We start from the raw sequence: 72,089 nt of genomic DNA on the forward strand, positions 1-72,089 counted from the left end.
TAATAGATTTGAGGTTTATAATATGTATAAAAGTAAAATGTATGATAACAATAGGATCATAGAGTATATTATTTTAATGTTTGTATGCATGAAGTTGTGTAATATTATTCGGAGTTAAATTCTGATACATTAAAGGTGTATATATTTACTCTAATGTAATCAATAACACATAGAGTTTTAGTTAATAAGCCAACAATGGAGATAAATAAAAACAACCAAAGAAAGGCAATGCAAGACAAATTAAAAAAAGAAAAGAAAAATGTATAGATGTAAGAAACAAATAGAAAACATATAGCAACATATTAGGCATATACCTAGCCATATCTGTGATTGAGCTTAATGTAAATGATACAAATATAAAAATCAAAAGACAGAGCTTGTCAGATTGAGTAAATAAGTACTCTACAACTATATGCTGCCTACAAAAAATGAATTTCAAGTAGATATATACATATATGTTAATAATAAAAGGCAAAAAGTAAGGTAGCATATTAAAACAATTAAAATATTTTGGTGGCAATATTAGTTCTTATTCATGTGCTTCTAATGTTATAAAGTCTTTGATTAATAAAAAGTTTGGGAAAGATGTTAGGATGCAGAGGGTATTGAATATTGAATATGAAAAAATAGTACATAGACAAAGGGAGTTGACATAAAAAATTGATTATAAAAGGGTTATGTATTTTTAAAGACATTAATGCATGACTACATGATACTTAATTTTACCTAAAACTTAGCAGTGCAAAACAGTTTATTTGAAATTTAAATAACTGCCTTTGAAGAAAACCAAGTGTTCATGTCTGTCTTCTTTAGATTCTTCTTCAAAGAAAAGAAAGGTTGAAAGAGTACATGTTTTACAGCCTTGGCTTATTAATTTTTAGTTATCTTTGAAACACCTGATGTACAAGGAAGTTTCACCTGATTGGTTACGGCAGACACGTACTTCCATGTCACTACACGTGATGCTTCAGAGACTTGACTAATTTTGAGTACTTGGTTAGAGAGGAGAAAATATTGGTAGGCTGATATTAGGATAAAGAATCTCCAGCAAAGCTTTCATTTAGAATGGAAGGACAGATAAAGTGCTTCTCAGATAAGATCAAATTCAAGAAGTTCATCATCACCAAGCCCTTATTATATGAAATGTTAAAGGGACTTACCTAAGAAAAAGAAGATAAAAAAGATGAACAGTGAAAGGACAGCAAACTCATAGTTATTAACAACCACACCTAAAACCAAACAAAAGCAAACTAAGAGGACAGCTAGATCAGGAGTGGAACCATAGAAATGGAGATCACATGGAGGGTTAGCAACAGGGGAGTGGGAGAAGGAGAAGGGGGGAGAAGGTACAGAAAATAAGTAGCATAGATGGTAGGTAGAAAATAGGTAGAGGGGAGGGCAAGAATAGTATGGGAAATATAGAATCTAAAGAACTTGAGACACGTGGTCATAAACTAAAGGGGGGGAATGGTGGGGGAGGGGGTATGCAGGGCGGAGGGGAATGAAGGGGGGAATAGAACAACTGTAATGGCATAATTAATAAAATATATTAAAATAATAATAAAATAAAATATAAAATAAAATAAATTATATGCAAAAAAAGAATCTATGTGGAATTAACCATGTAATCTACAAGTGCAGGCAAATATTGCCTATGCACAGCCTTTATGTCCATCACAGAGTTCCTGAGGTGATTCGCCCAAAAAGCGTATTGCTATAGCAGCTAAGTTGTTTCAGCCATCAAGGCCATTATAATCAATGTTTTATTTATTCTCACCAAGCTGAAAAAGTTTTCTTGTAAGCCAATATTTTAACAATATAGTAAATAGTACTTTACATAGAAGTAATAGGTATTTTATAATGTTAGTTGTAACAGTAGTCTTTCTTTTTCTTAAAAATAAAGCACAAAAATAACATTTTATCTATCCAAGTACAGAGTTTGCCTGTATAATCATCAATATTACCTCTTAATACTTATTCTATTTATGTCATAAAATATCAAGTTTTCTTTTGGATGCCATTGATCATATGTCATAAGGGAAGACCAGGAACAAGGAAGTTGCTTTAGCTCGTAAGACTGAAAGCGCATACTGTTGAAAAAACTGTTTGTTCTGGGGAGATGGAGGCAGTAGAAGGAAATAGAAGCATTAAATTAAAGGTGTATAAGGAGACACAGACAAAAGTATGGGTTGGTGTGTTATTTCCTTTTGTACTTCAAGGTCTTTTTATTTCACTCACATCCGCTCTTTGTTTTATCCTTCATTTTCTAGGCTTTGTAGACAAGGATTCAGAGCTGAATATTTTCAGTCAGTATATTAAACTCAGAAATTTAGTGGCTACAACTCTAAGATTTAAACCCATTTATATGGAATCAACTTTCCCTAAACCTCAGACAGAAAGACTTACCTCCCTTTACTGGGCCATTTGTGTTGGTTGACAATATGTGACTGCATAGAAAATTCACTTTCTTTTTGTTGTAATTCAACAAAAAAGATTTTCATATTTATTGAGAATAAAATACCAATGTAGTCTATAAAAATCTTAAATCAATAAAGCCTAAAGATGGGCTTCATGAAATATCACTATGCCCTAAAATATGTGTCATATGTTCTTAACGAGAATGCTTTGATGTGAGATATCTAGTCTGGACAGCGTGATGATCCAAAGCTTTACCAAGCTGGAACGTGTTTACCACCGGCCAAGATTAGTTTAAATTTTTGTCAATGCTGTCCAGCCAAACGCTACCGGGAACACACCTATACTTAGGGGGTTGGGTTTAGTACTCAATGAAGTGAGTGGGAATGTACTCCAAGGACTACCACAGGGCATTTCACTAAGACAGGAATAAAAAGAACTTATTGTAGGATTTGGGCTTTACGAGGGTGATTGGGGGTCAGTAAAAAGAAGCAGGGACTCACTCTGAACTGGAACTTTCAGGAAGCAGGGGAATTTTATGCTGAAATTTTTCAATGAATTTTATTTATAGAATGGGCAGAGTAGCACAAAGCTGTACTCAATAAATAAACAGCAGTCACTCATATTAGCCTGGAGTGGGGATGTTTGGAATTTTGTGTCTGGAAGATGTTCATTTTTTGTCTGTGTTCAGGTGTGATTATGAAGTGGGTTTTTTTTTGGTCTTGATCTATCAGGGTCATAGTAACCTCGTCTGATGTTGATGTGTGAAATTTTTGATGTTCAACAGAGAAACACCAAGACCTAGCTGTGATGTTAGGTCAGAGCCTAAATATCAGGGGCTGTTTTTCTTTCTCATAATAAACATCAAGTTTGTTTCTTGGTGGCTTGGGACTTCCATTTATTTTTCCTACATAACAATGACAAAGACATACTTTATTTCATATCTTATCTCTTCTTTATCATAAAGTTCAGATACATGATAAAGCCTCAATAAATAATCGCTGATTAAAATCAACTAAATAAATTAATAAGTTTGAAATAGGTATATAATCGAGACATCAGATTAAAAATGAGTTGAAAGGAAAAAGGACCAAGTACTCAACCAAATACTTTAGTCCTACTATAGCACCGAATTGAACAAATTTTATTGAAAAGAGAATAATAACAATAGTAAATAATAATATTTATTAAGCATCTATTATATTCTAGACACTATTACATTATCTATTCAGTCCCTCTAAAACTCTTTTAATAAAGAGTTATTTTAATCATAAAACTGAGATTTGGAGAGGTTCAGTCAATATCCCAAGACTATACACATAGTATGGAGTAAACTGGGGATTCTAACCTAGGGAGTATCTCTTTCAGATCCTTACTTCTTCATCCTTGAACTATCACATTTGTCTTCTGTTACCTGCTATCTAAGCTAAATGTACTTCTTTTATATATATATATATTTTATTAATTATGCCATTACGGTTGTTCTATTACCCCCCTTCATTCCCCTCCACCCTGCATACCCCCTCCCCCACCATTCCTCCCCTTTAGTTTATGACCACGTGTCTCAAGTTCTTTAGAGTCTACGTCTCCCCTACTATTCTTGCCCTCCCCCTATCTATTTTCTGATAGTCACCCAAGCTATATTTTGTAGATTTTTGTTAAATGTAGTATTATTACTTGATTGCTCTACAAGTTTCAAATGGTACTAAACTGGGTCATCAAAAATCCCTCATCTCCTCTGGATAACATGAAATCTGAGTCACCCTCCTGGCTCTCCTCCTGCCTTTTTATTTTATTTTTATGACTTATGTACCTTCTTAACATTGCAGTTTCCTTGGGCTCTCTCTATTCTCCATCGTAAGTAATGTGGAAGGTCATCAAGAAGACTTGACAACTGGTTTGGCTCGTGAGCTGGATCCAGAATTGGGGGACCCTCACCTCCCCTGTTTTGGGAATGTTTCTTCTGCCTTCTTTCCCTGGGCTGCAAGCTGCCCAAGCACACAGCCTTGGGAGAGTATTGTGTTGATGAGGCTGCCTGGGCTGAGAATGTGAGGGCCTCCGGTGTGTTATCTGAATCTAGTTAAGGACCCCCTGTGTGTGTGACTGAACACAGTTAAGCCCTCTATTTAAATTTTTGAGATTCTGACAGGAAGGTGTGAAAAACTACTCATCTCTTGTAGCCACCCAAGACAAACATTGTGAGTTTTTTTGCTTATTAAATCGGCCACCTACCAATTAATCTGGAGTGGTCTGTCTTTTTCTTTATCCTCTTCCTACCCTTATACCTACCAGTTTCAGATTCCACCCGGCCGCCTCCCAGGGTGGTTGGGAACTCACACTATGCCTGCTCCTTTTAATTTTCTTTTCCTGTGTAATTTCACTCTCAGAATTTTAATTATTACCTATCTTTCCATTTCATGATGATCAGGTCTGATGTTTCACCTGAGTTCTACTTCTCTGTTTTATCATTAAAATTTTTTATTTCTATCTTCAATTGCTCTTAAGTTGACATAGTTGTCTAAAACACACACACACCATTCTATCTTATTGCTAACATTCAGTTGGTCATTAAGATCTCATTATTACCTCTCAGCTTTCCCCTTTCATTAGTGGATGCTGACAAGAGCCTTCTTACAGATTATCATCTCTTCAGTAAAATTAACCCTCTTTGTTGTAAAACACAGGTTTAATAATTCAGGTTTGTTCCCACTGAAGTCTAACTCTTGGCCAGCTTTGTAATATTCTTAATCACTTGATCCTAACCTGACATTTCAAATTCATTTTCACCACTTTTTACTGCAGTTACATTGTTTACCAAATTATATGATTGAATAAACTGAGTCATCTATTTCCTCTTTATTATACCGGCCATATGGATTCTTCTGTCTTAATTTGGCCTTTTGGAAAATTCCTACTCCTGTTAAAAACCAAGATTTACTGAATACTTCCAATTCTCTGACATTATGCTCAACTTTTACATGTCTTTGCTTATTTAATCTTCCAAACAGCCCTATGAAGAATGCACTTTTGCATTCCTATTTTGCAGTGGGGTTGGATCCCTTTTCCATGGATACATAACATTCAGGTGAGGAAGCTGGCATTTGAACCCATGCTTTTGACTACAAGCTGTATTGTTCACTTCAGGTGAGGGGGTTTTCCTGGGAATCCTTTCATATCCCCTGTCTGTGCTTCAGTAATAATTATTACCTCCCCTTGATCAGAACATGCATATAGGCTTCTACTATAGAATTTAAATACCCGAGTTATGCTCAAAATTTACATATAACTACAATGCTTATTACTTCAATTTGAGCCTCTTTATGACAGACATTGTTTCTCACCATGTTCAAATATTAGCACATGGTAGAGACCAAGTCTGGCTGAATGAATATGAAATAATGAGATGATATAATTAAAGGAAATATGTTTGTTGCTTAACATATGGCAGTTACTATGTATTTATTCTCTAGTTTGAAAAATAAAATGTTGAAATATAAAAAAATTTCTATAAGAGCTCTTAAATGAATTATGAATCCTCAGATTCCTTTTTTCAACATTTCATCTTCCCCCTCAGATTCATCTAAGAAAATTTGTGTAAAATGAGGAATAGTGCCTTAAAAATTTCTAGAGTTAGTTTTCAAATGTTGAGTTATACCATTTTTGAATTTTTTAGTACATGAATTTTTGACAAATAATGTGAAATTTATTTAAAAGATTGTGTAAGAAATCCAAAGTTGCAGTGTCAAAAGTTGCTTTAAAGCATCTATGAGTCAATAGACAACAATGTTCCTGTAGTTCTCATCTACTGACTAGCGTGCATTAATTACTATGTGGGGACGGGTTATCTGTGCCGTAGAAACATCACTGATTCCAGTAACTTTTTTTAAAACCTTAGACATTTTTAGACACTAATTACTTGGAAGGTAGAAACCAATTTTTCTTTAAGTTGACAGGAAAGTAACTTTTATAATAGGTTCAGAATCAATACAGAAGTTATAGTATATATAGTTTTTTTTGTTGTTGTTTACTCACTTCTGAAAGTTCATTTTTGTTTGTATGGTGTTGAGTAGTAACAAAACTCCAAGCATGAAGGGACCAGGGTTTCCACAAAATAATACTATTTGACTGTAAAGATTCTAAAATAGATATTTTAAAATCTGGCATCTAACAAATTACCTAGGAAGATTTTAAAATACATACTTTGAGGCTTCTCCCTATAACTCGTAAATCAGAATCATTAAAGAATAGCATCTTTCTTTCTGCTGCATAGAATTCCATTGTGTATATGTACTATAATTTTTTGATCCATTCATTTACTGATGGGCACCTAGGTTGCTTCCAGCTCTTGGTTATTGTAAATTGTGCTGCTATGAACATTATGGTACATATACACAATGGAATTCTATGCAGCAGAGAGAAAGAAGGAGCACCTACCCTTTGCAACAGCATGGATGGGACTGGAAAGCATTATGCTGAGTGAAATAGGCCAGGTGTTGAAAGACAAATACCATATGATCTCACCTTTAACAGGAGGCTAAACAACAAAACAAACAAGCAAGCAAAATAAAAACAAAGACACTGAAATAGAAAACAAGGGGACAGTGACCAGAGTGGGGAGGGGAGGGAATTTCAGGGGGAAAAGGGGAAGGATTTACAGGAACTAGTATAAAGGACACATGGACAACAACTAAGGGGGGTGGAAATGGGAGGGAGGTGGGGAGGACTGGGGGGGTGGGCTGGGATGGAAGTAAAAAACAGAAAACTGTACTTGAACAATAATTAAATATATTTTTAAAAGAAAAAAAGAATAGCATCTGAGAATTGTATGTTATTTTCTTCAGTGTTTACAGCTCTTATACACAAATGTATTTTGAGTACTGCTGTCCTACTGTAACTCATTTATGACAAAGAGCAAATAAGAAATCAAAAGTACCATTACAATTATTATCAACTACCCTGTGCTTACTAGCATAAAAATATTTCAATGTATTTGAAAGAAATAAATGTTAAGTCTACTCAATGCTTTTAAACTCTTAGCCCCAAAAAAGAACATATTGACCTTATTCCTTCCATCTTTCCCTAATTGTTTGATTTTGTGCTAAACCTGTTTCATATCTGCCGCCTGAGTGAGTTTAAGACACAAGTGTGTTTATTTTTCTGGGTAGTCTAACTTTGCACAACTGTGAAGATATTCATCAGAATTCTTCTTAGAATAGTTTAGGGTGTTTTTGGAAGTGGCATTTTGATAAACTTCTTGCTGACTTAGTGAGGAGTGAGGAGGGGTGGACTGATGGTATAAAACACCTAATAGTAAAGGATTACTTGACAGCTATCCTTCTGACAAAATTCCAAAAGAGGCATCATTAATTATTGCTTCTGAATAATATTTTGAAGTATAAAAGTCTCTTTAAACAAATTCTATAAATTAGAACACAGGATCATTAAGATACAATTTATGAAATATTCCTTTCACTGTCCAGAGTATAAATATATTAAATATTTAAAGTATTCATTTTTTACAGGAGTCTTGTGAATCATGTGTGCTTATTTTCTTTAATCCAATTTACAGAGTGTTCATAAAATAATATGTCTAATTTTATTGGCATTAAAATTGTTCAAGAAGGCAAATCTTTCAAGAATTTATAAGCATGACTAATCATTAAAATAACAGGTCAGTACTACTTTATCATTATTCTGTCATAATTCCTTCAGCATCCTTCAGAAGGAAAGGAGAACCCAACCCCTGTTGCAAAAAATGAGCCTCACCCTGGTACAGGCAGATAATGAGGCTAATTTCTTCACAAGACCCTCACCATAATTTGGAAATGTCTACAGTACCTGGGAGATCTAGGTTCAATTCATTCACTCACTCATGAATACTTGGAACTTCTCTCTCTGTGCCAGACACCACTTTAGACACTAGGATTACAACAGTGAACCAGGCAAACAAGGTCTTTGGTTTTATGGAGCTAATCCCATGAGCTCATACTGATGGGAAAATGGTCCCTTTGTGTAACAGGGAGTTGGAAATGAGCTTTCGGCAAAAATTTTTGAACAACTAGGGACTGATTTTTTTTTGGAAAAACCACCTAGGCCCACTAAGGACCAATTAGCTAAATACTTCCTCATGTTAAAATGAAATTAACCAGTTTCCGGAATTGAAAATCTTACATACCTATGTTTTATTCCTAGAAAAGTGTACACAATGCTATTATCCCATGTATGTAAGGCTAATTGTATCTTTTTTTATCTAGTATTATTGACTTCATTAAAGGGTAGAAAGCTTTTTTTTTCTTAGTTTGGCAGGCGCTAGAAATTGACACCAGATTTTGGAGACATTGATAAAAATAGAGGGTGGAAAAATGAAAGGTCTACATTTCTCCATAGTGTTACTTGGAAAATTATGCTGAGTCAGGTATGTGCTAGATCCTCCTCTAGCGGGTCTTAAACATGAAATAGAACACATATGAACTCCTTTTAACGAGCTATTTCAATATCTGACTTAGTAAAACTTTTTCTTGTGTGTTTTTCTTACACAAATCCTCACAGAACTTGTGTGTAAAAAACAAGAAGCATTTTTTTCTCCATGTCATTTCCGTATAATTTCTTCTTGCCAATATCAAATAGCTAAGACGTTCTGAGTGAAAATTCTTGGTTCATGTAGTAGAGAAGAAAAGATTGTATTAAATGGAGTCCTGGTTATTTAATACTTCATTTTGCAGATAACCAAATTGTCTTCTTCCTTTTATTCCAGTCCCACTGTATCTCACTCTATTCTCGTTCTTCTTTTTGAAATCACTAATCTGTGTATGTGAAGGGAAGGCAGAGCAGGGACAAAGAGTAAATTGCCTCCTCATCTTAGAGGGATGGAGAAACTACTCCAGCATTGAGCAGCCGCAGATCTCCACGTAAAAATCAAGGTGCAACTTGAAACACTCATGATGTGCATGCCAATTTTAATTTTAAAAAGATACAGAGGCAACCAAACTGTAGTAAATGAGGTCAGAGATCGGGGCCAGATCATTGAAAGTAATGATTTGAAGGAAATGGCAAGACATAGCAGGATTTTGTGTAGAGGACAGACATAAACAGACGCGTGTTTCCTTAATGGCTCTGTTTAGCTTTTTGGTTCAGAAAAATCTAGGAAGGTGGCCTGGCCAAGTTGCTCAGATGGCTGGAGTGCCGTCCTATCCACCAAAAGGTTGCTGGTTCAATCCCAGGTCAGGGGTGGTGGAAGGATAGAATATACGTCAGTTATGCCATCAAGAGTTGGCGCATCCTCCGTTTTTCCATCAAGCTTCACTTACAGAACACAAATTCAAGAAAAATAGTTAAGAATTGTAATATAAGCCCTTCAGAGCATTAAACCCTAAGAAGGACTCTGTGTATCTATACTGGCTAGACACTCAAAGCCATCAGGCTGAATGAGACCACTGGGGGAGTTAGTACAGAGAGAAGTGTTAGATCCAGCCTGGAGCACCGGAGCACAAGCAGGTAGAAAACGAAGCAAACATCAGAGGAGGCTGGAAGGGGAGGACTCAGGCAGGTAGGAAGTAATGATGAAGTACAGTATCTCAGATGCCAAGACAAGAAAGCTATTGGTTATGAGGAGAGCCAACTGTAAAAAAATGCTGCTGTAAGTTTGAGGAAAAACTAAAATGGACCTTTGGATGTTGTACCCAGATGCCACTGACGTCCTTCAGAGTCGTGTTAGAGGAGCGGCGATGATTGAGGGCCTCGGTGGTGTGATTTAAGGGCAAATGGAGAAGTATTGGGAACTGAGCATGGCTAATGTTTCAAAAGTTCTTTCAAAGAAAATAAAGAACAAAATTCATGGGCTTTAGGTAAAAATACTTTCTTTAAGGGTGTGATGAATGTTATTAATAAATTACTATTAATTATAATAATCATGAATATTGGCCAACCTGGAGCAACGCATACATCTGCAAGTGGAAAGTGAGGCGCTAAGTGATTTACAGTTTGTGGGTAATTGAGTCTTCTTTTGGACTTTGGCGATAAAGGCAAGGCAGGCAGCCAATGTGAAGGTTTCTATTTAAACCGTAGCGCCTACTTCAGTATGAATGTACCATGCTTTAAATGAGCCTGAATTCCTTTATAGAATATAATATAACAAATTGTGATTTTATTCAGTGATGTAAGCATATGAATGTGTTTTCTAACCTTTTGGGAATCTTCTATTTTCAATGAAATCCTCTAGACATACAAAAGTGGCCAACTGGAAGGTATTGTGCTAAGTGAAGTAAGTCAGACAGAGAAGGCAAATACTGCGTGATTTCACTTATATTTGAAAACTAGCCAACAAGCAATAACAACAAAACACTACATAAATATATTTAGTTAAATATACAGGTAAGAAAATCTGAAGTGGAATCACTTAAGTGATTAGATAAATAAAAGGAATAATAAAATACTCTTCAAATTAATAAGCAGTATTAATTTACTAAGCAATCAAGTAAACACAAAAATAATTAATAGCATAATCAATCATTTATTTAAAAAGTGGCCAGATAATTCCATCCTAATTTCTCTCTCTATCATTAAGTACAATTTTCATATTATTATTCTAAATTGCAATAAATGATTCAGTAAAATTATGACTGATATATAATAATTATTTCTTCTTTTAATATTGTCAACATACTTGTATAAATAGAAAACCTTCTGATGGATAAAAACATATTAGAATACCTCAATCTACTGTTTCAAAGTAATTTCTTAATTCCTTTGTGTGTTTCTTTTAAAATCTTCGTATTACCATGTTAGTAGGCTTTATAATTTTGTTTGCTGCCCACATAAATTTACTAATGTGAAAGCCTATGTTAAAATAAACCTAAAACACAGAACATTTATACAATGATAATTATACCAAGAATGTAATAAAAGTTTTCATTTCTAATGTTGCTTCATCAATATTGACGTTAAAACAGATATATCATTTTTAATAAACTACACAAGATGTGAGATTACCAGCATAAAGTAGCATAAACTGCATGTTAGATTAAATATAAATTAAAGATAAATGGTTATGTTGTAGGAGGAAGAACAGTTTTAAGAATAAGTGCTTTTTTTCAGGAAGTAGTTTTCTTAACAAAGTAATTCCAAAATTAATTGTAATCATTTTTTTCTGAGGCATAAACAATTCTGTCTTTCACATTTCTGCTATGCCTTTTAAGATGTCAGTGACTTAAAATGTACATGAATTTTATGTAAAGTCAATTACACTAAACATATTTTTTCTAGTGTCAGTTCACATATGGTAAAATCTAGTTCTGATTATAAAAGGCTAAACTATTAAAACTTCAATCATTTTAAAGTTTGATTATATAATAGAGGTTGTAATGTATAGATAACGATGCATTATAATATTGAATATTGGATATATATAATATAATATATATTATAATATAATACATATAACATTTGAAATGTATATAATACATTGGTATTGACTGATAATACCAAACCTCAATAAATTGAATTTAAAAGTCATTTTAATTGAAAACAAGGAAAAACCAAGACCATTGGCCATTTGCTTTTTTCTCAAACTCTTTCCTTCCTTCTTTTCTTCCTTTGATCCTTTTTGTTTCTGTTTCTAAATTTCTCCACTATTTTCTGAGAATGTCAAGTTCATCTGAGAGGTCTGTTTTCTGAATGTTCTTTTTACATGTTTGTATATGACATTACATGTTCATTTTGGTATTCTTTCCAATAGAATTTTTACTTTAATTAAAATTTAAGATAGTCTTCAAGAGTAAAAACTTTATTGCTGTTTTGTCTTAATTTATAAAAATTACAGAATATAAAATCTGAACGATTACTATGGATGGTTTTGTTGCAGTGGAGATAACTCTAAGGAAGATTAGAGTTTGAGTGACTCATTGTTGGTAAAAATTTCTCACTTTCAGAGAAATGATAAATATTCTGTGCTATAGACATAATTCATAATGAAATAAAATGATTACTTTTTAAAAGCTTGACTAAAATGTGTAAGGCAATTTCTACACTGGTATATTATTTGGTGAGTTTGTGTGTGTGTTACTGTGTTCTGTGCACCCCTTTCATCAGCACACATCTCTAGATGTGTCCAATTTGTTCCCATGAAGAGAGGTGTTCAAGAATATAACTGTGAAAGTAAACTCCCATTTATGTACATGGAACTATTAAGTTATTTATCCTCACAAATATTCCCATGTTTTCAACTTCAGGGAAAAGGAGAATGTGGATAATCAATCATTGAATAAGTTTTAATTTAGTTTAACATCTCCATCTTAAGTTAGAATTTATGATTTCTTTAATACAGCAAGCTTGACACTTCTATCTGTATCTAAAATATCCCAGGTTTGTAAGACTTATAATTTAGACTCATTTCCTTCATTTCCTTTTGAATTGAAAGCACTCAACTCTGTATATAAAACTTCCTTCCTAAGAAATAAAATCAAAGTCATGCCTGTCTAAAAGCAGAAAATTTAGTTACATTGTGCATGTGACCCATTTAAAGCAGTTCTATTTTATGCCTTGCAGTTTCAAATGGACCGATTTATTTAAGTAACTGAGTATAGGGATCTTTAGGAGGAAAACCTAACAACTGAAACAATGTGACAATGATATCTTGTCAACCTTTTCCTTTGTGATCCATATTCTTGTCGAAGGTTTACTTTTATTTTTTTCTCCTCTGTGGAGATTATTTTCTGTAGAGACAGTAGGAAAAATTGAAGGTTGTTTTTATGTGCTTGCTGTTAAGAAAATGTTCTCTTTTGCTTTCAGTGTCCTGCTCCACGAAATTTAAATAACATGCATATAAACTTTATAGTTGTTGCTTAAAACATAAAATAATGTAAAACAAAATTCATGAAATGGGTGAAAATAACTTTCTCTTATTTTTTGAAGAAAATGTCAATGTTTATGAAAATAGTAATTGCCTATAACAAACTGGTTCAAGTTTTCATTCATTCATTCATTCATTCATTCATTCATTCATTCATTCATTCATTTTGAACAGAATTGCTCCTGGACTGGTCAGGAGCAAAATTCTGATCAAAAGCATCCTCACTGTGTTTCCAGACAGGGACTGCCCCAGAGTGGGTCTGCCTCAGGCCAGCCTGTAGTGTGTGGGTTCTTCACTTTGTGCAGCAAAGATTTCACAACATGAGTCCAGGTGACTTTGAGAGTACACTTATTAAAGCTGGGAACGGGGTCTTAGGGTAGAAGAAGTAACGGGAAAGTAACAGGAGGCAGCCTAGGCCGTGCTCTGCTTTGGCTCCCTAGAAATGTCACAGGGAAGGAGTGAGCCAAGGTGGGGCTGCTGTCAGCTCACTGGGAAGTCAGAGGAAAGGGGCCCTGTGGGCAAGACCAGTGGGTAAGCCTGGGTCAAGCTGCCACTGCCCACTGCTCCCCTGACTACAAGTCTGATGGGGACCCTTGGAGTTTAGGAGGAAATAATAGGTTCATGGCCAGGAAGGGGCTTGGGCGTGTAGAGTGAGCCCTCACTGAACCTTTGTCCTGAGGACTTACTTCCCTTCTGTGCACTAGAGCAGAGCAGACCTCCACAAAAAATGCCTCCTTTTTGTCAATGTTAGATGGGCGATACAAGCTTTGTCTGGCCAGCGTCTGATATTACTCTCCAAAGAGATAAGAACGGCCGGGTGCTTATCTAAATAAGCATCAAAAGTATCCTCTGCTTAAAGCCAAAAAATGAACATAAAAACACCAATGCCGTAAAAAGTGCTCATTTTCTCAAACAGCAATAGGAGACTCAAAGCTTTAGATAAACAACTGGCATATTTACTCTGACATGAAAAATGAATCTTAACCAGAATAATGGCAAGCACATACCGGTTATAATACTTGTCTTTTATTATGGATCATAGTCTTGGCCTGTATTTTTCTGTTCCTCTTGCTAAAGTACCAGTGGTAAGAGAAGCCAATATCCTGGGGCTTTCCGTTGTGTTCAGGTCTTAGTCATGGCCTCATGCAGGCACAAATGTATCAAAGTAGTTGGCAGTAGAGTGACCCAGAACTGTTATGCCTGTTGGCAGAACTCAGACTGGCATAAGGTTGCTCCATATGGGCTTGCAACTAAACGCTGATTTGCTGGATTTGTCAAGCAGCCACACATTTGAGAGCCTACCCATGATCCCCACTGGCACTGGAAATTTATAATGATGTTAAATAAAACAGTAAAATCATTTTTTCTTCATACTTGAACTTCAGAAAAAATTCCAGGCCCTCATTGAAATGTCTTATTTTGAAACTAGTTCAAATTCATTTATACCTTCCATGTTTGATTTCCAAGTCAGGAGGAAGCATTTGCCATAAGTTCATTTTAAGTTTCTTGGTTTTACATGAGGAAACTGAAATTCAGAAAACTAAAATGTGATGTCCACGAAAGAGAGAACTTTAAATACAATCCATGTTCCCCAAACCATGGGTTATAAACTCTTTTGATCACACAAAGGTCACTTTTATACTGCTGGGTATTGAACCTGTAGTTCTTTCATTTATTCAACAAATTTTGGGGGATTAACAACATAGCAGGTATGAAACTAGAAACTGAAGATCCGAATGTAAATAGCATAGGCGCTTTCATGGTGGGTGTATTCTAGAATGGGAAGGCATACAATAAGTAGATAAGGTGAGGATAAATATTTCTGAATCAAACAACCAATCAATCAAACAGCCAGTGTGAAGAGAGACTGTAATGACTTTTTAATTTAATGGTCAAAGAAGACATTTTTGAGATGATATTTAAGTTTATATTAGAATAATAAAAACAAGTCAGTCTAATCCACACCCTTGGAAGAACATTCTACCCAGAAAAACAGAGTGTTAAGGCTCTACAATAAACATAAGTTCCACATGTAAAAGAAACAGAGAAAACAAGGGTGTCAAGAGAAGAGTTGGACCGTAATTAAACTGGGTTTTTAATACAGAAAGAAAAAACACGGATGGAGATTAAATTTCTTTTGGAGACAAAGTTGAAAAACTTGTTGAGACATAAGATTTAAGGGATGAGGGAAAGAGGTTCCAAAAATAACTCTGGGATAACTTGGCTTGAGTAGCTTAGTACGTAGAAAAGGCATTTATTGAGAAAGAGAAAACATAAGCAGGAATTTTTGTGGGGTGAGGGAAGATAATTCAGAGTTCTGCTTGGGCTATAAAAATTGATACAGTCATTCAAAACCTGTGGAAAATGTAAAAAAGTATGAAATCCAGAATTCTCTATTCTCCTTAATATACCTTATTGATTTGATACTTATGTCTTTTTTTCCATTAAAAAAATTTACTGTTGTCCAAGTACAGTTGTCTCTATTTTCCTGTCACTATTTCCCCTGCCCCACTCACTCCCACATTCTACCCTCAATCCTACCTCCTTTAAATTTGTCCATGGGTCCTTTATACATGTTTCTTGATGACCCTTCCCCTTCTTTCCCCCATTATTCCTGTCCCCCCTCCCCTCTGTCAATGGATTGGAAGAATTAACAATCAAAATGTCTGTACTTCTCAAAGGAATTTATAGATTCAAAGCAATCCCTATTAAAATATCAATGATATATTTCACAGATATAGAACAAACACTTCAAAAATTTATATGGAACCATAAGTGACCCTGGATAGCCTTAGCAATTTTGAGGAAGAAGAACAAAGTAGGAGAGATCACAATACCTGGCATCAAACTATATTAGAAGGCCACTGTAATCAAAGCAGTTTGTTACTGGCATAAGAATAGACAAATAGATCAATGAAACAGAATAGAGAGCCTAGAAATAAACCTATGTTTCCATGGTTAATTGGTATTTGACAAAGGGGGCAGAAGCATAAAATTGAGTAAAAATAGCCTCTTCAACAAGTGGTGTTAGGAGATCTGGGCAACTATATGCAATAAAATGAAACTTGACCACACCAACTTACACCATACACAAAAATAAGCTCGAGATGGATAAAAGACTTAAATATGAGTCACAACACCATAAAAGTCCTAGAGGAGAACATAGGCAGGAAAATTTCAGATATTCCACACAGTAATATTTTCACCGAAATATCCCCTAGAGTGAGGGACATAAAGGAAGAATAAACAAATGGGACTAATCAAATTGAAAAGCTTCTGCATGGCTAAAGAAAATGTCAGCAAAATGAAAAGGGAGCCAACCATATGGAAAAATATATTTGCCAATGATACCTGGACAAGGGCCTGATCTCAAAAATATATAAAGAACTCACATGAATCCACTCCAGGAAGACAAACAATCCAATTAAAAAAGGTGAAAGACTTGAACAAATGCTTCTCCAAGGAGCGACACAGATGGTCCAGAGACATATGATACTTATATGTTTTATTTTGTGTGCAGAATGGCATAAATATATATTTACTATCTTAATCTCTAAACTATAATATTAGTTCCATAAAGAAAATTTTGTGTGTGCTTCATTCAGTGCCTTATTATTCTTATATTGCTTTTTCTGTTGGACTTACATAGTCCTTGTAGAGATCTTTAATTTTTTTTAGTGCTTAAGTCTCCTCTTTCTTCTGCATCATTTCTAGGTTTCTATCTTTAATATCACTAATTCCTTTCTCCATCTGGTCTGCTCTATTTCTTATACTTGCTAGATTATTCCTAATCTGTTTTATTAATTTCTTCATCTCCAGAATTTGTTTGTTTCAATCTCTTTAGTAAAGAACTCATTTTGTTCATAATTTGTTTTCTGAGTGCATTAAATTACCTGTCTTTATTTTCTTGTATCTTGTTGAGAATTTTCAGAACAACGATCTTAAATACTCTGTCATTTATATCAAATATTTCCATTTGTTTGAGTTTGCTTTCTGAAGATTTTCTATTTTATTCCTGAGCTGCCTCACTACCATGGTTATTCCTGTTTTTTTTATGGGTTCCTTCTCTGTCTAGGCATCTCTATATTAGTGGCCTAGAGAGAGTGTTCTATTATTTTTTTAGTATGTGGTGCTGAATCACTAGGTTTCTTTTTTATTTTAGATTTGTGAAATCCCAAAACTGACTTTCAACACTGGCCTTGGTGGCTGTGCTTTGGGTGGTGTTGTCTGGGGGTAAATCTAGACACCTTTTTTGATTTGCCCTCTCAGTAATGATAATCTTGGACCTCTGCAAGTCCCCTGTCCCCACCCCCTACCCCACGTCTCAACTTGGGATCAGTCACAGAGGCCACCCTTTACTCAGGGGAAATAATGATTCTGTAATAGTCTATGGTTTGCAGATAATGTGCTCCATAATCCCACATCAAGGATGACAGAAGATGAATTTCAGGAGAGTACGGAATGGCTGGGCTTTGTGGCTTTTTTCATTATTTGGAATACCAACCACCCGACAGCCATGGCAGAAGCCCTGTGCTGTGTCCTTGCTTGGATCTCTTGGCTCAGCCTCAGTTTGCACTGCTCACTCTTGCAGGAGTGCCTGCTGAGTCTCTCCGCCCCTTCTGACTGAAGAAAGTGCTACTTATAGCTGGCTTCCTCCCCTCTCTGAGCTGAGCCTGCAGTGAGCTCCTGGCTGCAGGGCTGCATCTGTAGCCTACCCAATCCCTCTTCACTTCTTGCCTCTCCTATTCATTCCCTCTTGTCCACCTTTAGATCCTCTAATGTACAGATCTTGAGGCATCACTTTACGTTGAGCAGGGAACCTTTGTTGAGTTACAGCTATTCAACTTGTTGAACTTTCAGTGGGGAAGACCAAGGGAATCTCTCACACCACCGTTCCTCTAATGTCACACTCTGTTACACTAATTTTTCTCGGGGTTTCTTGTTTTTATTATTAAAAAAATGATAGTCCTACCACTTTCATATTTAAATTTGTAATTTTTAAAAATTCACTTAAAAATACTAAGATTTCACACCTGGATCCCTCAAAATAATCCGTGGCAGCTCTAGTTGGTTAAATATTCCTCATTTAGAACATGATGATATTTTCATTGACCTAGTTAGCCTGTCTTTCACTAATGATAACTGATGCAGGGGATCTTTGTTATTAAAATGTAAAGGCATTTCTTAAATTTTTTAAAAAGAGAAAATAATTTAGAATTTAGCTTTTAGAGTTGCTCATTGCAGGAAGTTTGTGCTAGTATACACTTGTTCCTCGTTGCTCATAGCCAGAAAAGAAAAAGAAGGTCAGGGAAGCTTTAAAAACAGAAGAGAGATAATGTCATTACCTCAGGTTTTTTAGGTTTGTTTTCAGGGTTTTTTGTTTGTTTGTTTTTGTTTTAAATTCAACTGATCTTTGGGGGAAAAAAACTTTCCATATGACCCAGCAATTCCACTTCTCGAAATTTATCTAAAGAAAACCAAAATACTAATTTGAAAGAATATATGCACCCCTATGTTCATTGCAGCATTATTTAGAATAGTCAAAATTGAAATCAGCCCAAATGTCCATCAGTAGGAGTGGATAAAATAGCTGTGGTACATTTACACAATAGAATGCTACTCAATCGCGAAAAATAAAGAAATCTTACCCTTTGCAATGGATGAATGCACCTGGAGAGAATTATGCTAAATGAAAACAGCCAGTCAAAGAAAGAAAAGTATTGTATTCACTCATATGTGGACACTAATGAACAAAATTCACTAAGAGGCAAAATAGTGACAGACTCATCAATAGACAGCCAGCTGACAGCTGTTGGGGGGTGGTTATGTGCAGGTGGGTGAAGGGATTGAGTCAAACAAAGAGAAAAAACTCATGGTCATATACAACAATGTGTTGATTGCAGGGGGAAGGGTTTGTGGAGGGAGGTAGAAGAGGGTAAAGGGGGGATAAATAGTGATGGACTGAGACTTGACTAGAAGTGGTGATCACATAATACAGTGTAGAGGTGATGTGTTGTAGAATTGTGCACCTGAAACCTATACAGGTTTTATTTTGTTAACCAGTATCACCCCAAAAAATTCAATAAAAAGGGAAATAAAACTTTAATAAACTTTTAAACTTAAGAGTAATATAAATGTAAAATGGAAAGATTTGATTAAGATTACTAGTCCTTTTAGATAGAAGTTTCCTGAAGGCAGAGAGCTTATGTACTTGCCATTTTACCATATTTTTTGGACCATAAGACACACCCAGGTTTTAGAGGAGGAAAATAGAAAAAATTTGAAGCAAAAAATGTAGTAAAATATTTAATAACATAAATAACATAATATTTCACCAATGTAAAAATAAACAACTCAACAGCAGCATTAACAACCATTATTCCTCCCAAATTGGGGGTGAGGGGTGGGGGTGTGTCTTATAGTCCAAAAAATGGGATTCCTGAGACTTGTAGTATGTTGGAACTTCTACTGATTCTTAAAAAATGTTACCTGGGCTGATCAATGATTCCCATTAATGAATGCCCATAATCTGATTTGAAGTTTTTAAAAATAATGTGTTATTGAAACACAGACATTCTGGGTGTACCAGTCTGCAATCCCACCAACAGTGAATTAGGGTCCCCTTTTCCCCACAACCTCTCTAACATTTGTTGTTTGTTGCTTTGTTTATGATAGCCATCCTGACCGGTGTAAAGTGGTATCTCATTATGGAAAACAGTATGGAATTTTCTCAAAAAAATAAAAATTGACCTGCCTTTTGACCCAGCAATTCCACTGCTAGGATTATATCCTAAGAATTCTAAAACATCAATTTCAAAGAACCTATGCACCACAATGTTCATAGCAGCACAATTTACAATAGCCAAGAGTTGGAAGCAACCTAGGTGCCCATCAGTAAATGAATGGATCAAAAAACTGTGGTACATATACACAATGGAATTCTATGCAGCAGAGAGAAAGAGGAGCTACTACCCTTTGCAACAACATGGATGGAACTGGAAAGCATTATGCTGAGTGAAATAGGCCAGGTGCTGAAAGACAAATACCATATGATCTCACCTTTAACAGGAAGCTAAACAACAAAACAAACAAGCAAGCAGAAAAACAAAAACGAAAAACAAATGCACTGAAATAGAGAACAAGGGGTAGTGACCAGAGGGGAGAAGGAAGGGAAGTTAAGGGGAAAATGGGGGAGGGATTTGGAGGAACAAATAGGAAGGACACAGGGACGAGAACTAAGGGGGGTGGAAATGGGAGGGAGGTGGGGAGCAAGGGGTGGGGGAGGCTGGGATGGGAAAAATAGACAAAAAAGTGTACTTGAAAAATAACTAAATAAAATAAAAAAAATTAAAAAAAAATAAAAGGCTATCATCTAATTTTGTATACTGCCAAATACAATTTTTTGTTTTTGTTTTTAGGTTGTAGTTTTGAGAACTGTTTTCTTTTTTTAGGTGTGTTTCTTTAGGTAATAACACTAATTTCTTACCACTAAAATGAGGATATTCACAGGGATTTCAGGGTGCATTTTTTCAAAAGCCAGATCAATATTCAATCTAAAATCAGCTACTAATGCTGAGTAAATGTATTACTTTTTCCTCTTGTATTTATACATATTAGTGAAATGGACATTTTAAATTAGATATCCAACTCATTCAATAAACAGGTTACGTACAAAACTGAAGTAATGAAAATTTTAATAAAAATATCTTGGTTACTATGAAGGATTTATTTTCACACACAAAGGAAAATCTTACAAAAATTGTAATGTATGAAAATTGATATCATGTAAGTGAACAGAAATTGTTTTCCCAAATTGACACTTCCTGTGTAAATTTTTCTGTTTTGCTCTACAATTATTTTTTCTCATTATATTTCTTACTATGATTATTAAGAGAGAGTAGCATGTTTTATCATGACCTAAAATGTTATTTATTCAATTTAGATTTACAGATTTTATTTCACTAAAAAAAACTAGGTTGCTTAAATATATAATCCATGTGCTATTTTAGCTTGGCGGCATTAGAAAACTATGTGTTTGAAGTGGCTGCAAGTATGTGACTAAAATTAGTATAAATATCATTGTATGTGTCTTTAAACAGTAGTTCTTTTACCTCTATTTAAAATTCCAAATATTCTTTTATTCTATATACACTACTTTGGGCTGATAGGGTATTCCTTTAGAGCTGGTATATATAGTTGAGATTAATAAAGTTCCTTTGCTCTTAGTGTCAAAATACAGAATTTAAATGTTGAACTAGAATGCATATTTCTAAAGGCTGTGAAAAATAGAATCACTTAAAAGTATATGCATGTCTTTAAAGCTCCATAAATCATTCTCTTTTAATATATAATTCAGTCTAATTTTATTCACTTACAAAAGGGAATAACCCCAGACCATTAATAGGGTAATTACTTTTTTTTAATGAACTGAGTCCAGAATGTCTATAAAGCAATTCTTTTTCTAGTGAAACTTTAAGATATGATTAATTAATATTAACCGAATAGATACATTAGATAGCATGCACCACTTCAGTAGGGAGACCTTCCTCTTGGAAAGACAAATATATAAAGCCAGATTAGTATGTAGCAGAAATAGGTACTATCAAGCTATATATCAGCAATTTCTTGATAAAAGAGAAATAAAAGACAGCAAATATTCAAACCAGAAATGAGAACATTGAGAAGAAATTGTAAGTGAAATAAATGTTTATTTTGAAGAGTTTAATATTGGCAACTCAGTAATCATTTCTTAGGAAAAGTAATCCATTCATCATCAGCACTCTTTATTACTCAGTTGTTGACCTTATCCTTTCACACTTACAGACCAATCAAAAGTACTGTGTGGAATTCTAGCCAAGTGCCTAGTCTCACCACTTAAGAAAAAAATCACAGTGAATCATGATGAGATGTGAGCTTAATCAGGGTAGGGAGAGAAAAATGATCTCAGGATTGCACAGGAGTAGTAAGCGATGGCTAACAATTTATAAAGCATATGCTTAATCTAAAGAAGTGTGTCAAACCAATCACTATTTCTTTAGGTGAGTTTCTTTAGGTGAGAGGGACCTAAGATTTGGTAACAGGGAGGGAGAGAGGAAGGGAGATAAAGAAAGGGAGAAAGATAGGGCAAGGGTTAAGGTGAGGATGAAGAAGATGGAGGGGGGAAAAAGGAAAGATGGAGAGAGAGAGAGAAGGAGAAAGAAAGAGAATAAGAAAGAAAAAGAAAAAGAGACAATGAGACCTCTATAATATTACAGTGTTTAGAAACAAAAATTCTGCTAGAGGGAGGGTTCTATTTTAAACACAGTATAACATTTACCACAAAGACATTTTATTTTATTTTTTATATATTTATTATTATTTTTTAATTTTTTAAAATTTTATTTAGTTATTTTTCAAGTACAGTTTTATGTCTATATCTCCCATCCCAGCCCCCCCCCGCCTGTGCTCCCCGCCTCCCTCCCATTTCCACCCCCCTTAGTTCTCGTCCCTGTGTCCTTCCTATTTGTCAAAATTTAACTCTTGATTTAAAGACTTTCAAGTCAGAAGTTAGAAATGACCATCTTTACCTAGAATTCTGTGCTTATCTTAGCTTTATCCATCTGAACCTGAATACGGACTTAAAACTTCCAAAAGAAACTTTGGTGTTCTTCAGTCATGAAATAAAATGAAAACTGGTGTAACTATATTAAAATAGACATTAAAGTAGAAGATGAATAATCTACTCATTCATTCCACAATATACATTGTCTGCCAGTTCTAATGCTAATTATAAACGAATGACAAGATCCTGTTCCAGTCTTCTGCCATCAAAGGGATCACTGCCCAGGAGGGGAAACACACACCAGGGCTGAGAGGCTGCCCTGGAGCAACAGCAAGAAAGAGACGTGTAAGGAGCTTTACTAAAGCAAAAAGCCTGGATGTGTAACTGATGTTTGAAAAGGCAGTATCAGGAAGTGCAAATTTTATTTTGACTTAATAAATACACACTGTACTCTCCTTTAGGTATAAAATAAATTATTAAATACACAAAACAATAAACAATAGATTAGTGGTTAAAAACACAGCTGCATGGCAAAAGGATTCATTTTAAATCTCGACTTTACCCATTAACTAGTTTTGAGCATGGACAGGTTAATTAACTTATTTATGCTTCAATATCCATAAAAAAATCAATAAGGTGCTAATAGTAGAACCTTACAGATTTGTCAGGATAGTGCCTGGAAGAGAGTTCTGTTTCAGTGAGTCCTGTTCTTAAATTAGCAATTCAGATATTTGGGTCAAGGAAAATAACACAAAGTGGGGGGAGCAAACTTTGAATTTAAATTAATTTTAATAAATTCAAAATTCCTTTAAATGGTCATTGTATTATTGATACTGCTAATCTCCTCATAACTAGTCTTATCCATTTGGAATGGTCTCTGGATAGATGTGTATGAATACGTGCATGCAAAATGAGATGAGGAAGGACATGCATCTTTATTTCACTTTCTTAGAATCTAGAGGAATTTGGTTGAAGTATACACTCTATTGGTTAACTGTAAATTGTTTTCTTTTAGTTAACTGGTATTATTTTAGGATTTCTGTTTACTTGCTTACCAGTCAGTAACAGAAATGAATTTTAGTTAATCATACAGAGTGACTAATAATATACTAATATCCATATGACTCATTAAAATTTCTATAATTTACATTTTGTATTTCTCAACAGTTTAGGGTAAAAGATTCACACTTCTCTGACACAAATCTGAAATTGTTCTAAGCTGACATGCCCCTTTGTCCAGTTGTCTGATTAGATAGCATATGCCTGTATAGCTGGTGAACTTGGCTAATTAATACTGGGTCAAGGCTGACTTCCCATGCGGGGGCTCTTGGCTCTGCTCTGATTCACATCTGCAGACGGCAATCTGCCGCACTGGGAGTCAAACTGGTGGTATATTACTGGTCAAAGAGAGCCTGGGCAAGCTACCGTGAGTGTATTGGTACAAATCTGTCACCATTACTGAGGGGGCGGACATCTCCACCCATCGCTGCTGCTGCCGGCACATGAGTACTGTCATCTTCATTTATAAAGCAGCACACTTGGGCCTACATCCAAACTTAAGGTTGTTTGGTTTCACTTGAAATCACTGACTCAAGAGCATAATAAACTTTATGTTCTCGCTGTTCTAAAAAGGGGGTGGAGACTTTAGGTTAGGTAGTCCTCTATTCCATTCTCAATCTGGACAGAGTGGCAGATATTAGATCTACAATAAGAAAAGCATTTCCCTTAGTACTTTGCTCATTTAGTGAATGCCAAATCTTATAAAGGCCATTGCAACAAATACAGATGACTTCCAATGGCCCAGGCTTCTGAAATATTCTTCTTGAGAGAGAGCTGGGTATAGCTGCCCAGTGTTGAGACATTTGGGGTTCCCAGATTTTTTTTTTTACCTATACACACATACATACACACATACTTAAACACACACCACAGACAAATGTAATGTTATGAGGAACAGATATGGTAGAAATTGTCTTCATTTACTTACATGAAGACTAAGAAAAACCTCTTTGTATTTGTAAATTTTTTTATTTCTAAAATTAGTTTTATATTGTGCAACTTGCAGAAATAATCTATAGCAGCTTAAATTTTACCAATACAATATTCTTTTAAAAACCTCATTATAAAATTTTATTAAAATGCATTTTTCACACTCACAGTAAGCAGTGGCATGTTTTCATACACCGGCTCTCAATGGCAGTGCACCACCTGAAGGACAGGAACTTCCCTGAACATTCACTGTTAAACAAATGGAGGCTTGCGAATATATCTCTAACAGAAGTCAGCTGAAAAATAGTAATTGCATCATTATTTAGAACTAACATTTTATTTTACCATTCTTTAGAAATGGATACTACTCTCTTTTTTTAAAGATAAGTTCTTCAGGGGCTCTATTAGAAATATTTTCAGTATAACCAAAAAACAAAATAAAGGCCCCAACACCCTCAATTGTAGTGATTATCAGTGAGTGGATGGTCTGATATCTTGATCTTCAAGGATTAAATATGGTGCCAGAATGTTCACCTAAAGGAAAACCTTGCTTTATACTGTGTCCAGGACTATGAGTGTTCAACTAAATGAGATCAGCACCCAAAACACAGTGTATCTTGTATTGAATAACTGGCTTCAACAATCATGACCAATAAATTGCCAAACCTGTCTCAGGTAGTTACAAAGTCAGCTGTTCAGCTTTTTAACTAGATGGGTTGGATCACATTTGGCAATTGAACTCTCTGAGCCTCAGTTTCTATTAACAGGTTGTATGTGTGTGTATTCTGTTTTGACAAGGTTATATGAAATGATTAGAAGTGTGAACCTTGGAGGTAGATACTTGAGTTCAAAACAGACTTTTTGTCTTCTTTTTGTCTATCACTCGGGTGAGTGATAATCTTTCTGTGGGCCCAGTTGTTCACTTGTAAAATGGAGGTAAGAATACTACTTTAAGATTATACACACACACACACACATATATATCCATACACATATAATGATTAGAACTATTTGGCATGTAATAAACTCTATAAAAGTATAAACTGTGAACTGTTATTATTTCATAAGTAATAATTTGGATGCTTCTAAATTAGAAATCAATCTGTTTCAACATAAATACCAAACTCTTGAGAACTAAAGTCTTGTATTGCTTACTTTTGTCTTCACTGAATATGGCACAATGCCCCATATATAGCCTCTTTTAGAATAGTTAGGGTGAAAAGTTTAGATAGCATCATACCTATGTTATTCTTTACCAGTCTTTACATACAGGCCTAAAAGAAAATAGTACATTATTTTATCTATAAATAATGAGGTATAAGAAAATAAACACATATGGGAAGGTAGCTTTTAAACAGATTAACAAAGAATCAGATATTTTCTTAGTTGATAAGATAAATACTCAAGATAAGTTAAGAAGGACTCAGAGTGACTTGAACATGGCTCTTCCTCTACCAATTTACCAAACTGCTGTCATTCCCTTCATAACAAAACAGCTACTTAGACCCTTTTACAACTGGGAACCAGTGAGAATGTGGGTTCTCTTCTCTAGGTTACACTGTTTCCTTGTAACTAGCATTGGCAACCCAAGAGAAAGGAACAGAAGAGTTCTTTGAGTGCCTTCTGACACTGAGGGAGAAAGTTGTCATTGACTTACATTTCAGGTCCCTCTGGCAACTCTACTCCCAAGAAGAGGATGGGGAAGTTGGAAGGAAAATGAATGGGTGGGATACTTTATTTCAACCCTTGAATGTCGGAGAGAATGATGAAAAGGTGCAAATCCTGGAGCTCCATTCCTGTGCTTTCTCAGAACCAGAAGCCGATCTCCTAGACTGCAGCAGTGGGGCCTGCTTCACCATCTATCTATTCCCCGTAGGATGCCAAGGTGACACAGAGACCCAGTGAGAAAACACTGTTCTAACACAGGACTTCTCCCTCCGAGGGAGGCCTAGTGGACTTCATAACTCTATTACTATTGCTTTCAAAACTCATAGACACACAGCCTACCACATGGCATGAAAGGACCCTGATAACATGACTCTTCCCATCCCCAATTTTGACCCCCCCACTGCAACACGACCCCTTTCATTCCAGCTTATATACAAACTATTTGTATTTCCCCAAATGCCACATACCTATAATTTTATACAAATTTCATCTGCATTGTATACCCTTCCAGCCTCACTCTTTACCTTTTGTATTCTTCTAATATGAAGATAAAACCTAATCTTCTCCCAGCTTTTCTGATCCTGAAGATGTCTCAGCATTCCTAGTATATCCACAGCATGAACTAGCTAATAATTGATTTGTTTAGCATTTAGCCTAGGGTATTTTTGACTCCTCAGTTTTTATATCTATCATTCCAGGCTTGTTTTTTCTATAAAACACAGCACTGGTTCTCAATAATAAATAGTGTGAGACCAAATGTCTGTTAGAACTCCTAGCTCTGATTCTTATTTCAGCCAGTCCCCTTAAGCACTTGGAGCCTCAGTTCCATGTATGTGAAGTTGAGATGAGAATAGTATGAACTTAAATATGTGAAGGATGTAGAATAGTATCTGGCACTTTGTATACACTGAATTAAAATTCACCACTATTGTTACTGCGACTAAATAGCAAGTCCCATTAGGATGAATTCCAAGTGTATATGCGGAAATGTGGAACTAACGTCCTTGGAAGGAAGATGTTGGAGCTAAGGAAACTTTCTCTGATAAGAAGTGTAGTCAGTACATGATGCATTGTGACTATTAACTGAAAATATAAATCAAAACTTAAAAGTTTAGTTTAATTTTTGATAAGGTGATTCATAATAGACTGTTAAATATAATTTTTCAATTGTCAAAACGTTATGTTCATTTTCACTACCACTGGCAGAAAAACACATAGTATATTAAGCTTGATTGTCCACTGCTATGACTTAACATAACATTTCTTCTGTCTTATTGTGTCATGGCTTTGGTGTAGGTGCTTTGACACTTTAGATTTAGATTGTTTCAAGAACATCCAGAGGGTAGGATGTCACCTAATGAGTCATCAATACCGCTGTAGCAACATGATTTTCCATTATACGTCCTTCCTGAATGGTAACCTGACTTCACCTTAATGAGTTCTGGTAACTAACAGAGTCATAACTCATCTGGCTGTACATTGAGTAATAGGGGGAGATGTACACAGACCATTTCTTCCACTTCATCAGCAATGGAATGTGGATTCATTTGGAATTAGTCATTAAGATGAGTAGGTACATGCTATACTCAAGCACTCCTGGGGCTCCACACAACTTCTTTCTTCAGTTACTTCTGTGTGATAGGTGGTTCTTTCACAACAGAAAACACAAGGCAGTTTCTCATGTTATTCAGTATAAAGTGACTTTTATAAAATAAACTATGAGGAAACAAAGATAAGTGCTTTCTGAAATATTTTTGAAGAAATTACAGATTATTCTGGGTAGAGTGTCCTAGGGAGCAGGCCGTAAGATGTCCTTATAGGGTGTTTATTTGTGTGTTTGTGTGTGTATGTGTGTGTTATCTGCAGTGAAACCTGGAAGGGAACACAGACACAGAAGGGGTACAAAAAGAATCCAACTGTAATGCAGTTGTACAAAGGCCTTAGCTGATTCAAAGACACTGTAACTGCACTGGGTGTTCTTAAGTTGGTGTGGCCTTTCAAAGATATCCTGAAGCAAAGATAGGAGACCACACTCTTATATCGAACAACCGTGGGTGACATATGTGTGTATAGACAGATAGGCAGTAGATAGATAGAGAGAGAGATATAATGTCTATGTATAGATATAGATATAGAGATAGTTGAGTTCAACTATGATGCCTTCCTTAATGTTCCTAATCAAACCAAAAGACATGTGTATGTGCATGAAAGAGAGAGAGAGAGAGAGAGAACCAAAGGACAGACATTTGAAATGCAGTTTATATTTAATTAAGAGAGAATGTAAGAGAATTAGAAATGTCTAAGCTTTATTTAAGTAATAAGTTGAATATTTGCTTTAGCTTTGGAGAGTTTCTATCAACACTCTTTAAAACAATATTGAATTCTCAAAAGAAAAATTATAAGTGGTTGCAAATTATTTCTAGCCCTCTGATGAACATTGAGATACTCATTTAAACAGAAAAAAATCTTCACATAAAGTACTGTAGTGATTCACTCAGCTAAAAGTTAAGTATAAGAATGATTGTGGTAATCTGCAAATGTAATTTTTATAAAACATCGATATTATTACTATAATTCATTTTCTTAATTTGACAGAACACCTATTTCATTTATTTTATGGTCTTAGAGGGTATTGGAAAATCTAAAATTGCATTTGTCCATTATATTGTTTTAATTAGTGAAGAATCTGGCCTATTTATTAATTTTAATACAGATCACCACTAAGAAATATCAAGCAATAAAATAAAATAAAGGGTGGCTATTGATTATGACAACCACACTTTCCAAAACCTAGTTATATATCATACTCTCATAATTATATCTGATTATTCAGTTAGAATGAAACCAGAGGTGTCCAACTTATTGGTGTCTTTGGACCCCACTGGAAGAAGAAGAGTTGTCTTGGGCTACACATTAAGTACAAAAACACTAAGAAAAACTGATGTGCAAAAAAAGGTTCTAAGTAAATTTACAATTTTGTGGTGGGCCACATTCATAGCCATCCTGGGCTGCATGCGACCCACCAGCTATGGGTTGGACGCCAAAGAGGAAGAAAAAGAAAAAGAAACCCAGCAGTTTTATTATAATTCAGAATCACTGTTGTATTTCTAGGGTTGATAGAAAAGGATCAGAGAGACGCACTTTTACCTAGTGGAGTAAAACAAACCACTAAAAACCAGAAACACTTGTAATAAGAATATGGAATGAAAAAATAAGTCTACTTCAGCCTAAAACAGAAAAACAATTTTTAATCCTGAGTTCTTTATATTGTCTTAGATATTTTTCTGATGAAAACAATTTTTTTTTGCCCTGGCTGGTGTAGCTCAGTGGATTGAGCACGGGCCTGGGAACCAAGCAACCACGGTTCAATTCCCAGTCAGGGCACATGCCTGGGTTGCAGGCCAGTTCTCTCCCTCTCTCCTTCCTTTACCCTCTAAAGATAAATAAATAAAATCTTTAAAAAAAAAGAAAACAATTTTTTTCATAACTAAAATGACTTTACTCCTTCCCTATTTTCCAAAAAATGACTTATCCAGTTGTAGAATTATAATTAGTATATGTTGCTATTGTCAACAAATCCAAAAATGAGGGAAAATATAAACATAATAATGTATAATGTGATAATCTGATTCCAAGATGTAACAATTACTATTTTGTTTTATAAATATCTAGATCATTTTCCTGTGTGCATACACACACTTATCTGTGTACTATGTCTGTGTGTATATGTATATGTATAATTTGTACATCAAGTTGATCATAATAACAGTGCTCTTCTGAAACACACTTTTCAAGTTAATGCATCAGTTTTTCCAGTGAATAAATTGGCAAAGATCTTTCCTTTGGTCTCATATATGCATGACCTAATATATGCATCCATTCCTGATTGTTTATAATTTTTTATTCATTTGTAATCTTTTTTCTATTTTTGCTTTTAATGTTATTGTTACCAATGCTATGATAATCTTACTTGATTTCATATATATTTCTCATAGTGGATTTCCAAAGGTGGAAATCCAGTTTATTTATGTGGTTTTAACACTTATTTTGATACACTTTTTAAATTGGCCCTGAGGAAGATCTTACCATTTTCACTCTCACTGCTAGTGCAAAAGAATGTTAATTTCCTCTATGATTTCTGTTTCAGAGTCTTCATATTAAAAAAACTTCTTTCTTGCACTTCTAGGCAAAAAACAAAAAAGTGGTATGGAGAGCGGAAGACCCCCCTTTGCTTAATTTTCATTGCTTTGATTATTTCTTATGCTGAACATCTTTCATATGCTTATGCTTATTGCATTTTACTATTAGTGAGTATACTGTGCACACTTTTCAACTGTAGTGTTGTCTTTCTCTTAATTAGTTTTGGATCTCATTTATATACAATTTTTATTAAAGGTATTAAATCAGTAATGTGTTGCTTCTTTACATTTTTGATCTTCTAGCCCTTTGCCTTAATTTTATATAAGGTATTCAAAATGTTTCTATCATTTTTTGGTCAAAAAGTAATTTTTAGGTTTTTGTGTGGTCAAGTATCAGTATGTTTTAAAATAATTTCAGGCTTTGTTGTTATTTTTAGAAAAATCTCTGCCTCCTGATTTTCTTCTGATGTTGAAACATGTGTGTTATTTACTATTTCTCTAAAATTTTCTTTGAAGTGACAGAAGAATATAAGAATCAGAACATAGGGATATACATATCTTTTTAAATCAGTGTTATTGTATATCCCGATGTTCATCACAGAATTATTATTTTTAAATATATTTAATTTTTTCATTTATTTTTAGAGAAAAGGAGGGAGAAAGAGGAGAGAAACACCAATGTGTGGTTGCTTCTCACACACTCCCAACTGAAGACCTGGCCTGAAACCCAGTCATGTGCCCTGACTGGGAATCAGACAGGTGACCCTTTAGTTTATAGGCTGATGTGCAATCTACTGAACCAAAACAGCCAGGGCTCATTACACCAGTATTTATAATAACAAAATAGGGAAGCAACAAAATACACACACACACACACACACACACACATATGTGTTACTCATTAATTCCCATATCCTATTTAATGGCAAACTATTTTACCTAAATATTGTTCATGCGCTTAGCTTTCTCATGTAATATTTTTGTGAAGTTTATTGTTCATGTACTCTTATTTTCTGTACTCTCTTCCTTCATTTTTCCCATTTCTTATCCTACTGTTTGTTCAAGGTAAAAATGATGAAGAGCTGGCAAAGTAAATAAAATCAGTCACAACCTCAATTTTAGGATATTATCTCAAAATAATACTTTTTCATATCAGCTGTATGTAACCATTTTATATTAAATTTTGTCATTTCTTCCTTTGGAATAAATAATTTATTCTGTAGGAGTAGAACACAACTGACAGTGATGCTGAAGATGTCACATATTCCCCATGACACTTACCATGAACAAGCATTTGAAGAAAATAAATATATTGTATCCATAAAAGAAAGAATCAGAACAGATAAATTATAACATTCTAAAATCAAGGAAAGCTTTAACTGCCTACTAGAATACTAAGATCGGATTAATATGAAATGAAACAGAGATAAAGAATTGACAAGATGAAAGCTACAGAGAGACCTCCAAACACTGCATCAAGCAGTAAATGTTTGGGATGATACTGCGTTTACCCATAGTAGAGATGGGAATCAAGTGTGGGTTTGAGAAGTCAGTGAAAAAATTTATTAAATTTTCATAGAGCAGTTGCCTTGTGCTTAGGTAAATATTTTCCTATCTGGAGAGCAGTTCTTCTAATCAATGTGAGCATCTGCAGTGACTGCAACAGGGTGAACCCTGGGGCCTCAGAGAAAAAAGGTGATCTCCATGTGAATTCCAATCTTTAAAATAGACAAGGGGCCCTGAATTCACAATGCAAATCCCATTCCAGTAGAATGGAACTGGTGAGAAAATCTAGCCAAGATTTACAATAGGCAATATCCCTACAATCAGTGCCTTCATTTAAGGCCTAAGGAACAGTAAATTTCATGTGTCAATGAAGTTTTTCAAATTACCAGTGCTGCTGAATCTGTGCCCTCATATGAATCAGCAAGAATCACAAATGTTTGAAGGAAACCAACACTATGAAATAGCAAAACTAAGCTGTAGAAATAGTGGAAATGCAGTACAATACATTTTTGAAATATTTATTTGTATCGGAGATATTTTGGAAGATTATTTTTAGTGTCTAAAAATAGACACTGTAGGAGAAATAAAAGATTTCAAGAATTAGGAAGACATCTCCACTGCAAGATTATTACTTAGGCCATCGATATTTTCCTCTTTTTAACATGTCAGTCTTCAATAACTAACATTTGAGTTAAGATATGAGATAACCATCTAACTGTATTTCATTTTAATTGTTAGCTCATTATTGCAATGGTGTCTACATCAATATTCTATTCCATTTATTGTCCATCTGTTTTTATGTCAGTATCACAGTGTTTTAATTATGGTAGCTATATTTTACTATCTGTTATAAGAAATCCTTTATAATTGCTCTGTTTTATGAAAAAACAGGGTGGGGCAAATTAGATTTACAGTTGTGAGTATACAAAACATAGAATTTATTCTTGTATTATTTTCTATACAAATAACTATAAATCAATTTTTGTTCTACCCTGTATATCTTCTTCTAATTGTATTATGCATATATATGTTATATCATTTATGTATATTACATAAATGTTATATTATTTATTGGATTTTTAACAAGAAAAGAAAATCTACTCTTTAGTGGTTTAATATGAATATGCTAAGTTTTTATGGTAATCAATTAAAAAGGCACATGTTAATATCTGATATTGTAAATCAAAAATAGGAACTACTTTTTTCTATTTAATTGAATTTTTATTTTTCTTACAAAATAGATATCGCTTCATTTTTATTGTTGTTCAAGTACAGTTGTCTCCATTTTAACCCCACCACACCCATTTCTGCCTCCCACCCTCTTTGGCTTTGTCCATGTGTCCTTTTTACATGTTCCTTTGTGGATCTTCCCCTATTTTACCCCATTATTCCTCTTCCCCCTCCCCTCTGGTTACTGTCAGTTTGTTTTTTATTTCAGTGTTTCTGGTTATATTTTGCTTGCTTGTTTGTTTTGTTGATTAGGTTCCACTTATAGGTGAGATTATATGGTGTTTGTCTTTCACTGCTTGGCTTGTTTCACTTACCATAATACTCTCCAGTTCTATCCATACTGTCATGAAGGGTAGGAGCTCCTTCCTTCTTTCTGCGGTGTAGCATTCCATTGTGTGAATGTACCAGTTTTTTATCCACTCATTTACTGGTGGGCATTTAGGTGGCTTCTGGCACTTGGCTGTTGTAAACTGTGCTGCTATGAACATTGGGGTGCATAGGTTCTTCCAAATTGGTGTTTCAGAATTCTTAGGTGGTGTTGCAAAGGTTCGGCAGTGATAGTGCTAGGTCAAAAGGCAGTTCGGTTTGTAGTGTTCTGGGGAAATTCCATACTGTTTTCCACAGGGACTGTACCAGTCTGCATTCCCACCAATAGTACACTAGGGTTCCCTTTTCTCCACAACCTTGCCAGTACTTGTTGTTTCTTGATTTGGTTATGGTGGCCATTCTGACAAGTGTGAAGTGGTATTTCATTGTGGTTTTAATTTGCATCTCTCTGATACCTAGTGATGCTATGCATACTTTCATATATTTCTGGGCACTCTGTATGTCCTCCTTGGAGAAGTATTTGTTCAAGTCCTGTGCCCATTTTTAATTGGATTATTTGTCTTCCTGGAGTGGAGTTGTGTGAGTTCTTTATATATTTCAGAGATCATTTGCAAATATATTTTCCCATATGGTTGATTTCCTTTTTATTTTACTACTGCTTTCTTTACCTGTGCAGAAGCTTTTTATTTTGATGACCTCTTTGCTCAAATATTCATGCATGTGCCTCGATAAAGTGTCTTGAAAGTATTAATGATTATAATTTTAGATTACTGCTATTAACTGAATATTTATTTTTGCTATTTTGAATTGAATATTTTCAAATATATCTAAATACTGGTATGTAAAGACATACACCTTAGAAAAGAATGACAGAATTTAATAAAACAAGCCCTGGCTGGTGTAGCTAAGTGGATTGAGTGCAGACCTGCAAACCACACAATTGTGGTTCGATTCCTGGTCAGGGCACATGCCTGGGTTGCAAGCCAGTTCCCAGCAGGGGACTCACGAGAGGCAACCATACATTGATATTTCTCTCCTTCTCTCCTTCCCTTTCTCTCTAAAGATAAATGAATAAAATCATTTAAAAAATAATTAAAAAATAAAACAGTACACTAAAAGAGTTCTTTGTAGTCTTTTTGAGGGGCTTTAGACTTAATTGTATTATCTATAAATGTTTACAATTATTTTTCCTATTTTTCAATATATATGCATTCCTCTTTATTCCTTAATTTAAATTGGTAACTGATGTCATTTCCCAGCAACATGCCTATAGAACATGAATTTTCAGATTTTCTTTGATTCAATGAGCTAAATCTGAAAACTATGAATATTTTCCCAAATAAATTCACATAAATGTTGAAATCCCTGTTTTCTATTAAAAGGCTACTTTAATGTTTCATTGTTAAAAATATTATTTGCTGTTCAGTTCAGATAGTTCCCTCTGCTATAAATAAATATCTCTGTAATCCTGTCTTACAAAATGAGCAACTAAGACAGGAATATAGACATCTATAAAATGCCTTTTTTTGCAGATGAATATTGAGATACAACTGTTTCTTTTTAGCTATAAATGAACTAGTATATAAATTGCCTTAATAGCCAATCCAGTTTTGAGCTATCCTTTCATTCTGAGAAGTATACATAGTCATGACATGCTGGTGTTTATTATACTGCTGGATTCAAGGTACTTCTGTAGTTCTTAGGAATTTTGGACTTGTTAGCTTCAGATATCAGGTGTACTATAAATTGGTAAAATATTCTGTGTTTTTTCTTTTCTTATGTCTTGCCTACTACATGGACTTTATTTATTTATTTATTTATTTTTATTTCCCCTAAAGCATCCATGCTCACCCATCTTGGTGAGAAGGATCAGGTAGTTCTTTAAAATATTTATAGTTTGTCACATGGTTAAGAATAATTTCAAGTTCTCTGTGTCTTGTTGAGTCCACATTTTTTTCCATCAGCAGTGATCATCTTTATTTTATGAACCCTCAGTCTTGGGTGACTCCAACTTGAGTCAATAATCTTAGTGTTTACTAAGAAGTAAACAAGTAATCACTGTGAACACAGTGCTACGTCTGAGGGCTGTGATCAGCACTATCAGATCCTTCTCTGCTTAAGTGGGTTAGTCCCCCTTGTTTAGTAGACCCATCTGCAGACCCTGCACAATCAAAGGTATGGGAGTGACATTGTAGGAAAAGCTTTTTATTTACCAGTAGTGTAATTTCTGCATTCACCACTTGACTTTCATTTGTAGCACTTCCTCAGAAAATGACTGAATATTCAATTTTAAACAAAACTGTGACCCTTATCTAGTTTCTTGTGAGATAGAGAATTTTTACTGCCACCTCTGTTGGTTTCTTTTAAGGAAGAGAGGGCTGACAAAAATCAGACTTAAAAAAATTAAATATATTGATTATGCCATTACAGTTGTCCCATTTCCTCCCTTCATTCCCCTCCACCCTGCACACGCCCTCCTGCACCATTCCCCCCCTTTAGTTCATGTTCATGTGTCACAAGTTCCTTAGATTCTGTATTTCCCATACTATTCTTGCCCCCCCCATCTATTTTCTACCTACTGTCTATGCTACTTATTCTCTGTACCTTCTCCCCCCTTATCCTCCTCCCAATCCCCTGTTGCTAACCCTCCATGTGATCACCATTTCTGCGGCTCCATTCCTGATCTAGCTGTCCGCTTAGTTTGCTTTTGTTTTAGGTGAGGTTGTTAATAACTGTGAGTTTGCTGTCCTTTCACTGTTCATATTTTTTATCTTCTTTTTCTTAGGTAAGTCCCTTTAACATTTCATATAATGAGGGCTTGGCAATGATGAACTCCTTGAATTTGATCTTATCTGAGAAGCATTTTATCTGCCCTTCCATTCTAAATTAAAGCTTTGCTGGATAGAGCAATCTTGGATGTAGGTCTTCGGATTTCATGACTTGGAATACTTCTTTCCATCCCCTTCTTGCCTGTAAGGTCTCTTTTGAGAAATCAGCTGACAGTCTGATGACAGTCTTCCTGATTCTTCTGTAACTATGTTGTTACCAAACAAAAAGCAATCAGATTTCAACTGTATATGATGCCCCCTAATTGTACCATGCAAGGTCTCATATCTCTTGGAGGAAGAAGATCATTGATTACTTTCAAAAACAAGCAAAACACTTGAACTGGCTTGAAAGTTAACAAAATATTGCAAGAGATTAAATTATGCTAAGGATATCAAAAGACAGAAGGCACATACTGACTATAAGTCAGCACATAGCTCTGGGTTTTATCTAAGATGTTGTTTCCTCTGATACCGTGGCCCAGGTGAGCCGGATGGTCTGTTCTTCAACTCATTGTACACTCTTAGGTATTCCCTCCCTTCTCTGTAACTCCTTACAAAGCTTTAACCTTTTCTATCTTAAATCATCAATTTAATGATAAAATAAATAATATATTTAGGTCAGGTAGTCATTTGTTTAGGTACTCAGTTTTAAGTGATAAGGCATATAATTTTATTTTGCAGTTTCAACCTGTCTTCCTGCAGTGGTTAAGTTGCCATTGGCTGTACAAATTTAGGAAAATCATCACACCCATTTAATACTTTTTATATTTATTTCCAGGTGTCTTTCTCTTGAATAAAAGATCATTTTCCACTATTTTTCAATTTGCTTCTGTGTTCATTTGGTGCTCCTCTCTATGTCTTACTCATTTTTGATCTTTGACTGATATGACCTCACTATGCTAATGATGAGTTCTCTTTTAATCAGGTTTATTATTGAATGTGTGTGTTTGAGGGGAAAAAATCTGCAGATTTTTTTCTTTTCATTTTCTAAGAATGTGAACACCAGTGAAGATGGTCATTTATACTCTATCCCTTCAACTTAACAGCAGTATGTTACAGGCATCCTTTTAGCTGAAATTTTAATGTTTTAGTAGGTTTTTATTAGGATGAGTTTCTAATTCAGATGTCAGAGGTTGGCAGCAATATCAATAAGAAGCCATCAGCATGGCCCTTATTCCTAATTCTCATCCTGACATGTTACAAAAATAATCATGATAATTTTATGGCTTCTTTTTCTGCTTAAAACGTAACTACATTAATCTGAGAGACAGCTGATTTTTCAAGGTCAAAAGTACTTAGTTACAAATTGATGAGCTATTATGTGTGTCTGCGGTTTCTTGATGGCACTGTATTAATAATACGCATGCAGAACAGGCCATAAAAATTCCATTTAAAGGTATTAAGGCATACTGTGACATATAATCAGGTTAAAATTCCTGTTAGTTGGCTCCAGGCATGATATTGTTCAGTCAGTTATTAACAAAGTATGTGGAATATAAAGATACATGTCTATTACATGAGTCAGATTTCACTGAAATCACCTTTTTTTTTGCTTTTGTTTTCTGCATCTAGTAAATAATACAACTGAAATGCATTGCAGTAATACTCATTGTTTTAAGTAGCTCCTACTATTTATTCTCAGCCTGTATTATTTGGCTTAGAAAATCAAGAGATTATTATACTTTTAAGGTGCTGACATTTTTCCAGGTAGGAAAAAGGCACTCAGTGATAAAATGTTTTTAAATATGAATCACATTTAAGCTTTCTTTTGTGATTTGTAAAAGCTATCTCACCAGGTGTGCACTGTGCTCTTATAAAGCCAAAAAAGATTAAATGAGAAAAAGCTATAGAGAGGATTTTTCTGATAGCCTTTTCACAGTATAGCTTATAAATTCAGGAGAAAGGTTAAGATACAGATTATAATACAATAGAAATGAAAGTCTTCGGGAGTGTTTGCACATTATAAAACAATGACAATTTTTTTTCAGATAAATAAAACAATGAACATTCCTAGCCTATGAAAATCTTCTCTTATTTTTTTTCAAGTAGTGGCTAAAGAGGAAAAGTATAGAAGTACAAGCTTCTAAGACCATCTTTAATAACAAACAAATGGCTGACCATTCAGGTAGAAATTATGAAGCCGTATAAAACTTACCCCTCAATTTGTTAATTGTGTAAGCTAACGTTCATACCTGTCTTCAATGTGTGTGTATATCTACCTGCATGAATACTAAATGTTTTGGTAAATACTAAGTTAAATTAATTATTTTAAAAAACAACTTGGGCCAATAATCTGATTACCTTAACCTTCTTCAGTTAAGGAGAATGCAGATTTATTTTAGAGAAACAAATCATAGTGTTCCTCAATCCTTAAAAATTCAAGTTCTCTAACAACTTCATACAGTGACTTCTTGCTTTTAAATCAATAGAGTATTTTTATAGCAGTTTTGGGTTTACAAAATAATTTGGAAAATACAAGAAATACCATACATATCCTTCCTTTCCCTACTAACATCTTATGTTATTGTGGTACCTTTGTTACAATTAACGAGCCAGTACAATTAATGAGCCAGTCTATAGTCTATATAAAGGCTCACTTTTTGTGCTGTACAAGTTTATGGACTTTCCCAGCTGCATATTGTGTATCCACCATGATGGTGTCATGCCAAATAGTTTCGTTTTCCTGCTCTACAAATACTCTGTACTCATACATTCACCCCTCCACACCCTTACCCCTGGCAGCCACTGTTCTTTTTACTCTCTCTTGAAGTTTTTACCTTTTACCAGGATGGCATACACTCAAAGTTATATGCGATGTAGTCCTTTTAGACTGCTTTTTTCATGTAGGTAGTAGTGTGCATTAAAGGTTCCTCCATATCTTTTTATTTCATTTTGAGCCTGAATAACATTCTCTTGTATGGACAACTACTACAGTTTGTCCACTGAACCACCGAAAAACATTTTGGATCCTTCCAAATGTTGGCAATTATAAATAACACTGCTATAAATATTTGTGTGTGCAGATTAGGGGGATGGACATAAGTTGTCAAATCGTTGGGGTAAATATCACTGATGTGATGACCAGATCAGCATCGGGATTTTAAGATCCTAGAGTAGCAATGTGTTTTTCCTTGAAGAGTTTTTATCACTAACTAAAATCAGATTGTAATGGAAACCTAACTTTGAAGTTAAATTATTTTTCTCGTATCAACTTATTTTCAAATATCAGGGACAATTTAACTTTTCAAAGTTATAATAATTTCTATTAAAATATATACTTTTTCATTAATAAATAAAAGATATAATCTAATCTAAGGTCATTTCTTAATGACCTTAATGACAAACCCATGGCTTGTTATTAGGTCGTTTTAAAACAATGAGAAATATTTAGAGCCTCCTGAAGTATTTAAACGCATTCTTTATCAGAATTCCATGGGGATTCAATGCTATTGTAATACAAGTAGTTTGGGTCTGAGCACACAAGCCTACATAAATTGTGCTTTCAAATTATTTAATTTTATAAATACATTTGAAGTAAATCAATACTATTTCCTCTTATTGTTGTTGCTTTTGGTGTAATACAAACTTTCAGAATCACAAAGTGTAAGAGTGAGTGGAAAGTGGTTATGCTGCAAATGGTAATTTCAACTGGTGTCCTTGAAGCTGAAAGCTCAGGGGATTTTTTTCTTTGGGTCTAATGAACCTAGGCACTGCCTAAGAAACATGTGAATAAATCAGTGCATCCCATGGATAGATAGGTGAAAGCAATTTACAATAAAATTTCTAAACTTTTTGGCATGAGTTTTATTTATAGCAGAAGAATTAGTAATACTTAGTTAAAATTATAAAATTGGCAAAGTTTTTAGGATATGAACTACTTTACTTCTCAATGGTTGCAGATATTTTTTCCACAGTATCTCTCAGCTAAAACTGTCCCTGATAATTTATGGTATAATTCAAATTCCAATAAGAATTCTTGTATTTATTAGTATTTTATCACATTTAATTAATAAGGTATTTTACTATATATATTTAATAGTATTTTATAATGTTGATAACTTTTAGTGATAAATGGTAAGAAAAATTATATTAAAATTTAACATATTGGATTAACCATTTTGTTCTGATACATTAAGCTACTTGAAATCTGAAGGCAACTCTTATGCTTGGTTGTCATAAAACTTCAGTAACACATTTCATACTGAGTTCAAAGTTGAGCAAAATATTACAGATATTAAGTATTTTATGAAATTAAACATTTTATAATTTTATAGAAATTTTCAAAAGAAATGCAGTCATAAATTATTTTGAGAAATTTAAAATATGTAATTCAAATTAGTTACAAAAAGTATACACATACCTATATAGTACCATGGACATTGTTTCAGCTATATTATTTAACTAATTGATCTAGCAGTTATTATGGATTAAACATTGTAAATATTTCAAAATATTTACAAATAATAAATTCAAAGAGGAAAAAGTACTTTATACAACTAGTTAATTTGCAATGAATATAAGGTAAAATGCACTCCTGAAAAATATCAAACACAGATTTTTAGATTAAGCGAATAAAAATGATAATTATAATATTTAGAGGATCTTTACATCCCTTTGTTTCAAACACCCATGTTAAATTTCTCCCTTATTATTTCATCTTCAACTGATATGAACATATAAGGGTAAATTCATGGGTCTCTTTAGTGTTTGTCTGATTTATACTGGCTGCCTAATGTTAGCACTTAATTTTGTCTAGAATAACAAATATAGTATTTATAAGATATAAAAACCTATGAACAAAGAGTGAAAATATTTGTTAATTATATGGGTGCTTGATTATATCATGGTTTTTATCTGTTACTCAAAGTCTTCTTTTACAATCTGAGCAAAGAGACATGCTGAGGTAGATTGCTGATGAAGTGGAGAACTGAACACACACACAGAAAATGGCCAAGTACAACACATGGCTATGTGGCATGGGTTCCCAAGTCAAAATTAAGATGCTTTCTGCATAATAAAAAGTAGCAGGTAATATTTGATGAAAAGTGACTGTGTGCCAGGCATTAGTCTAAGTGCTTTGCAGAAGGTGTTGGTTTGTTTGTTTTATCATTACAGAAATTCCATATGGCAGTGAATGCTATTATCATCATTTCTAAATGAAAATGAAACTGAAAGATTAAGTAACTTTCCTGAAGCCACTAAACCAGTAAATGATGAAGCCATAATGTTACCCAAGTAAACTGATACCCAGAGCGTTTAACTACTCTGCATCACCTTATAATCTGTATTCCAAGCATCTTCTTCTCTACATCTATGCATTTTCTATTGCAGGTCATCTTACATTCTGCTCTCTATATCTTATACTCTAATATCATATTGCAAGTTACTAGAAAAATAGTGAGGAGAGTAGATTATAATTAGTGCAACTTTACACAGTCTCCCATTTCTATGATAATAACCTATGCTGACATGTTCAAAATACCAGTTTGATGATACGGTGTATCGCTAGCAAGTAAATATGATTTGGGGATAAATATAGTTTTGCCAGAATTACAGAGCCCTGATATATGATTATAATGATGAGAATGGTAGAGTGGAGATAGGAAATCACTCTCCAAAGTAGTCATAATGGATTAATGTGTGTGTGTTTCTTTTTTCTCCCTCTCTCCCTCTCTTCCTGCCACAAGCATTTGTCAAATGTCTCTAGTACATGCTAGACACTGTGATATATAAAACTACAAAACCAATAGCACACTGTGCCTTTAAGATCACCTATTAGAATAAGAAAGAAAAATTTTTAAATTTTTCTAAATTTAAAATTGCTTAAGGCATTTTTCAATCAAAAATAATTATGATAGGAAAACAACAAGGAGATGAAAACAAAGACATGTATTTGTGATTTCAGGCCTTTGTGTTTATCTATTGTGTGCACCGGACTTATGGATAAGGAAAGTAGTTACCAGACAGCCTACAGTAGAGCTGAGAGTATAAAATTAACTTATGTTTACAGTGTTGTATAATGTTTTTAAACATTAGTAAAATGTGCTGCACGGCACTACAGCAACAGTTACAATGCTGTATCTTTTCAGTTGAAATATAGTTTAGAGGGAATTTGGGAACCTTCTAAAAATTAGGAAAGCCCTGGCTGCTGTAGTTCAATTGGTTGGAGCATTGTCCCATAGACCAAAGGGCTGAGGGTTCAATTCCTGGTAAGGGCACTTGCCTAGGTTGCCAGTTCCATCCCAGTTAGAGTACATGTGGAAGGCAGGCAATCGCTCCTTCTCTCTCACATTGATGCTTCTCTTCCCTCTCTCTCTTCCTCTTCCTCTCTCTAAAAAAATAATAAAAATAAATTTAAAAATTAGAATAAAGTCAATAAAGGAAGATTTGTAAGGAAGGGAAACATGGACAAATAAGTCTCTTGTGCATTAAGAAATATAGTGGTATTTTGTGGTTCTCAGGCCTGTGCTCAATCCACTGAGCTACACCAGCCAGGCTTATAGTGGTATTTTGAACACAATTTTGTAGTAGTACAGAAAAAGATTTCTATAGTAGTACAGAAAAAGGTTATAAAGAAATTAGAGAACACTTGAGAAAAGGTAAAATATGAACTGAGTCTTTAGAAGGAGCTAATTTAAGCAGGCAGAAGAAAATTTTCTAAGCAGAGGATAAAGACATGCAGAGCACCTTAAAAGTTGTGGCCAATGAGGCAATGGTATTTACTGGTCGCTGGAGTGAGGGATTCTGGGAAAGAGTGTTGAGTTTCTGGTTGGAAATATAGATTGGGGCTAGAATTGGAAAAACTCACAGTTTAGTCAATAACTAGAATTACAAGAAGAAATATATATGGTGTTACAAAATAAGGGAATGAGATGGAGGATGAAAATTGTTTTAGCAACACAGTTCTAACAGCTATTGTGAACATGATCTGTAGTGGAGGGGAGCTAGCCATAGGGAGGGCAATTAGGAGACAACTATGGTGGTCCAGAAAGAAAAAAAAAAACGAAGCCTTAAATAAAATCAGTGGATGTGCAGAACATAGAAGAGGCTGGCAATTTTTAATTAATAGAATGAGATAGCTTCATCCGTTGAACATTCATGGTAAAAGTCATGAATTCTTCCTAAATAATTTAAAGATGTCTTGTCTTCTATTGATAGGGTCAGTTGGGATAAATAATCTTAACATTTATTTATGATAAGTGCATTAGTTTTAAAAATTGGAGCAATACAGGACAGGGGAGCACTGCAGTGATGTGGAAGCAGTGCAGTTATAGGGGAGCAGCGCAGTGATGTGGAAACAATGCTCAATATTAGGAGACTAGTACTGATACAAGAGAGCAGTGCAGTGAAGGGGAGCAGTGCAGTGACAAGGGAAAAATGCAGTGACAGGAGAACAGTGCAGTGTAAGGGAGCAGTGCAGTATAGGGAAGTAGTGTGCGTAGGGGAGAAGTACGTGTAGGGGAGTGTGTCGGCTCCTGGCCTGCAGGATCTGTATATGTTGTGGCTGGTAGAGAACAAATACACATGGACTACAGAAGTTCTATGGAGAAAAAGGGACAGCATGGCCACTCTCTGAGAGAGAGACAGAGTGAGAGGGTCAGAGAGCCTAGTCCCTGACTAGACAGGCTTTTATTGCTTTTCTGGGTGCATTACATGGAGGGCAGTCCTCATTTACTATGCACAGGTTCACTGCAGGGCGTTACCTTTTACAGATAACAAAGGAAAGAATGTTGCTAATTACTTCAAAGAGAAGGATGTTGCAGACCAAGGGGGAAAGTGGTTGAACTGGTCACACTCCATACTTGGGAGGTTTAGCTCAGATTTTAGGAAGTTGCAGTAAGCACTTATGCCTCAATTCAGGGTGAAGGAGTTTTAGCAAAAGCAAGTCTAGTTACAATGCAGGCCTGATTCTCCACGGGAAAACCTATCCACGGGTGTGGTCCTATGTGCCGACTTGCACCCCACTGGTTTTCCACGTGAGGGCTGAGCTACATTCCCATGACGTGTGAAACAGTTCCCTACAGAAGAGCAGTGTGTGTAGGGGACCAGTGCAGTGTAGGGGAGTAGTGTAAACAATTAAGACATAATATAATTTATTGATATTTTAAGCAATTTAAATGAGAAAACATGGGCTTCTTATTTTGTTTTACTTTTCTTTGTATATTAGTACTTAACATTCTTCTCATTATACCATCACTTAGAATAACTTTCTAAAACAGACGCTTCATAAAACAGATCGACTAAGTGGGTAGTGAAAAATTGAAGTCATATAGTTTCAAACAACTATTTGTTGACAGTGGCAGGACAGTGTAGAAAAAATAAATTCACTGACCTTGTGGAGCATTTTTCTTTTTTCCAACAAGTGTGTAAAGTGTTAAGAAGACCTTGTGAATATGTAAAAGTAATAAAGAAGTATTCTCTTTAAATTTTAGCCATACCATAAGCTAAAAAATTTTTCTTTCCTTTACTACATATCTTATAATTTGTTTTATAATTTATTAACAATTTATTGTGGTCAGAAATTAAGAATTTTATTTGCTTAATAAATTATTTCTTGCAGCCTAAAGAAGTTTCTTAAATTTCACTGACCTTACTAAAAATCTATTTTGTTTGCTTCTATGGCATATGGTTATCGATAATTCCTTTAACATAAGGTTTTGTGATTACAACCTGTTAGCACGATTGTAATCACAAATGCACAGCAACACCTCCTGAGAACTGGTCACATGCAGGGGTCAAGATGGGCTAGACTACCTACGGTCCCCTGAGACTGAAGAACGGACCGAGACTGTCCTATCTTTTTGGAAGACCAAAAAAGGAGGCGGAAGAATCTCAGCGCAGAATCAGAGCGGGGGTGACTCTGTAGCATGTAGCAGAGCTGCAGCGTTCACCCGCTTCACTGGAACAGCAGTAAGTGGATTTAGCAGGGCTCTTCAGTTATAAGGCAATTTGGCTGCTAAGGACATTTCAGAGTCTGATCCCCCCAAACAGTATTACTTTTCAATGATATTAAAGATTGAATGAATTTCATTGCTACTTTCTGTCCTGTTAGGTTAAGATCTTTTAGTCTTTCAAAGCCGGTTTTATATTTTTAGATTTCAAAATGCATAAGGCATTGCACAGATGAACTTCCTTAAAAATTTTAAAGAATAATTTTAAAAAGTAATCAAAAGATTACTTGTCTTTACTATCACTGCAATTAAATTGATATTTAATATCAATTAAATACTATATGATAACTCTGGTTGTATTGGTGATATAGTGTTAACATATTTAATGCCTTATAATCTCTGTTCTTTTGGGATAATTTTAAGAAAATGCATTAGGTATTCAATGTAATATGTAATTAGAGAGAATGTATGAAGGATTGAATGATAAAAATTGATACAAATAACATACAAAACGAAATTATGCAAAATGTTATTTATAAAAATAAATGTTAAATTGTATACTTTCATTAGAAAAATATTGAAACAAAACTGAAGAAATTATTAAAGTTAAAATTATATTCCTTCATAAGGGATATTATGTTCAGACAGATTTCTTCTGAACTTAAAAAACAGATTATAAAAAGTATTAGTTTCAGAGTTGTTTTTAACCAATTGTTTTCCAATTATATAACATCTACTGTTTTCTGCTATGAAAAAACAGGCAAATTAACAACACAGTTTTGCTTTACTTACTTTCATCTCCCAGTAGTTCTGCCAGATTTTGTTATTAATGGCTTTAATTTTACACTTTCAATATTTATAATCACAGTATACATTAGGTGCTGCTCATAAATATTTCTGGCTCTGTGCTTTCCAAGCACACGGTAGAATCGTACTTTCTATCTTTGTCTTTGCCTTAGGCTAACATAACAAAATAATGTGAACCGTTGGCCTAAACAACAAAAATTTATTTCTCACGGTTCTGGAGAATGGAAGTGTGGGATCAGGGAGCCAACACTGTGGTCTTCTGGTGAGAGCTCTGCTCCCCCTGGAACCGAGCTGCCTTCTCACTGTGTCCTTGCAGGGGCTTCCTCGGTGTGTGCACATGGGACGAGACAGAAAAGTCTCAGCCTCGCCTTCTCTCTCTTCTCGTTGTCTTCTCATAGGGCCACCAGTCCTTCTTATGACCTCATTTGGTCTCAATTGCCTCTTAAAAGCCTTAGTTCCAAATATATCACATGGGCATTTAGAGTCTGAACTTACAAACTGGCTGGGGTGGGGTGGACAGGATTCAGTTCATTGATACCCCAATGAGCCCTAACCTGTGTGGCTCAGTTTTTGGTGAAGCAAAGCGTTGCTGGTTCGATTCCCTGTTAGGGCATACGCCTGGGTAGTAGGTTTGGTCTGGGCATATACATGAAACAGCTGATTGATTTTTCCCTCTCTCTTTTTCTCCCTCCCTTCCACTCTCTAAAAATAAATAAATACAATCTTTGAAAAAAAGGAAAGAAATCCCCACTGAAATTTAATGTGTCTGTATGACCTCTGGCTCAAAACATGTGAATAGATATTTTTAAAAACTACATGATTCCCTGCTGAGGTGAGTGTGGACACTTTCAATGAGATGAAGTTTTTCTTCAGTGAGTTCTCTGAGGGACTACCATTGACAGGAACCTGCCTCTGACCTATATCTCTATGTAGTATATGGTAAAATCAAATGGTATTTGTTGTTCTAAGCCATGGAGATATTGTGGCATGTATTAATACAGAATTGCTTAGCTCATTGGGATGCATGTAATGAAGCACATGACATGACCTGTATCAGTAGTGCCCTTAAGTTTACTTTAAAGTTGCATTTATTCAATTTTTAAATTTTTTTATTTAATTATTTTTCAAGTACAGTTTTCTGTCTATTTCTCCCATCCTAGCCCACCCTGCCTTGTGCTCCCCACTATTTCTCAGTCACTTTAATCTTGGGTTTTAATTCATGACCTAATCATATTCTTTTAAAAATTTACTATTTACTGGGGGGGCTGGGATGGGAGAAATTGACCAGAAAAAAAAAAACTGTACTTGAAAAATAACTAAATAAATTTTTAAAAAATTTACTATTTACTGATGTATTATGTCTTTATTGGGCACATCTGTTATCTTTATAAACGTAGGAAATATAATTATTAGGCACATTTTATTTTCATGAACTCTCAAATCCTCTCCACTCTCTTTTTTCCATTGAGTTTTGGTCTAGAGATGTCTCAGAACAGTCCGATATTTTGTCTCTTATATTTGACTTTTTTTCCAGAAAGAACAAGAATACTTAAATTCTTTTTTATTAACAGAGATTATACACTATAGAGAAGTGCCCCAGGTAAATGTTGGCATAGTGAATACGGATGCATCAAACTTCCAGGTCAAAAAATAAAAGATTGACAGGACCATAGCCTGCCCTTCAAGTGGCCTGAGTTTTATGATGATAACTTTCTTGCTTTTCTTTATATTTTACTTCCTCTCTGTGTATACCTAAAATGTAAATTTACTTTCTGATTTTAAGAAACTGAAATACATGGTTCTCTCTTTCTCTTTTTCTACATATACACACTGATGAAAGACCCTGTGAAGACGCAGTGAGAAGTTGGTGTTGTGTATTCAAAAATCGAACCCCCTTCCCCCTTCCTGTCTTTCTCTCTTTCTTTCATTATTTCATTCTTTCTTCTTCATTAAACGTTACATTTTTAAAATATTTTATTTATTTATTTTTAGAGAGAAAGGAAAGGAGGGAGAAAGAGGGGGGGAGAAATATTTATGTATGAAAGAAATATTGATTGGTTGCTTTATGTATGCACCCAACCAGGGATGGAACTTGCAACCCAGGCATATGCCCTGACCAGGAGTTGAACCAGTGACCTCTCACTTTGCAGAATGACGCCCAACCAAATGAGCCACACTGGTCAGGGCTAAACATTACATTTTGAACTCCATTCATCTGTTGCTTATTACTGTGTTTTAGTCATTGCCATTGCCCTATAGTATTTCATTGGATTGATATAACATAGCCTGTTTGTGCAATTTACTACAGATACATATTTAAGTTGCTCTCAGTTTGGGCTATTGTCTCTCATAATGTGATTAGCATTCCTCTGCATGTATCCTGATGTAGACTTGGACACAGTTTTGTTTTGTTTTCTTTTAGTTTTATATTTTGAGTAGAATTGCTTCCTTATAGGAATGCATTAAACCGACATTACTGGAAATGACAAATCATTTGTCAAATGTGCTAATTTAAACCCTCACCACTATGGCATGAGAGTCCCTATTACTCTGCATCTCCATCAGTGTTTGTTGCTTTCAGACTTATAAAATTTAGCCAATATGGTGAGTGTGTACAGATATTTGATTATGATTTAACTGGAAGTTTCCAGATGACTAATGATACTAGCACCATTTAATTCTTTGTCAGTGAAATATGTTGAAAATGCATTTTATGATACAATGCATAATTTTATAATAGAGTACTTGTACATTCTGCAGAATTAGTGGTAAGTGGATTACTTTGTATAACACTGTAAGATATGTATTGGATTTAGAATTCTCTTCACCTCCAAAGGTTGTGATATTATTGAAATTTGAATAAGAACCCACAGACAAATAGCTGTATTTTCATTGGTTTGGGGAAGGAATAAAATCTACTAGCGTATAGCTATTATTATTCTCTCTAGGTGGAAATGGGGGAGATTATTAACTAGTATACAGAAAGCTGAAATATTTTCAACTTCAAAGGTAAAGTTTTAAAATGACATACTGTCATTGATGGCAAGTGTTGCATTTGTTTATTAACTATGACTTGACTCCTAGTTTATGACAGGCTTATGGCTAAAGAGATGAATAAGGAATGTTCCCAGCACTCAAGAGTTTACAATCTATGTAGAAATATAAGATATGCATTTTTAAAAGAGCAGCATATAAATTGTTCGAAAAAGCATAGTGTCACATATTACCTGTAGTTACTTGAGCGGGACGGTGCATGGAAGGGAAATGTGGAAGTAGACAGGTAATTGGAATGAGAAGAGAATTTTCAGCAGAAGGATTAAGAGAAGTTGCAGAGGTGGAGATGAAGAAGAGGTCCCAGGGAAAGTGAAGTGACTAGATAGACTAGGTGAGGGATTAATGGGGGCAAGGGCAGAGCAAGCCAAATGTAGAGAATAGTTGATGATCAGTGTGTGTGTGCATGTCATCTTTAATACCACGTAAAGAACTCTTACTATATTCTCCAGCCACTGGGAGACTATCAAAGAATTTTACTCTTGTGTGGGTGAGGTGAGAAGTGATATTATTGTGTTTAACTTGACAGTTTTGTACTGGAGAAGCTACTGCAACAGAGGGGTAGAGGAAGGAAAGTAAAATGGTGTGGGGAGTTTGTTAATTATCTGTCAACAGAAAGAGAGAAAAATCATTTGTTAGAAACTTTATGCTGGAAAAATCAGTTACTCTACGTGAAAATCCAGATGTGTGGTAAGATTTACAGGAGACACTGAAAATTACTCATGGTTTGTTGTCAGTTATATTGGGAGAGTAATGGTACACTTAGTCTTGCTATTGTTTTAAAAGAATTTTCAACTACATTTATTGTAAATTATATTTATGTCTGCATTTGGAGACCAGGGAGTAAAAAAGAAAAATTAGCCTTAAAACACAAGAGTTACATGGGTAAATATGGAGGCTTCCAGTTTGTCTATTTTTTTCTGGAAAAAATCTTTTATACCAATTTGAATTCTCCAGACAAATACTGCTACTAAAAAAAATGTTGTATGTTTTTTTTATTTATTAAAAGTATAACATGATACTTCCCCTTATTATAAGAATAAGGAACATTTTGCCATACAGTTAATATAGTTCACTTTGAAAAAAACATGCAACTACTTAATAATGTTTTTTTCTGAAAGACCAGTAGCATATGTATATAAAAATTAATTTGAAAATATTTTAAAAATTTTTAGTCTGTGGATTTTTTTTAAGTCCAAAATAGACTGTACAATAAACATATAATTTTGGAATAGATACAAATAGAGGTTATTTGTATATACAAATAGGTATTTTTATGAGAAAATGGTTTTGGAATATACACAAATAGAGGTTGTTTCGCATGCATATATATTTACAATGTGAGCAAGCACCAATTAATGGTGGAAACTGCAATAAATCCTTCAGATTTAGCTGAGACTTGACACTGTGATCACAGAAATGGTGGTGCAGGCTTTTAAAAGATGTCTAATGTTTTCTCTGTAATTAAAATTATGATTGTAGATTCATATGACACATAGATTCCTTATGGGTCAACTGTTTTTGAAAGACATTTTCATTGTGATCTTAACAAGTCAGATATATTCTTAATTGTCAGCTCCATTCTTAATCGTCAGCTCTTCTAGAAAATATTAGATTTTTTCTTAAAGAAGTGTAATTCACAGAGTGTTTCCCCACATTTCCTATATTTAGTGCTTTGAAAATTTTCTTTTCTCTCTGACCTTTACAAGAGCACAAATTTAAAGTATTGAATAGTGAATGTCAGAGTGCTTTCCGGGCAGTGTAAAGAGCACACTCATAGTATAGTTGTTACACAACTCACATACGTTTATATAGCTCCTATCCTAGGAAATGAAAGGTTAAACATGCTTTTTATAATGCAAAAGCCAAACGATGACAAGTGGAAGGGCATGTGTTTTAACCTCTTTTTATTATCTTTAATGTTAAAGAAATGCTACAGTGAATAAAATGTTTTAAATAGAAAAATTGTATTCAAAAGATTATGACAGGTTGTCATGACATCTTTCTTCCCAGTAGCAGAGAAACAAACTTGGAAATTATTCTAATAGTTAAGATGAGCACAGTGAAATTTTAATTATAGGACAGTAGGCTAAATGGAATAATCTGTCAGTCATTTTCATAATTAACAAATGGAATCCCTGCTGGTAGGCACATATAATATATATCTGCTGAATATATCACATGCGTTTCAATATTCAGACTTTCTCACCCATTTGTAGCATATAGTAGGTGGATTCTTTCTTCCAACAGTGAAATTTTTTAATTCTACCTAATTACTTTCAGATTAAGATACTCAGAAATTTTCTACTCAAATAAATATTGTAGTAGCTTTTTTCCCTCTTTCATCTCCAAGGAAAAACTCCCTTTGGAAGTACTTTTTCTAAAGACAGAAAAGTGTTGACTGTGGCTTAATGTTTCTGATGGGTGGAGACCAGCAGTCATTCACAGGCTCCGGGAGGTCAATTTGGGAAACAGATTTCTGGAGTGTTTGTAAAGAGTATGCAGAATCAGTGGATTACTGAGGATATGAAACTAGATCTGAGTTATTGGCTGTTCCTCTGGGCTGTCTGAAGAACAAAAATTGTCTAGCTTGTTAAAAACAGGGGTATGTAAACCAAGAGAATGATTCAAAAATGTTAACATAAGCAGAAAAACAGCCGGTCAGTTAGTGACAGAGGCCTCTACTTTCCCAGATCAGTGAGTTTTAGACACATGTGTAATTAAAATTCCTGGTGTGAAGTTCCTCTCAGACATCATAGTGCTACTCTAATTCAACTCAAATTTAGATATACACACATGTAAAATGCATGCTAGATTTCAAAATTCAGTACAAATGAAAAAATGTGAAATACCTCATTAATAAGTTTTCAGTAGATTATACTTAACATGTGAATATTAACTTCATCTATGTATTTTTGCCTTTTAAATATGCCATCAGAAAATTGAAAATTATATATGTGGCTCACATTATTTTCAGTGAATGTGTCCCTGTGGTCTGGAATAATTATTTTTATTTTCGGTAATAATTCGTGATCCCTGAGGGTCTCGCTGAGGTTTTTCCAGCAGTAACCATGACTTCCAAGGGTTCAGAAGGCCGATTTATGGAGATCACATTCTTCTTCTATAAATAATTCACACCTCTCTTTCCTTTGGGGGGGGTTCCACTTGAGTTTTTTAGGGATCTTCATGGCTATAAAATAAACAGTTAACCCAAAGAACCTGACATACAACAAAAGAGTCCATCCAAATGCTAAAATGTCAACATGAATTGTTAGTTTTAAACATTTGAGACCAGTTTAGTTGTAGCCTTCTCTTTTACTAAATGTTTTCATATAAACTGAAATATACTGAAGCTCTCCAGTGTCATGGTGACATTTGTGAATGAGATTTTATAACCAAACAATGTGTTTACTGTTCTAGTTTTTCTAAAAGTGTCTGTAATCACAATCTGCTTTGACCAAAAATTCTATAAATGCTGCATAGTATTAAATACTCTTCTGTATTATACATTTCATGATGGCCAGAGCAAAGTGGGGTGCAGGGGCTGGATGGAGGCGGTCAAGGGCAGGGGGGTGAGGATATCTGTAATAGTGTCAATAATAAAAACAAAGAAAAAATAAATATATGTTTTTAAGTATTTCAAAAACCCCGTTGGGTTGGTGATCTGTGTTACCAGTCAGACTAGAAATATAAAAGAAAATTTTAAAAAAATGAGGACAAATTCAGTAAAAGTATCCTTCTATCAGCACTACTATAAGTCTATGGTCTTAAATCAAATTTATGAAAATTAAATATAATTTTATAAATACAATATTTGTTTCTATATTTTATTTTTGTGCCTGCAAATTTTGAAAAGCAAGAAAATATTCTGCCACTCAATGTTTTTCTTTATTTGACTCATCTTTCTATGGGCTCACTTTCATGTTTTTCACTAGTACAGGTTTATACACTTTTTCTTATATTTTAATAATCGTTAAATCTACTTTTTGAGTGTGTAATGCTCTCCATCATGTAATTTTACTAATTGTAGAGAACTAGACATAAATATTCAATCTATACAAATAAATATGTATATAATATCTCCCACATAACTTTTATAGCTGTCCTATGACTTAAAAAATAAGCACGATGTCTCTATTATTACGGGAGATTAAATAAACAGAGAAGTATGTATGTAACCTTTAATGTATTTTGTGATTTGACCTCCTTTTTTTTATATGATTGCCAAACAGAATGACAGTAATGAGTGTTTGAATATCATGGACTTTGAGTAATCACATGAATACGTACTAAATTATTCAGTTCAAAGTATAAATCTCCAACTGACGTCTTCCACACAAATATGAGAGTTTGTATAAACATTTTGGAAAAGAGTCCCAGAGAAACTTCTGTTTTTTACATTACTACTTTACATGCTTTTCAGTAAGGCAATAGGACTAAATGTTTGGATTAATATAGAATATGAGCACTACTTTTAGTAATTCCATAGTTAATTCAAAATATTAGATATTTTTATTACACTAAGTATATTTCAGCATACTTTATCCTCATTTATTTTCTTGTCCTCAGCTTCTAAATAAAATATATTATGTGGATGTAACATTAATAATCTTTATGTTCCTATAGCAACTACCAATGATTAACATTTTCAAGTAAAAATATAACCATATGTAGAATGAATTTGGGAAACATGTAGGTTACTATTCCTTCATATGTTTGAACAGTTTGGATGAATAAAACTAGGAGAGTTTATGCATAATTTACTGAAAACAAAATTGATTGTTTATCAAGTGAAATGTGTGCATATGTGCTTTACTTCGTAATCTTTCACATGAGTACAAACAGTATATAAATGCTCATATCTATGGAAATATTTATATAAGAATGCATGTGCTTATTTATCATTAATTAATGGGAGGCACATACATTATATTGTTATTTAATGGAGAGCAATATGAATAAGATATTGAAACATTTTAAACATTTAAACACAGCCAAGTGCTAGAAACAGCTAAGTGCCCATCAGTAAATGAGTGGATCAAAAAACTGTGGTACATTTACACAATGGAATTCTATGCAGCAGAAAGAAAGAAGGAACTTACCTTTTGCAACAGCATGGATGACACTGGAGAGTATTATGCTGAGTGAAATAAGCCAGTTGGTGAAAGACAAATCCCATATGATCTCACCTGTAAGAGTAATCTAAGGAAGAAAACAAACCAATGAACAAAATAGAACTGCAGGCACAAAAACATGGAACAGACTGACAATGACCAGAAGGGAGGGGGCAGGGAGAAAAATCATGAATAGACAAAGAACATGTATGAATGACCCACAGTGATAAAAGCTAAAAAGTTTCTATTCTATTATAAAATGGAAATATAAGATGCTCTTTTTTAAAGTTAAACTGGTTAAAATAGTCAAACTGCCTGGATGGGTGGTATCTCTATCATGATATCCATCTATTGTTCTGTATAAAATGTAATTGTAGTATTCTTTACAAGTTATCTATACAAGTCTATCAATTAAAATAAAAATGAAAATAATCTATTTTATAATCAAAATAGAATACATCTCATCTTTTTGGTTTCAGATAGACATGAAAAGTTTTCTGTAAAAAAAGGCCTAATACAAAACCCTCTTATTTTTTCTTTATATGTACAATGACTTACTTATTATCTAATCTCCATTGTTTTATTGGTTTATAAGTTAGTTGGGGCTTAAATTTATGACTTTTACATGTTCTTTATGAAGTCATAAAGAAAAGTAGAGGGAGAAGGAGAGGGAGAGAAACATCAATGTGTGGTTGGCTCTTATATGTCCCCTGCTGGGGACCTGGCCCACAGCCCAGGTGCATGCTCTGACTGGTAATCAAATCTGAGACCCTTTATTTGCAGGCTGGTACTCAATCCACTGAGCCACACTAGCCATGGCGGTAAGCCTTGTATTTGTTAAGATATGCACAGTGCAATGTAAATACCAAATCTTATATACTCTTTGCAGATTAAACAAATGCTCTCTGCTATGACATGAAGCACTTCCTCTGAAAATGATTGCAAGGGTAAAGTTTGACATTAAAAAATGTGTTACGAACTTTATAGATTTTGTATTAATGAGACAAGATTAAAGATGAGAGAATATTAAAAGCAGCAAAAGGAGAGAGTTACCTACACAGGAGTTTCCATAAGACTATCAGCTAATTTCTCAAAAGAAAACTCATAGGCAAGAAGGGGCTGGAAAGAATTATTCAAAGTCATGAAAGGCAAAGACCTACATTCAAGCCCACTCTACCCAGCAAAGCTATTCTTTAGAATGGAAGGGCAGATAATGTGCTTCCAAGATAAGGTCATGCTAAAGGAGTTCATCATTACTAAGCCCTTATTATATGAAATATTAAAGGGACTAATGTAAGAAAAAGAAGATTAAAACTATGAACAGTAAAATGACAACAAACTTACAACTATCAACAAGTAAATATAAACAACAAAAACAAACTAAGCAAACAACTAAAACAGGAACAGAATCAGAGAAATGGAGATCATATGGAGGGTTATCAGTGGGGAGGGGGAAGGGGAAGAATGGGGAAAAAGGTACAAGGAAAAAGAAGCATAAAATGTAGGTGCAAAATAGGCTGGGGGAGATTAAGAATAGTATAGGAAATGTAGAAACCAAAGGGCTTATACGTACAACCCATGGACATGAACTAAGAGCGGGAGAGTGCTGGTGGGAGGAGGAGTGCAGAGGGGGAAACAGGGAAGAAAAAATATGGGACAACTGTATTAGCATAATCAATAAAATGTACTTAAAATAATAAATTAACGAAGAAATATAGTGAGGAGATAATTCAACCTCCACTAGAATGCCTTTGCAGTTTTTTAAAAATATAATGGGAGGTAGAAGGTGGTAAAGGGGGCACAAATGGTGATGGAAGGAGTCTTGATTTGGGATGGTAAGCACACAATTCAATATATAGATAATGTATTAAGAATTGTACAGATGAAACCTGTATAATTTTATTAACTAATATTACCCCAATAATTCAATAAAAAACTATTCCTATTATTCTTTATATTGGAGGACATCCCTACCCCACAACTGTTTTCCATCTCCCAAGTTAAAAGAAAACATAACAAGTAGGTTTATTTCCTCTTAGGAAGAAGCAATCTTAAATTGATCATACATACTTGTTTTGTTTTACTTTTTTGTATAGAATCATGTAAAAAATAATTATAATGAGCAACATTAAACAGGTAAATTAGATTTGAAAAGTTTATGTGTCTAATCCATATACCACCAAAACTGAGTAACAGCAACTTACCGAAGTTTAAACAGTGAGTCACGGCAGAACTAGGAGTCAAATGTCCATATTTCCACTTACCAGAATGTATTGTAATAATGATAGTTATAGTTATTAATAAATATAAATTGTAGTTAGTTTTTAATGATTATAGTTAATAATAATAGTTATTATTATTTACATTTGTAGTATAAATACTATAAAAGGAATTCCATCTCTTTATTCAAGTCTATTCTCCCTTGACTGACAACACATTCAGCAAATGTGTCTTGCGTTTCTCTGGTGTTTTCTAGTGAGTATTGACTAAATTCTATGATTCAATACCTACCTCTTATCTTATCAATTTATATTTTGCTAGAAAATATTTCTTATAGATTTTATAAAATGTATGGTCTGTTAATGTAAGAAAAGTTCAAACCTGAGCCAAACTGACAAAAATGCCAGGGGCTAGGACTCAAGTGCTCTAGAGAATAACAGTTTTGTAGCTTCTTTTTTTGCATTTGAAATTAAGGAGGGAATGTGAATCAAAGTGGGAATGGATTGTGGGATAGTTAACAAGATTATGTACTCTCTTTAGGGTTATTATACCCTATATGAGGGTATAATACTTACTTCTGGCATTTCAAAGGCGTGTTAACCTGGATGTACAAGAACAGTGAACAGGACTGGCTTGCAATCTTTCACTGAAGAAGTTGTCTGTCTGGAGTTGGCCATTGCCAAGACCTCCCCAGTTCAGGTGTCCAAGATGGCACACCTTGTTCCCTTTCAACTGTTTTCCTTATATTTTAAGAAAATATATTTAATCATTTAATTCTCTCATTTTGTTTTATTTTATTGTTCTTAATCCAAGTTAAGTGTAACACATAGGTTAATTATTTTCATTCTTTTTGTTGTAGACACTCAAAGAAAATGTGTAAAGTGTTACCCAGGTACAATTTTATTGCTATAGCATTTAGGTTTTGACATTGTTTGTGTTAATTATTTTATGCTTTAAAATTTTAGAAGTTCTTTCCCCACTTAGAGAGATAATTTTTAATTTTTCTCTTCAATTTAGGTTTTATTTATTATTTTATTCTTCCTTGTTTTTAGTTTTATTGGAAAACTATGGCTAAATGTACAAATTACATATAATCACTTAATCCTCACTTTAGGTAAAACTTATGTGGGATATTTTTAAAGATACCACATTTTTATTAAAATTTAGGAATACAACTCTTTCTCATAGCTGAAATAAAATGAATTTTAATAATATTAAAGGTAACAGATGATTTACACATATTCACATGCAGTAAAACAAACAAAAATTATCCACCTTTTACTCACCTTTTTTTGTAATCCCACTTACTGCTTATGCCAAACTTATAGAAAATTGTTTCCTTCCAGAAATGGCTAAACAAGGGACAGAGTGGAATAATAGAGGCTTGGGTAGTAATTGTTCCTAAAAACATACAAATAGAAATAACAAAAAGAAATAAAAATCCAACAAAACAACATAACTGAGACAGTAGGAAGAGGGAGAGAAGAAAGAAGACTGGCAAGTTTCCCTGTTGGAGATCCATCAGGATGGATTTCATACCTTGACTACTGAAGGTTGTCCTGTGCCCTTGAACCTCTCTCTCAGCCTTCTTCCCCACTTCCAATCTATTCTGGTCATTTATTTGGAGAAATAAATGTCATAATTATTACCTTCTCTGTTTGCCTTACTACAACAAGTTAACGCATCTATAACCCTTTACCGGGATTTTAAATTCTCTAATGTCACTTTCATTAGTGAACTATCTTTGCCACTAGCTTAAATCAAGGCAGTGTTGCCAATTTCACAATTAACAGTCTCTGCATTGGTATTTAAAACTTATCATCTATAACAATTTATCAGGTGAATATGTTAATGGTATATAATTTCTATGAAAGTTAGAAGATTTGTACTTTTAGAGTAAAAGAGAATCAAGATTAGATAGAAAATAAATTCTCTGACAGTAAAACTTCCTTAAGTTTTAAAGGAGAAAAGTTAATTACCTTCCCTGAAGGTTTTCAAAAAATGATACATTTTAATTTTTCTGCGATGTTTTATGTAGAGTCAAGCCTAGAGGCAGGGAAGTGGATGAAGATTTTCTTGATCCATAATTTTATGAGATTCAAAAAAAGTTTTTTATACTAGAAGTGCTACTTTTTCAGAGTTCAAGTCTGTTACCAGGTTCTATAACATAATCAATTTCATAGGGCTTTTCTGAGAATTAAGCAAAATTGACTCTTATGTCTAGCACAGCAACTTTTGCATAGCACACACTGAGTAAATGTAATATATTATTACCCCTGCTTTTAAAAAATGTGTATACTTACAAAAATAAAAATAAAAATATATACTGACGTCAAACTCATAAATTCAATTTTGTTTAAACAATGAGAGGCACTAAAATTTTCTATAATGCTTTCCCTTCTGTTGACATATTGTACTTACTGTAAAATTGGGAATGTTGAGAGAAATTTTGGTCATGCAAAGAAGTAAATAATAAAGCTGGTAGCTAAACTCTGTTTGGGAGAAGTGGCGGGATCCTTCTTTATTTTCCATAATGAAAATTTCTAATTTTAGAAATTTTGCTGATGATTATAGCAAAATTTCTATGCTTATATGCTGATGATTACAGAGGAACATTTTCTAATCTAAGTCTGGAAAAAATTCACTGCAATGAAGAATTGAAAGGAATTTATTTTTGCTGTAGGAAAATCATAAGTGTTTAAAATGAATAATCAACTTTATACATTTACTATAAACTTATTTTGTGATGCATAATATAAAGCACAGATAGTTAAATGACTCATGAAATGTCATGTAGTAAGTTCTGAGAACTCTGTATAAAAGTCCAGATCTCTGATTTCCAATATAAGATTAGATCTGTTAATTAAGTGAATACAAAAAAGCATTATTAAACAGATGATTAATGGGTTCAAAGATGGACCCTTCTCATAGTGTGCCTTATACCAGGATGACAAAATACAACTGTAGCATATCATGTGTACCCACACACATGCATCTCGTATACATACATGAAAAACATGTTGCATATATGTCCAAGAGTATTTACATGACTATAGTCACATTAAACATGTAATACACACTTACACACATATTTGGACTAAATTTTCAGAATATTTAAAATAATACGCAACAATCTATAATACACAAATATTTTGCTGAACAGTGTACCAAAACAAAGTTTTGCTAAAAGGCTAATTGGCTTTTTATGGTATAAAAGGTTATTTACCTTCAATTAAAACATACAGAATATCAATTTCTTGGGTTTACATACCAGTAAATTTGCTAAAACTCAGATTCAGAACTATTTTAATTTTATTCTAGTAATCTATCCCTTCATGTTGGATAGTAAGCCACAACATCAATTAATAAACATGTTGTCCAACTGCAAAATAAGCATAAAACATTTAACTTTGATTTTTATTACTACCCACTATATTAATAAAGATAAAAAGTAGAATTCAGGGCTTCAGGGAAGAAGAAAACAAAAACATAAAAACATTATAGCATATGAGAAGTTCCATTTAATTAGATGAAATGAGAATGTATATAGGCATGCATTGGTTTGTTCATTAAATTATATCTGTATACAGCAGGAGTTTCATATATATATATATATATATATATATATATATACTTCCTTTTCACTGTAAAGTTTTCCTTTTAAGTATATTATTTAATAGAAAATAATCTCTATGTAGTAAATGGACTGTTAAGTTTTTACTGTTAGATCTTGTTTAGCTAATGGGCTGTCATCAAAAACACAGTTTATCCTTAGTGCTGATTGAAATGCTCTAAATGATATGTGATTACTTAAATAAACATATTCTTCTCTATACAGTAAAAGTTGTGTAAAGATAGAGTTCTCTTAAACAACTCTTTAGTAGAATCATCTGGTTCTCACTTCTAACCCTTCTTGTCAAAATAATGGAAGAAGAGAATGATGCAAGATACCATTTTTAAAATGACAGTACATTGGCTGGGTTGTGCTGCATGGTTGACACCTAATAGGTGGAAGAAAATGAGGCACAGAAATTCGAAAGCAAATGTAGGCTTATTAAAGGAGATAAGACAAGACAAGCCCAGTAAAATGGAAGAATGGCTGAGTCCAGGAAAATATTGATAAGGCGGTAGATTCACGTCAAAGAACAGCATCTCAAATAATCTGAGTCTTATCCCATTGACATTCTTTGACTTTTGGGAGAAGAGCTTCTGAATTTTTAGTAAATGAAAAACACAATACAGAATATTTAACCCTCTTACTTTGATATTTATTATCACGAGATGGCACTGCAGTTGACATTCTGCCTGTCATTAAGCACCACTTATGAAGTAACCCGCGTGGCCCTATGCATGTCTGGAGAGCTCAAGAGTAAAATCGGAATAAAAAATAGAAGTCCCTTATGTTTCAAAGTCTTATCACTAGCTGTAAATATGTAATATATGCCTACCTCAGGGTGATTATATAATATATATTTTCATGAAACTAGCTTAAGTCCTGTGCTTTATAATGAACAAAGCACAAACGTGTGCATCAAATGTTAAATTGTATTTTGTTATAAGCCTTTAAAAATAATCTGTTCTTTTATTCACTTTTGAATGTTCTCTATTAGTTCTGTTGCCCAAAAGTCTTTACTTTAATGAATATATTATTGTTTGTTTCACTACGTTTTGCAGAGTGCTGTGACTATGTAATAATATGTTCAGCCAGTCAGAAATATTTCTCTGCATCCCCCTCTTCTTTGCCCATAAAGTCTTAACTGTTTGTATTCTGTTTTATAAAACATTAGACTCAAAATTATTTACTTTTATGGCTTTAATTTCAAAATTCATCGCCTTGAAATATTGGTGTTCCTACAACAGCAGAAATCCTTTGTAAATACTTATCTGCTCTTGTCAAGAATTGTATTCAAAGAGATCATTCATTCGGGTATCTAATCAGTTACATCTTGGTTTGTTTACAATTTGATTACATTTTACTTAAAAACATAAAAAACCTAAATATCATAATACTGGTATAAAATAGATATGGATTTTTCAATAATGACATTCACTTTGATATGTATTTTTCTTTATTATAAAATTACAGAAATGTTTGGAAACAAACCTTTTCTTCTTTTCACGACATAGTGAGAATCTCTTTACCAAAGTGTAGCATGTATAAAAATTTCTCTACTGTTTCGTCAAACTTCCAGAGGTGAAGAGATGAGTCCTAAAGTGTTGAAGTGAGCTGATGGCTTGTTGCACAGTCTAAATCAGAGCAGACGACATAACCTATTTAGAGGGGGAATTGACCTGAATATCTCATAAAGCAAAGCAGAAACATATAAATGAATGTTAATTTGAGAAGTCACATCTTCTTCTCTCCTGATGGACACATAAAATTAAAGGTGCATTAGTCAGTCCACCCCTGGGGCAAGTGAGCAGTACTAGCTTCAGGTGGCATCACTATATAAAGATGAAGGACAGATACCAGGAATCTTTGCTTAATGTGATCATAACTTCAATTGAGCACTCATTCAAGTTTTCTCATGGCAGTTCTGATTAATGCTTCTATTTTCCAATATATTTAATACTAGCATCCAATTTCACTTTTTAAAATGCCCCTATTTTGGATAATAAATTATATGGGCACTCTGTCAAACCAAGTATAACAATCCACTTGAGCCATTAGACCAGTGGTTTAGGTAAGAAAGTAGAAACCAAGTTGCCTCCTCAAAGCAATGTGGAAAGAGAAACAGGGACATCTCAGACAGAAGGATCTTCTAACAGCAGATGATTCAAAATCTTTCCATTACTAGAGAGCAGGCATTTTCCAACAACATTTTGTGCAATTGCATCTCAGGTTATTTTGGTTTTGACAAAAACATCTGTGTATGAATCAATAAACAAATCAAAAGGAAAGAATCTAGAACACACAAGTATATCTATTCTTGTCAAAAATAAAGAAATGTAGTCATCACTGCAAAAGAAAATAATTCTGCTTCAAGAGACTATGTCTATCTTTATCTATCATCTATCTACCTACCTATCTATCTATCATCTATATCTTTCTACCTATCTCTGCATATAAATTGAGTCAAGTACTATATTTGATATAAATAAAAATCACTGCTCTTCAAACATTGAATGGTATATACTGAAAATTATAGTGTGGTCTCAGTAGTTTTCTTGTAATTTTACATACTTTTATGATGGAGTGCTGTTCTGTTAAATAATTTCGACTTGGATCTTTAGATTTGCATTTGTTTACTTAATTTCAGGAGGAATATTGAACATCTGAGTCCTGGATGATGCTAATAAACTAATAATTGCAGAAGTTTTTCAAAAAAGCTATCAAAACTGGGTCACATAAATGGGTAAAAGGATTATGTCTATTTGAGATTATTGTCTCTTCATCATGGTATAATAAAATATCTATAGCAAATACTAAATATTGAGTGTTAATTTTAAAATTTTAACAGAGGTGCATTGTTAAATTACACCAAACAACACAATAAGTTTGCAAGAACATTTTATTTTTCATTTGGGTATTTTACTTAGTGAAGCCCAACAAGAATATTTATAGCATAGAAAACATTAATAAACAATTTTGATGCATTAGGGAATATGAAGACTACAACAGTAAAACAATGAAGTAATAGGGTTTACTATACTCAGCCATAGCATTATAATTCATAAACAATGATATGCATTTTCCAATAGATAAATTATTCTATATGTGAAAAATATTGGGTTAGCCAACAAGTTTGTTTTTTTCTATAAGATGGCTCTACTAGTGCTTAGTTGTCTTTAACGTTCATTCAAAACAATTTTGTTAGATTATATTATGACAGCTGTCATATCAGTGTGCATTTAAAAATTGTCAAAATTGTTGCATTTTATGCAGCCAATTTGGTATTGAAAATGGAAGAAAATAAGCAACATTTTCAGCATATTTTGCTTTATTATTTCAGGTAAAACACAACTGAAATGCAAAAGATTTGTGCAGTGTATGGAGAAGGTGCTGTGACTGACTGACATGTGAAAGTGGTTTGTGAGGTTTCATGCTGGAGATTTCTCACTGGACAATGCTCCACAGTCATGTAGGCCAGCTGAAGTTGATGGCAATCAAATCGAGGCACTAATTGTGACCTACTCAGTGTTATACTGTGCAGGAGATAGCTAACATACTCAAAATATCCAAATCAGTAAAGTTATTGCTGAAAATAAAAAGTGTGTTTTGTTTTACAAAAAAGAAAAAAAAAAGAAAAGAAAACCCTAAATGGACTTTTTAGCCAGTTCAATATATGGGTATAAACTTATTTTAAAATCTATAGTTCAAGCATCTGGAACGCATGATCAAAAGTGTATGGTATACATTCTTAAGTATTTTGTTTTTCTTGCACTTAGTCACTGGGTGTTTTATATTTATTTATGTTTGACTTAATAAATGCACAAGTTTGTTGCATTTCATGGAATCATACATAAATTGTTACATCTTAAAAGTATCCTGTTTTCACTCTCAAAGGTATATCAAAATAATCACATTTTTATTAGTGTTTCACTGAGTTATGTGGTACCCAATATGCAATGTACTGCTGCAGTATAGTTTGAAAGGTGAACAGATGGGCTTCTATTTTTAGCTCACATTAGCACACCCCATCAAACACTCATTTGCCTGACATACCAGTGTGATATAGCTTACAACTTTAAAGAATAGCTTTGCCAGTCATGTAAAATTCAAATAATATAAGACTAACATGGACTAAATATTTAATTAAAACTCCGATGACCGCTGAGTTGCTAAAGCTATTTATTAGGAACAAATGGTAAGAGGAAAACTTCATTTATGGAGCTGGAATATATCCAGTTCTAAAAATTTAAAAGCAGCAAGGACTTCTTAATTTGAATTTTTTAAGGAAGATTTACAATGGGAAAAGGAGAAAATTAAGGGTATATAGATAACTGTTGAAATAAATTAATGGAGCAATTTTTTATATTTCAGAATTACAAAGTTCTGTTTCTACTTTGCTTGAGGTATCATTTCTGATGCAAAATCATCAATCAGTTTAAAACTCTTTGAAATGTTTCTTTAATACAGATGCCTATTAATTAATAAAATATTTTTTGGCCCAGAAATGTTTATGCATTACGTTTAATATTTGTCCTTAAATTTTAAATGGTACTTTAAATATATACTCACTTTTATTACTTCAACTTTCCAAGAAAATTAATTTTATTCCTCACTAAGTACTTTAGTTATTGAGCCAGTCTCTCATTTGGGTTCCTGGAGTAAGGGAGTTATAACTAAATTTTAAATATCAGTTTATTTTTAGGAGATATTCACATGAATTTATTTGACAGGACACAATTCTTTCATATAACGCTTAACAATTATTTGAAGTTTTTTGCTGTAGTTCTCCAAAAATGGTTGCAGACCTCTTACATGTTTATTTAAAAGGAATTAATTGCCACCTTTTGCCTTCATGGCTCCGAATGTTGCTCCGTGAGCATCTAGCTCCAGTCTGTGCATATCAACTGGGTGAAGTTGCCCCAAGCAAGTGAAAATGAATCATTGTGAAGGGAGTAAAAATATCTTTTCACATTATGTATAATGTGCAGATATATGGAAAACGTAAAAAATAAATGTATCTATGATATTAAAATTTCATGGGGAAGGGACACTTAGGGAAAAACTCCAAAACTGCTACTTATGGAAGTAATAGTGAAAAATTAAGATTTAGAAATGTTGCTCTGGTCTTCCTTTTCCCCCCTTTTGAAATGTAGATACATTTTACATGTATTGATTTACTTATAGGTTAAATGGGTCTGGCAAACGTACACACGCAAAATAAGAAAAAAGATTTTCTGATCATGTCTAACAACTTCTGTCAGCCCATTTCCAGGCAATATGTTTATTTGTATTTTTGGGTTTGGTAGTTTAATTCCTATTACTATAGATTAATTAGCCTGTTCCTGAGCTTTAGATAAAGGAAATTATATATCTAATCTTTTCACACAGTTTCTGTGAAAATTGCTTGTTACCAATATGGCATGTTTTGCTTATTCTTTTTTCGGCTGATGGTTTTCCAAGTTTTTTTTTTTCCTGTTTCAGCCTGATAAAGCTTCTATGAACATATTATATAAAAAGTCTTTTTGTGGTGAGAAATGTTTTCACTTGTCTTGGAGTATATCAGGATGAGTGTGAGCTTTCTGTCATATAGGCTTTATGTATGTTTAACCTCATGAGAAACTATTAAAGAAATTTTCAAAAATGTGACAACTTCTAGTTGAAAGTTCTACTTGCTCCACATTATTGGCAACACTTGTTATCCACTCTCTTTAAATTGTATGCGTTCTGCTGGGTACCTCACTGTGGCCAAGCCAGCACATCCTTTCTTCATTTTAAATTTTAATAACAATTATTCATTATAGATTTTTATATTGATGTTTTAGATGTTGCCTTAAAATATGATCACTTTTTTTTTGTTACTTTCTTAATTTCTTTTTCTGGAGGAGTGCTTCTCCTCTTCCTAGCCTTGGACCTTTAATTTGCATTTTTTTGACTAATGAAAATTTTTGCATGTGCTTACATCTTACTCTTGAAACATTTATCTAAATGGCAGGAGCCTTGTTACTAAGCTCCAGTTATTTACTGGGGCTTAACAGTCTTCTGAATAACACAGTAATGTCAAATATTTTCTGTTTGTTTATAGTTCCCATTGTTTAGGTGGGAAATCTAAGTTTTTCTTCTCACACTGTTACCGAACAAGAGGAGGTCCAAGGGAGGGGCAATACAATATTTGGCCCACCTAGGGATGCCCAAAACTGCTGTACAACAGGGGCCCCTCCCAAAAACCAAAATACTAAAATCTACTGGGCCCTTCTGTCCGCCGCCAATTGGAAACACATCTCTTAATGCCAGAGATTTGTGAAAAGGAAACAAAATGTTTATTTAATGCTATTCAGGCCTAATGCCACCACTAAAATATCAAAGTCCTTTAGGTTGTACACCTACACCCACACAGCGCTCCCTTCTCCCTCTGTCCCAACTCCGGGTACCGTAAATCAGGAAAAGAGCACACGTCTGTGTTGCAGGCCGCTGGCACCGTCAGCTGTGTCACTGTGCAGGATCTCGAGTTAATCCAAAGTACTGTGGTACCCTCTCATGGTCCACTGGCAAGAGTCCTTTGTACCCAGTTCCAGTCAAAGTCTCTGTTGCTTTTCAGGCCCCGCGGCCAAAGGGGGCACCCCAAAGCCGCGTGGGCCTCTTCTACCAAAGCTGCAGGAGTCCGCACTCCACCAAAAGTATGTGGCTGTCTTCTTCACCTGGCTGCAGGGATCTCTATTCTGGCAAAGCTGCGTGGTTTTTCCCTTTCACCTGGGAAAGAGGGGTTCCACACTCTGCCAAAACCACGTGGCTCCCTCTTTCACCTCACCAACAGGGGGTCCTCACTCTGCTGAAACCGCGTGGCTCTCTCTCATCTGGCCAAGCGGGGACCCTTCATGTCTCGGAGCCAGTCTTTTCCAAGCTCCCACACAGGCCTTCTCACTCCGGAGCCCAGACCCTAGTTTCCATCTTGAGTCCCTGCTAGTTCCTTCTCCCCTCTGCCTCCTTCTTCCTGGCCCCAAACTTGGCCACAGCTATTTAACATATCTATGAAACCAGTTAAAGGTTATAGATATGTTAAATAACCATTCCTCCAGAGGTTAGCTCCAAAACTGTTGCTATGCAAAATAGCTCTCAATGGCCTGGCTCTATTCATTCCTTTCCCCTGAGGGGGGGGGTGAGGACATCTTATATGTCTCTCCAATATTTCTATACACTTTGAATTCTGGACACTTTTCTAAATCTTTTTTTGGGGGCCCCCCCTGGCTGCACCCTGTATCAACACCTGATGTTACCTTCGAATGTATTTTTAGTTTATTTATTGATTTTTTACCTCTTTCAGTTTTCCCTTGTGGAGAAGGAGACACTGTTTTAAGGCTAAGTTTAGAAGGAAAAGCAAGAAACACATAGCCTATCCATTTTGATCACTTCCTTGTGAGACCAAACCAAGCTTGCCGGAAGTTATAAAGCTAACTCTGCCCTGGGAGAGACGCTACAGTGTTAGTGACTCTGTGGCTCACTGCCTAAATCATGAACTTAGTTTAAAGAATCTCAAATGTCTACAGAAGTCAATGCAACTGCCAATCTCGGGGAGGGGGAATGTTTTGGATTTCATAGAATTACTTAGTTATTTTTACTTTCATTTGGTTTTGAAGCAAAGTGGATTGAAGTGTGGGGTGTGTGTGTGTGTACTCTATTGTAGTACAGCAACAACAAAACACAAACAAAGGAGAGAGATGATTTGGTGACATTAAATTACAGGAAAAGAAGAAAAATACTATAAAATATTAACAAAATAAGTCATAGGCCTTACCCAAGTTATACAATGGTTCATGTTTATATAAGATCAAATTAGTTTTGAATTAGGGGAGTTTTAAGCAGAAACAAATTAAATATCAAATACATAAAAATCTGGAATAAAGTAATCTCAGAGGAAACAACTCATAAAAAAATGAGACAAATGCTACATATTACTTTATTTATTTTCCCCCTTTAGGCATATGCTTCTAGTATTAATGTCTAGACTTATAACAGCCAGGCAAACAGTATACAGTTGTTTTTTTCTTCCATGTTGCACATGGTTGATTAGGAAATGAATTACATAACCTGCAAAGAATCAGGAAAGTTTATATTAATATATTTCACCTCTGACTTCCACCTGCAAATCTGAGAAATAAAGCATCCATTAAAACACTTTTTTTCCTTAACAGCTTTCAGTTTTGCATAATTGTATGGATTCAAAAGAAATAATTAGGGATATTCTATTGTAATTCAGAGATGCTGATTACATTTGTAATGTAATTTAGTGAAGTTAAATTTGAACAAAGATTTGTTCATTACATACAATAAAATAATCCAACTGGCAAATCAAATTGCAGAGCTAGCAGTATTGTTTCCTGAGAATCATCTCTCCCCTTTCCAGTGAACTATCACGAGATGCTACTATGTGAGACTGTGTCATAGTTGCGGATATGTAAAAAAAAATCTTTAAATCCACTATTATTGCAATGGTACTATATTTACCTCTCAGAACCATCAATCTTAGCTTTTCTAATTCATTACTGAAAATTTTAGAGTCAATACTAATTATGTTTTACACTAAAAAATAACTGTTAAATGATTGATCATTCCTTCAGTGATAGTTCTTTAAAATAACAATAAGAAAGTAGCCTTAGTTATTGACTACTTGTCTCTGAAGAATACTTCACCACACAACAGCGTGAGTGTAAATTGAAGCTCTATTCTATGCCTCTGTACAGTCATCAATCACTTGAAAGTGATTGACCATCAATGTCAGCTAAAATTTTACAATTGACAATATATGGGGTAATGTTTTCACTGGAAAATATTAACGTCTTTCAAAATATTAATGTTTCACGCAGTGTCACATCAAACTGCAAAAATAGATCATACAACAGAGTGTAACCTCTAAAGCTTTAAATTTTTTGAAGAAAAGATAAGAAAAATGTTTGTGATCTTGGTTAGGCAAAGATTTTTAAGATATAGCACCAAAAGCATAATTCATTAAAAATTAAAGATTGTACTTCATCAAAATAAAGAACTTCTTCAAAAGACACTATGAAGAGTGAAAAAAATAAAGCCACAAGTTAGGAAAATGTTTTAAAATTATATTTCTGAAAAAAGTTTTCTATCTAGAATGCATGAAGAACTCTCAAAATTCAATAAATAGTAAACAAACTAATTTAAAATAAACAAAAGTTTCACACAGATGTGACCAAAAAATATACAGATGGCATATAAGAACATGAAAAAATGCTTCACAACACTAAAATTTGTAAAATTCAAATGAATACCATCATAAAATAGAACTAAAACTAGGATGGGTAAATTTTAAAACAAACCAAATTAAAAAACAGATAATACATAATTTTGGCAGAGTTTTGCTTTACATCAATTGAAGTCTCACCCTTTCATGGAGTGAAAAAGGATAGTCATTTTATTTATTTATTTTTTAATTCTTGTTTATTTTATGACAATTGCCTCAACTTTTCCCCCTTTTGCCCTCCCCCATCCAGCCCATCCCTGCTCTTACATTCCATCCACGCACCATTGTCCATGTCCATAGGTTATTCATATATTTTCTTTGACTACTCCCCCTTCTTTCCACCATCTTCCCCCTCCTCCCTTTTCTCTGGCAGCTGTCAATCTGTTCCCTGTTTCCATGTCTCTGGTTCTATTTTTCTCATTAGTTTATTTTGTTCATTAGATTCCACTTATAGGTAAGATAAGCCACGTGGTAGTATTTGGTTACAGGTGGTATTTGTATCTCACCAACTGGCTCATTTCCCTTAGCATAATTGTCTCTAGTTTCATCTATGCTCTTGCAAAGGGTAGGAATTCCTTCCTCATTTTTTCTGCTGTGTAGTATTCTTTTTTGTAAATGAACCACAGTTTTTTAAATCATTCATCTACTGATGGGCACTTTGGGTATTTCCAAAACTTGGCTATTGTAAATAGTGCTATGAACACAGGAATGCATAAGTTCTTTTGAATTGCTGTTTTGGGCTTGGTAGGGTATATTCCCAGCAGTGGAACTGCTAAATCAAAAAAGACAGTTAAATTATAATAATAAAATAAGTAATGTTGTACTATATTTCTTAAGAAATTATATAGTCCATAAATCTTCAGATGGCAAATGTATGCTAAATATCCAATACTTTGAGCAAAAAAATTACATTTCTATTTTATCATAAGAAAATCAATTTTTCCTCAATCACTCTTAGTGATTGTTGAACCAGTTTCTCAGTGCACCTAATTATCCATCAGTTGATGTTAGCCAGTTGACAGTTGCCTACATTTAGATAGTTCTCCAACAGCCAAGATACTTGCTGAGGTAGCAGAGATATGGGAGCATCGTTGGGGAATAGAAAATGAAGTTTTACTTTAGGCACAGACAGCCTTAGCCACAGATCATGAAACATTCTGTTAGAATACCTAACACATGAAAGTGTGTTTGTATGCTTGTATATGTACTTCGGTGATCTTTTATTATGGCTCAGACACTGGCTGCACTCAAACTTGGGCAGAATGTCTCCTTTGATTCGGAGTCATTTCTATTTATCACTATTTTCAGATGTCTTCTTTCTAGTTCCCCCTGTTCTCTTTAGAATTGCTGCTGGGTTGTGGAGGCTATGGACCTAGCCTGTGGATTTCTAAAATATCCTTTAGTAATTTGTATGTATTTATATGCACTGATTTCTGGGAGGATTCCTCAGTTAGATCCTTATGTCCACTAATTTAATCTTAGAGGCATGTTTTTAACTATTATTTTAGCTTTTTTCTTTTTAATTTTTTTAATTTATTTTTTTATTGATTATGCTGTTATAGTTGTTCTATTCCCCCCTTCATTCCCCTCCACCCTACCCCTCCGTCCCCGTCCCCATAAACCCCACATAGTTTATGATCATGTGTCTCAAGTTCTTTAGATTCTATATTTCCCATACTATTCTTGCCCCCCCATCTATTTACCATCTACTGTCTATGCTACTTGTTTTCTGTACTTTCTCCCCCCTTCTCCTCCTCCTACTCCCCTGTTGCTAACCCTCCATGTGATCTTCATTTCTATGGTTCCACTCCTGATCTAGCTGTCCTTTTAGTTTGCTTTTGTTTTAGGTGTGGTTCTTAATAACTGTGAGTTTGCTGTCCTTTCACTGTTCATGTTTGTTAAACTTCTTTTTCTTAGATAAGTCCCTTTAACATTTCATATAATAAGGGCTTGGTGATGAGGAACTCCTTGAATTTGATCTTATTTGAGAAGCACTTTATCTGTCCTTCCATTCTAAATGAAAGTTTTGCTGGATAGAGCAATCTTGGATGTAGGTCTTTGGATTTCATGACTTGGAATACCTCTTTCCAGCCCCTTCTTGCCTGTAAGGTCTCTTTTGAGAAATCCGCTGACAGTCTGATAGGGACTCCTTTGTAGGTGACTGTCCCCTCAGCTCTTGCTGCTTCTAGGATTCTCTCCTTCATTTTAATCTTGGCTAATGTAATGATGATGTGCCTTGGTGTGCTTCTTCTTGGGTCCAACTTCTTTGGGACTCTCTGAGCTTCCTGGATTTCCTGGAAGTGTATTTCCTTTGCCAGATTGGGGAAATTCTCCTTTATTATTTGTTCAAATAAGTTTTCCACTGGTGGCTGTGCCTTTCCCCCTTCTGGTACCCCTATAATTCAGATGTTGGAGCATTTAAAGATGTCCTGGAGGTTCCTAAGACTCTCCTAATTTTTTTGAATTCTTGCTTCTTCACTCTTTTCTGTTTGGCCATTATTTGCTTTCTTCTGGTCCACTCCATTGATTTGAGTCCCAGTTTCCTTTTCATCACTATTGGTTTCCTGTGCAATTCCATTCATTTCAATTAGTTTCGCCTTCATATGTTTGTCTAATTTGTGGCTATAATCAACCAGTTCTAT

Source organism: Artibeus jamaicensis, unplaced genomic scaffold (assembly GCF_021234435.1).
Source record: "Artibeus jamaicensis isolate MK-2021 breed Jamaican fruit bat unplaced genomic scaffold, CSHL_Jam_final contig_391, whole genome shotgun sequence".
Taxonomy (NCBI): Eukaryota; Metazoa; Chordata; class Mammalia; order Chiroptera; family Phyllostomidae; genus Artibeus; species Artibeus jamaicensis.